This window comes from Pseudorca crassidens, chromosome 3 (genome assembly GCF_039906515.1).
Source record: "Pseudorca crassidens isolate mPseCra1 chromosome 3, mPseCra1.hap1, whole genome shotgun sequence".
Taxonomy (NCBI): Eukaryota; Metazoa; Chordata; class Mammalia; order Artiodactyla; family Delphinidae; genus Pseudorca; species Pseudorca crassidens.
The window spans coordinates 101,253,385-101,314,332 of NC_090298.1; the positions used below are offsets into that span (position 1 = coordinate 101,253,385).

At 35.1% G+C, this 60,948-nt stretch overlaps 1 protein-coding gene across 1 annotated transcript; it reads left to right on the plus strand.

Annotated features, from left to right (window-relative positions):
* The first annotated feature begins 2,653 nt into the window (after positions 1-2,653).
* SNX2 (sorting nexin 2) lies at positions 2,654-56,167 on the plus strand. The gene is made up of 15 exons (XM_067731564.1): positions 2,654-2,825; positions 24,573-24,690; positions 29,375-29,538; positions 30,909-30,975; positions 31,311-31,354; positions 33,065-33,206; positions 37,187-37,265; positions 42,940-43,015; positions 43,946-44,059; positions 44,316-44,409; positions 45,741-45,946; positions 52,301-52,444; positions 53,647-53,727; positions 53,852-53,923; positions 55,682-56,167. The coding sequence occupies exons 1-15, from the start codon at positions 2,718-2,720 to the stop codon at positions 55,730-55,732; spliced, it is 1,560 nt and encodes a 519-aa protein (XP_067587665.1). The 5' UTR covers positions 2,654-2,717; the 3' UTR covers positions 55,733-56,167.
* Positions 56,168-60,948: the final 4,781 nt, after the last annotated feature.

Genomic DNA, 60,948 nt, shown 5'->3' on the forward strand with positions numbered 1-60,948 from the left:
AAGTGATGGGAGCACAGAAAGAAGAGAATTTCCATCCTACTTGAAGGCTGAAGGATTCAACTGGCAGATTTTATTTTGTCATTGAATGAGCAGGCTAAGTCATTTGATGAAAATGAGAAAAGGTGATGGGATACTTCATGATAAAAGAGAACCTTTACTGGAAAGAATAGTTGAAGGATTTGGAAAAGAAACAAATGGTGGTATCTAGGCAGTGGGGAGTTGCTGTTAGAAATCACGGACTTACAGGCTCTCCAGTTGAGGTTGGGGTTTACTTTTCAAATGCTCTTAGCAATATGGATATAAGATTAGAGAAGCTGATGACTAAATTTGGGATTTCAGAAAAGATATAACAGAAAAGCAAAGGACCGAGGAAGAAAAAGAGGCAAGAAAAAGAGCAAGACAATTCTTAAAGTCCTGGTAGAATTTAGGTTGAATAGGGAAAGAAAGACAATCAAAGCTGCTAAGAGTTTGGGGAAATGAGGCTGAATCTGACCTCCCACCGATCAATAGGGCCAAGGGAGTCAATGCTAGGTTTGGCTCAAGCCTAGGTCATACACTCCATTCCTGAGCTGGAGGAGACTTCCAGGCTAGAGTAGGAAAGAATGGTTACCCAGAAGGAAATTCAGATATGCTACCATAAAAAGAGTGAATAGATGCTTTATAACAGAGACTGCTGGTTTCCTACAATAGTCTTCATTTCTTCCAGAGTAAGGGAACCCCTAGTTTTTAGGGGGTGGCATAATGATGGCATTTTCTAGTCTCCTGTAGCTAGGATGGCCACGTAAGTAAGAACCTGATCAAAGGGATGTGGAGAGAAGTGGTGCGTGCACTTTCTGGACTATGCCCTTAAAGTAAAGGGGATGTCATTGCGTTTCCCTTTACTCCTTTTGTGCCTGCTGGAATGTGGTTTGTGGTGCTTAGCCAACGTGGACCATGAGGAAGAGATTACACCCTAGGGAGAAGAGGACCACAGAAGGAGCCTGCCATCCCTGGATGAGCTCATGGAGCCTTCATCTTCCCACATGAGGGATAATTACACTGCATTTTTCTAAAGCCACTTGGAATGTGGTTCTGTGTTACAAGCAGCTGGACCTGTATTTCAACTAATTTAAATGTCTAATAAAAAAGACATGCTGGGAATATAAATGACCATAACATAAGACAGAAAGTAGTAAGCAATAAACAGAGGCACAGGTAAAAAGGATACAGAGAAGAATCACCTCAAGACGCAATGTGAGCTTTCAAAAGAGATTAAAGTTTCTGATCAGTGACAGGCCACAGACTGTCCATAGGTGGTGGAATGCAGGCCAGGGAATGTGCCTCAACATCTGATTCCAGATGGGCTGACGGCAGTGGCAATGGTGATTGGAGCATGACAGTGACAACTGGCCCATGCATCCAACTCACCCAGGCAACATTTGATACCAAGCAATGACTTGGTATACTTACTTAAATTAGTTCTGGTTTGGGTTGATACTTCTTGACAATAATCATAGAAATTCAGAAATTTAGGGGTGGAAGAAATCCTAGCGACTAGAAAATCTTCTGCTCCAATACCCTTAAAAAAAATAATAATTACAGTGATGCTAAGTAAGTCTGGCACATAGCCAGTAGAACCCAGGCCTTCTAACTCCCAGGTCAGTGAGGGCTGAGGGCTTCTATATATTTAATTTGTAAAGAATCCCTGTGAAGATTTCTTCTCCAGCAAAATTGTGACTTCAGGTTGCTACCTGCAATGGCTTTTTATTTTTCCATGAACAAACCTTGCATTGGCATAGCAATCTTTAGCTTTCAGAATACTTTCACATTTTTTCTCATTTGATCCTGACAATAATCCTATGCGGTGAGGTGAGGTAATTGAAGCTGAAAGTCTTCAAGAGACCCTCCGACAATGAAGATCTATTAATCGGCAAAGGGAGTTGCGTATGATGCTCTTACTAATCATCCACTAATTTTCCTAATTGTCATTTTTCCAGCCTTTCTGACTCTTACTTTATTGAGGAAAAATATTGTGTGCTGCCTTGTGATGAAATAGGAGTAAACCTCAGACAACAAGTTATTCAGGGTGGTCTTTGTTATTTGGACCTGCATTGTCCAATAGGTAGCCTCTATCCACATGCGGACTATTTAGATTTAATTAAAATTAAGTACAATTTAAAACTCAGTTCTCAGTCACACTAGTCTCATTTCAAGTGCTCGGCCACCGGCTACTCTACTGGACGCTACTGATATAGAACATTTCCATCATGTCAGAAAGTTCTATGGGACAGCCTAGAGATCTAAGAGACACGTCTCTCTTCCACCAATACTCAATCTTGCCCTCTGTGCATAATCCAAGCCCAAAGACTGGTCCCCAAGCTCTCCCACTTCCTAAAGGAGATTTTAAAAGCGGTAACGACAACAGAAATCGTTTGGCCTAGTTCTGCTAAGAAAGGGACGTGGCAATAAAAGTCCAAGATTCTTCCACAAAAGTCAGTACAGCAAGTGGGCGGTGAAAAGGTGGCCGCGACCCAGACGTGGAGGTGGAAGGAGAGGCAAACGGGCGGGGCTGAACGCAGCGCGCGCCGGGCGGGCGCAGTCTCGAGGCCGGGGGCGGGGCCGCGCGCGGCGGGCCGGGGAGGAGGGGGAGCACAGCGGCCCGCGCGCCAGCCTAGCCGTGCGTGCTCACGTGACAGGTCCGCGAGGTCCCGCTCGCGCAGTAGTCTGGGCGAGCGAAGATGGCGGCCGAGAGGGAGCCTCCTCCGCTGGGGGTCGGGAAACCCACCGACTTTGAGGAACTGGAGGACGGAGAGGACCTGTTCACCAGCACTGTCTCCACCTTAGAGGTGAGACCGCGTCGCCGTGGGTGCTGCGCTCCGTCGCTGCCGCGCGTCTCACCTTTCGGTGCCTTTGCCGTGCCCCGACTTGTCCCTCCCCACCCCCTGGGATTTGCAAGGACCTGGTTGGGGCGACACCTGTGACGCGGGCCCCACCTCGGGGACCTGTCATTGGGCTGGAGTTGGTCTGGGCGGCTAGGCCTGCTTAAGAGAGCAAACTGCGGGCCGGGGGGCCGACCTGAACCCCTGAGGGGCCGGGACCGGACAGAGCATCGCAGTGCCCTTTCCCCGTTCAGCTGGCCCTCGTCAGTGTCACTTGCACCTCTTCTTCCAGTGCAGAGAAGGTTTTGCCCTGGGTCCCCGCAAACCTCACCGCGCTGCCGGGCGACCTCCGCAGCCCCTTTTAAGAGGTGCTTGCTTTTCCCTTCCCAAGGAAGGGTGTGCCTCCGAAAGGGGAGAGCAATGAAGAGAGTGCTCAGTGGCCGAGGCGCTGGAGGGAGCGTGTGGATGCACTTTTCCCGGTCCTGGCCCTTCATGGACTGCTAGTTCCCCTTGAGGGAGGTACCTGTTTTGGACTGTTAAATAGGTAAATGCATTTGATCGGTCTTGCTTGTCTTCTTTAGTTCTTAAGCTTTTTAAGGAACATAGTGTTGATAAAATACACAGTTGAAGGGAGGGAATAGTTCAGGAAACTGCTGGGCGGTGGGGGAGGTTTTTTTTTTTTTTTAAGTTACCAGGGGAGAAATAAAAACAGATCCTCACTCCTTTTTCCTCTTTTCTCGCATGATCAGCGATCTCTGAAGCTAAGTCTTCCTGTTTTTGTCAAAGGAAACGCCCTCTGAACTTAACTGTATTGGGTCTCCTGTATCCAGTTCATATTTGAATTGCTTTGCCTTTGATGAGCGCACACACACCTCATAGCCCAACTTTAAGTGTGTGTATGTGTATTAAAATATAAGCACATTTCCCAGAGAATTGTTTATCTTGGGCTGTACTTCTTTATAAACTGCTTTTCAGTAAGCTTTCCTAGCTTGTTGAACTCTGCAGCAAATCAATTGGAAATTACTGTAAAATATCCATTATTTGGCATTCACTTAGCTGAAACTGGAACTTCCGGCACCCGTTTTCGGTACTGACCACATTCTGCTAATTGTATATGCAGGTTCCTGCCCAAACCCCACCTGTCCTCAGGATTATATGCTGCTTGGGCCTAGGGATAGTGCCTTGATCATCTTTGTTTCCTCACAAAATCTTGACCATTGATTGTATTTAGCAAATGTTTGCTGAATTAATTGTCAAAACCAGCATCCCCTAAGAATTAGTAAAAATTATCTTGCACAGCAAATTACATTTTGGGGCCAATATCCTTGTAGTCCTTTATGTATACTCTACAGCTACCTTAACACGTACTGAAAGTTAGTGTCTATGCATAATCCTAAGACCTGTATTCCTTGTGAGAGCTACAAAGGTTTTCCACCAGCAAGGATCAGAATAAACTTAATTAACATAGTTTAAACTAGAATATTGTGAACACTAAGCATTCTGTTTAATTGAAGTCTTTTAAAGTTGAGTAAAAGGAACTATAACTTATATTTCCCATTTGGATGGGACTTTTTAATAAGGTATTTGACTTTTCAGTAGAAGTCTACAGAATTTTGAGTATGAATAAATTTATTTTGGTTACTGCATTATGAAAACTTAAAAAAGTTGGTTCTGATTGTTCATCTAAACCCCTTATTTCGTGAGACTCAGGGTATTAATTTTAAGGTAGTATAACTGTGAGACTTAAAAATTCAGAAATTTTTTTTTTGCTTTTCAAACTATTTGGGGAAGGATAGGTAGCAGCATTTATTAGTATACCAAAGCTGCTCTAAAGGAATGTTTTTTCAGTATGCCCCTTTTCTTTTGAATAGTGCTTCTCAAACTTCAGTGTGTAGGGGAAACCATAGGATTCTTGTTTAAAATGCAGATGCCTTTGCCTCACTAGAATCTGCATGTTTTATAAGTGTTCTAGATCATTATTTTTCAAACATTATATATAAGTTACCTAGAGATCTTGTTAAAGCAAATTCTGATTCTGTAGGTCTCGGATAAGCCAAATTCTGCATTTTTAACAAACTCCTCATGACATTGCTTCTAGTCCCAAGGACAACAATGAGTTGCAAAGCCCCAGGTGATTCTGATACAGGTCATCTGCTTTGAATAGTTCTTACCTAAGCCGTAAATTGTAAGAAAGGCATAAAAATTAATGTCTTTCTATTTAAAAAAAAAGTAAGTCAGAGTTTTAAAAATATTATGCATGTAGAAACTTTTTCATTTGAGGGCATTTGGAGGAAAAAAATCAGTTGAAATCCATATAAGTGAAAATCAAATTATACACAGCTTCCATGTCATAATTGTTAAGCTTGTAATGACTATACAACTTAGTGTATATGTATGCTATGAGTATGTTTTTATCCCAATATTAAACTTTCCTTTCAAAATTAAGAACAGTCACATAAAGCTACGTTCAGTAGCTAAAGCATATTTAAAACCCCTACTGTATGTTTCTGTTGTGACTATGAAACAGAGTGGAGAAGGGCTGGCATGGGGGCAGGGAAGGGACTGAAAAGGGAAAATATCTGGCAAAAGCTTGTTCTTCTTTTGTACCTGAGAGGCTTTACATTGTTTAGGAATACCACTTTTACTGCCTTTTTTTTTTTTTTTTTAATGATATAGTCCTAAGCTTAAAAGATGCTTGCCCTAAGGCAGCATGAAGTAGTAAGACAACACCTTAAAAAGGTCAGGAAATTTCTATTATATGCCTGTTCTTTTTTTTTTCTTTATTGGATTATAGTTGATTTACAGTGTTGTGTTAGTTTCACCTGTTCTTTTTTTAAACAGCTTTATTGAGTTATAATTCATGTACCATATAACTCACGCATTTAATATGTACAATTTTATGGGTTTTAGTATATTCACAGATACTACAACATTTTCATCACCTCAGAAAGAAACCTCGTACCCTCTCACCTCCGTCCCCATTCCCTAAACTCCTCTGCTCCCAACCTTAGGCAACTACTAATTCACTTTCTGTCTCTATAGACGTCCCTATTCTAGACTTTATATGAATGAAATCATGTAACATGTGGTCTTTTGTGACTGACTTCTTTCACTTGGCATAATGTTTTCAAAGTCTATACTTAATTCTTTTTTATGCCTGAGTAATAATCCATTGTATGGCTATACCACATTTTGTTTATCCATTTTGTCATTCATTGGACATTTGCATTGTTTCCCCATTTTGACTATTATAAATAATGCTGCAATAAACATTTGTGTACAAGTGGAATTGCTGGGTTATATGGTGACTCTACATTTAATCATTTGAAGAATTGCTGGAGTGGTTTCCCAAAATGGCCACACCATTTTACATTCCCACCAGCCATGTGTGAGGGAACCAGTTTTTCCACATCCTCACCAACACTTGTTATTATTCGACTTTTTTATTCTATCCATCATAATGCATGTGAAATGGTTTCTAAGTGTGGTTTTGGTTATATTTTCTTGAAGACATCTTTGCATATGCTTGTTGGCCGTTTGTACATCTTTGGAGAAATGTCTGTTCAGAGCCTTTGCTCATTTTTCAGTTGGGTTATCTTTTTATTTTTTATTTTTATAAATTTATTTATTTATTTTCCTTTTGGCTGCATTGGGTCTTCGTTGCTGTGTGCAGGCTTTCTCTAGTTGCAGCGAGCGGGGGCTACTCTGTGTTGCGGGACACAGGCTTCTCATTGCGGTGGCTTCTCTTGTTGCGGAGCATGGGCTCTAGGTGCACAGGCTTCAGTAGTTGTGGCGTGCGGGCTCAGTAGTTGTGGCGCAAGGGCTTAGTTGCTCTGTGGCATGTGGGATCTTCCCGGACCAGGGCTCGAACCGGTGTCCCCTGCATAGGCAGGCGGATTCTTAACCACTGCGCCACCAGGGAAGCCCTGTCTTTTTATTTATAAGAATTTTTTTGTATATCGTAGATACAAGTTCTTTACCAGATACATGATTTGCAAAAATTTTTTCCCACTCTGTAGATTGTCTTTTCATGTTCTTGACAGTGTTCTCTGAAGCACAAATGTTTTAAAAATTTGATGAAGTCCAGTTTATCTGTTTTTTATTTTGTTGGTCATGCTTTCAACATCATATATAAGAATCCCCTACCCAATCCGAGGTCATGAAGATTTATATCTGTTTTTTTTAAATTTATTAATTCATTCATATTAACAATAATCAACCTATTACGTGTCAGCATAAATCACATTTTTAACAGAAAATACATTTTCCAAAACAAGAGAAAATATGTGAGGAGTGGCATTGTTTTACATTAAGTTCTTTTTACATAAATTTACGTCACATTTTTTTATTCAAAAAGAAAGTCACAAAAATTATAATCATCCTCATCAGTTCACTCAGTCCCATGTAATTAATTTTTTTTATCTTGATCTTTTGTTAGCACTTTTATGAATTCATCAGTTTTCCATTAGAATTCTGAAAATGCTTATTCATTCAGTTCAGCAGTATAGTCAGTTACCAGAAACCTGTACTTGTCAGAGTCTTTTCCATGAATTCCATGAATATCTGTTTTCTTCTAAGAGTTTTATAGTTTTGGCTCTTAACATTTAGGGGTTTGATTCGTTTTGAGTTAACTTTTGTATATGGTATGAGGTAAAGTCCAACTTCATTGTTTTGCATGTGGCAATCCAGTTGTCACAGCACCATTTGATGAAAAGACTGTTTCTCCATTGAATGGTCTTGGCATCCTTTCTGAAAATTGGTTGACTGTAGATGTTTACACCTGGTTCTTGTACTAACCTCAAATCTTAAGGTCAGCTGAAGTTAAGTTGAGAACCACAGTTTCACCAACACTGTCACATGATAGTTTATAGTGCATTTCAAATGAAATTTCCAGATGGGAGGTTCACAGGTCTTAGAATTCCTTTCCCACCATGTAACCCTATGCCATAATTGCTCAGAAGATACTGTACTTAGTTGACTTCAGTAAATACTTGAGTATTTACTCTCTACCATACTTTTTAGATGATAACAGGAGTGCAGATACTAGCAAGATAATGCAAATCTTTGAGGACAGAAAATCTCCAGTGGAGAGGAAAGATATACAGAAAGCTCTGATACAGACAGACTGTGACTATATGATCTGAAAACACTGAAAGTACCAGTGAAATGGGAGCGATTCTAACTCCTATCAGCATTCCTGACACATAGTAGATGAACAGTAAGTGTTTCTGTTGGCTAGGAAAAGCCATTGAGATGATAATATTTAAGAGAGACTTCGAAGGGTGGAATGAAATTTCAGTGTGGGAGAATGGCACGTGTCACTTAAGGTTCAGTCCATATTTTAGGGAACCATAAATAATTCTGAGTGGCTGAATATAGGATGTTACAGGTTAATGTGGTGAGATTGTGAACAGCTTTGAAATTTGTTTTGTAGGCACGTGAGAGCTCTGGAAGATTTTCAGGGCAGTAACATGATCACCTAGGAAGCTTAATGTGCTAGTGGTCTGAGGGATAAATTTGAGTGCGAGGTATCATTGGTAGGTTGATGAGCCAGAGGTTATTTTAAATCTGAGGTGAAAAGCCTCAAGAAGAAAAGTGCAAATAATAAAGGAGAGAAAGAAGTTGATGCAATAGCAGATTAAAAGATAGACATCTTAAGACTTACAATGTCTAGGGGAAGGAATTATAAGTTTATTTCATTTGGGAATAAGTTACACCAATGCAGATACTATCAGACAGCTAGAAATACTGGGTGGCTAGAGATACAGATTCAATACAATTTATTGAATGGTGACACTAAACCAAACTAGTTTAGTAGAAATCTAGTCCTTGCCCTTACGGAGTATATGAACCAACAGGAGTCAACATAATAAACACACCAGTGTGAACAAGCATCTGCAATACCAGGTGATATATGTGTAATTGAAATATGCACATGGTACAGAAATAGTATAGAAAACTGGAGTGACTTAATTGCATAGAGATGATCTTTGAAACCCTGAAAAGTGGGTGACATTATCAAGAGAGCAAGTAGAGTAAGACTAAAGAGTCTTTGGATAAAGAACTGAAGTTAGTATCTATTGTTCTAACACAACAGGTAGTAACAGCATATATCTTGTTTTCCTAATTCTGTCTTCTTTGGGTTGGCATCCAACTTTAAATGTTTTAATTTTTTTGAAAATTTCATTATGAATTACCTATGTTTAAGAGGAAAGACATTTCGTGACCAGGTATTTAAAGGCAACAGCATGGAAAATACTAGAAAGAGATTTATGACGAGGTATAACTCTAATTGACTACTTTCCCTGGAAGCCATTAAATATAAGGGTTTTGGAATGAACTATTTTTAGTGCCTGTAAAAAATGTTATTCTATGTAGTTGCTTGAGGCAGAGGTGCTCAGTTTTTTTCAGTTTTTTCTTAAAAAGAATAATTTTATTTATTTATTTTTTTTGCCATGCTGCACGGCTTGTGGGGTCTTAGTTTCCTGACCGGGGATTGAACCCAGGCCCTCAGCGGTGAAAGCTCAGAGTCCTAACCACTGGACTGCCAGGGAACTCCCCAGATTTGTCCTTAATGTTACTTTTCAAATGCCCACTTTCCTATAAAATTGAACTCTGGTGTTTTTTTCCTGTGATGATGGTTTTTAGTTGTGATAAAATTTACCTCAGTAAAGTTCACTACCACCTCAATCAAGATATAGGACACTTCCATCACCTCCTAAAAATTCTCTCATGTAGTTAACGCCTCCCACTCGCAGCCTCTGGCACCCACTGATCTGTTTTTTGCCTATAGTTTTGTCTTTTCCAGAATTTCATATAAATGGACTCATATAAATGGAATTATATTTTTTATAAATAAAACAGTATGAAATTTCCTGAATGTAGCTTCTTTAACTTAACCTAAAGTATCTAATATTTATTGATGTTGTTGCATGTATCAGTAATTCATTCCTTTTTGTTGCTGAATTTAGTATTCCATTGTATTGTGTATCACAGTTGTTTGTTGTTGAATGTTTATGTTGTTTACAGTTTCGGGCATTAATGACTAGAAACGACATAAACATCTTATGTACAGATTTTTTTTTTTTTTTTTTTTTGTGATACGTGGGCCTCTCACTGTTGTGGCCTCTCCCGTTGCAGAGCACAGGCTCCAGACGCGCAGGCTCAGCGGCCATGGCTCACGGGCCCAGCCGCTCCGTGGCATGTGGGATCTTCCCAGACCGGGGGATGAACCCGTGTCCCCTACATCGGCAGGCGGACTCTCAGCCACTGCGCCACCAGGGAAGCCTTACGTACAGATTTTTGTATGAACGATTTTCATTTCCTTTGGGAAAATACTTAGAAGTAGGATTGCTGGTTGTATGGTAAATACATGTTTAACTTTCTAAGAGACTGCCAAACTTTTTGCCAGAAAGGTTCAAGGGAGATAAAGCATAGGGAGATGAAGTTAATTACTTTTAGTCTTGCAAGTTAATGGCTCTAGTAATGATATAACTCAAGTTATAATAATAACTAGTAATATAACCCAAGACCATGTCCATTAGGACAGTGTTCTCCAAGTCTGAGAATTGATAATATATGGTTTCATTAAAATGAAAGCATGATGTTTCAAGACAAAAGTATGTTATGGTATTTCCTCCCATCATAAAAGTTATTTTAATATTGAAGTTTTAGGGACTTTCCTGGTGGCGCAGTGGTTAAGAATCCGCCTACCAATGCTGGGGACACAGGTTCGAGCCCTGGTCCAGGAAGATCCCACATGCCATGGAGCAACTAAGCCCACACACCACAACTACTGAGCCTGCACTCTAGAGCCTGCAAGACACAACTGCTGAGCTGGCATGCCACAACTGCTGAAGCTGCACGCCTAGAGCCTGTGCTCCGCAACAAGAGAAGCCACCGCAATGGGAAGCCCACGCACTGCAATGAAGGGTAGCCCCCACTCACCATAACTAGAGAAAGCCTGCCTGCGACAACAAAGACCCATTGCAGCCAAAAATAAAATAAATAAATACATTTCTTTAAAAATATATATTGACACTTTATTCCTATTCAAAGAGTCACACTTTGTATGTATTATTGAGTGTTTGAATCCTGAAGGCTAGTCTGAAGGAAACTAAGTGCCTCTGGATTTGCCTGTTTTAGTCTCTGGTCAGGTTTTCATTCATTTTATCTCTGAAATATAAAAAAATTGTAGAAGATTCTAAGAAAGAAAGAGAAAGAAGAAAAAGATAACTGCCAGACTGTTTTCTTCCATGATGGAGAATTCAGTTGTTCCACATCCTTGTCAGCACTTGTTAGTGTCAGTTTTATTTCAGGCAGTGGCACGCTTGGGGCTGGCTTATACTGACTTGAAAGAACTGATGTTTAAATTTTCAGGAATTTTGTAAACTGTTTAGTAAACAGCCATTGTTAAAAATTAAATTATATAAACATAAATTATATTAAAAAAACAAAGGTAATGAATATATAAAACTTGTCGCTTCCTAATTACTATGTTTTACTAGTTTCTGTATTATGTCTGTTGTATCCGTATGGTGGAAAGTAACATATCTTCCTAGCTCCACATTCAGTCGGGAGAAATCAGCCACAGAGGGTATGTTTATGCCACAGAAATAAGCAAAAGCTAAAATTCAGGGTCTTCTCTCCCAAAGACCTGATTGCTAAACATATACCAGCATACCAGTGATTTTTAGCCAGTCTAAAAGGTATGTAGTGTTATCTAATTGTGGTTTTAATATACATTCCTTAACGGTTAATGAAGGTGTGTATCTTTTCACATACGTGTTCACTATCTGAAAATTGTCTTCTTTGGTGAAGTGTTCTTTTGTATCTTTTAGCCATTTTAAAATGGGTTTCCTTATTGAGTTTTGAGAATTCTTCATGTATTCTGAATACACATCCTTTGCCAGATGTGTGTTTTGAAGATATTTTTTCCCAATCTGTGCCTTGTTTTATCCTTTTTTAATTGATAGTACTTCATATGTTACATATGAAATCCTTGGCTAACATTAACACAAGGTCACAAAGGTTTTGCTTATGTTTTTTCTATAAGTTTTATAGATTTAGCTTTTATATTTGGACTTCAGATTGATTTTGAGTTAATTTTCTTATGATATGAGGTTCATTTTTTTTTTTTTTTTTTTTTTTTGCGGTACATGGGCCTCTCACTGTTGTGTCCTCTCCCGTTGCGGAGCACAGGCTCTGGACACGCAGGCTCAGCGGCCATGGCTCACGGATCTAGCCGCTCCACAGCATGTGGGTTCTTCCTGGACCGGGGCATGAACCCGTGTCCCCCGCATCGGCAGGCAGACTCTCAATCACTGTGCCACCAGGGAAGCCTGAGGTTCATGTTTTTGAATATAAATATCTTGTTGTTCAACCACCATTTACTGAAAGATAATCATTTTACAGTTTGTTTTATGGCTCAGAATATGGTCTTCTGTGGTAAATATTATGTGTGCACTTGAAAAGAATGTATTTAGTCTGATATTGGGTGGAATGTTCTATAAATATTGTTAGTTGATAGTATTTTTCAGTACATGCAACAAACATAAGTGAATTTCAGATGTTTTATATTAAGTTAGAGAAGCTAGACTTTAAAAGTTTCTTCACTGGGTTGTCTTTGCATCTTTGTCAAAAATCAGTAGAGCATATATATTTCTGGACTCTGTTTCACTGATCTTTTGGCTATCTTTTTGCCAGTTCTGTGCTGTCTTGATTACCTTGATTAACTGAGTCTTGAAATCAGGTAGTGTGAATCCAGTGACTTTGTTCTTTTCAAAATAGTTTTGACTATTCTAGTTCTTTTGCCTATCCATATAATTTTAGAATCTATTTATTGATTTCTATCAAAAATTCCTGCTGAGATTTTAATTGAGATTGTAATGAATCCATTAATTAGTTTGGGGGAGAATTAACATATTAACAATATTGAGCCTTTAAGCCATAAGTATACTATTTCTCTCTTTTTTTTTTCTTTTAGGTCTGTCTTGATCTTTTTCATCAGTGTTCATAGTTCTTAGCATACAGATCTAGTACATATTTTATTAGTTTTACCTATTTTATAGTTTTTTGGTGCCTTTATATCTTTCACGTTTGCTCATTGGTGGCATATTTACCCTGCTTTCTGCAACTGTTGCTAAACATTCTAGTTCTAGTGGGTTTTTTTATAGAACCGTTGGGATTTTCTATGTAAACAGTCATGTCTCTGATTAGAGTTTTATTTCTTTCCAATCTGTATGTCTTTCTTTTTCTTGTCTTAATGCACTAGTTAGAACCAATATTGTAATACTGAACAGAAATGGTGAGAGTGGGTATCTTTTCCCCTTTCGTGCTAATAGGAGGAAAATATTCATTTTTTTCTCCCTTAAATATGATTTTTTTTTGGTAGATGACCTTTATTGGGTTAAAGAAGTTTCCTTCTATTTCTAGTTTTCTGACTTTTGTATCTCTGAATGATGTTGATGTTGGTGAATGAGTTTTCTGCATCTAATAAGATGTTCATATAATTCTCTTTAGTTTATTGATAAACTGGATTATATTGATTGATTTTCAAATGTTGACTAAACCTTGAATTCCTGGCATAAACCCCACACAGTCATAATGTGTTTATACTTTTTATATATTGCTACATCCAGTTTGCTAGTGTTTTTCTGTTATTGTGTCTGTGTTTGTGAGAGATATTTGTGTGTCATTTTCTTTTACTAGTTATGTCTGATTTTGGTATCAGAAATGCTTACCTCATTAAATGAGTTGGAGAGTGTTTCCTCCTCTTCTATATTCTTGAAGAGGTTGTGTGGAATTAGTCATATGTCTGCCTTAAGTGTTGACAGAACTTGCTAGTAAAATCATCTGAACATGTTTTGTTTGCTGGGCGATTTTTAACTTCAAATTCAGTGTATCTGATAGATACAGAAGTATTTCTTCTTGTTGAGCTTTGGTGGTATGTGACTTTCAAGGAATTTGTCTGTTCAGTGTAAGCTGTGAAATTCATGGGCATAGGTTTTTCATAATACTCCATTATCCTATTACCATATCTGTGTAGTCTAGGTAATGCCCCTCCTTTTTCATTGCTTATATTGGTAATTTATGTCATCTCTTTGTTTGCTTATTTATTCATTCATTTTAATCATGCTAAAGGTTTGTCATTTTATTGGAATCTTTCCAAAGAATCCATTTTTGGTCTCTTGGTTTCTTGTTTATTTTTTGTTTTGTGTTTTAGTTTCATTAATTTCTTTCTGCTTGCTGTCTGTTTAGTTTGCTCTTCTGTTTTGTCAAGCTTTGATCATTGGTTTAAGACTTTTTTTTTTGAGTGCTAGTATTTAGCTATGTATTTCGCTGTAAGCACCGCTTTAGCTGCATCCCACAAATTTTGATACTGTGTTTTTGTTTTTATTCAATTTAAACTATTTTCTAGTCACAAGTTTCCCTTGTGATTTCCTGTTTGACTTATAGGTTATTTAGAATGTGCTAATTTCCAAAATTTGAGGATTTTCCAGATAGTTTTCTGTTGCTGATACAGGTTTATTTTATTAGTGTCAGAGAATGTTTTATGACTCCAGTTCTTTTACATTTGTTAAGGTTTGTCTGATGGCCCAGAATGTGATCTGTTATGGTGAACAGTTTGTGTACACTTGAAAAACATGTATATAGTCTAATGTTATTGTTGAAGTGTTCTCTAAATGTTAAGTCAAGTTGATTGATAGTATTTTCCAGGTCTTCTCTATCTTCCCTTATTATCTATTTATTGTATCAATTACTGTAATTTAGTATTATTGTAATTTCTTGGTAAATTGATCCTTTTATCACGATACCCCTCTTAATTGCTGATAATACTCCTTATTCTTAAGTTTATCTGATGTTAATGTAACACTCCAGCTCTTCTTTGGTAGCATGACATGTTTTTTCCATTCTTTTACTTTTAACTTACCTATGTCTTTAAAGTAGGGTTTTATAGGCAGCATATTGTTGTGCATTGTTATTTTTGTACACAATATGGTCACTTCTGTCTTTTAATTGGGGTGTTTAGAATATTTACATTTAATGTGATTATTGGTGTGATTGCATTAGATCTAGCATTTTATTTGATTACTGTTTTTCTCTTCTGTTTTTCCCTCTGAAAACAGAGGGAAATATATACCTAAACATTTACAGTCCAATTAGAGTTAATATTGTACTTTGACAAACAAAATTCAGAGCCTTACAACCATATAGGTCCATTTATCTTCCTTCTTTCATGTTGTATTTCTCATGTGTATTACATTTCCATTCATTGAAAACTTTACCATTGTTATAATTTTTGCTCTCATAGTTACACACATTTTAAATAACTTTTAAGAAAAGAAAAATGGTCTATTTTATTTCCACAGTTACCATTTCTTTGGTTCTTTTTTTTTTAAACATTTTTATTTATGTATTTATTTGCCTGCATAGGGTCTTAGTTGCGTCATGTGGGCTCTTTGTTGTGGCATGCGAGCTTCTCTCTAGATGCAATGTGTGAGCTCCAGAGCGTGTGGGCTCAGTAATTGTAGCACGTGGGCTCTGTAGTTGTGGTACGCAGGCTCCAGAGCACAGGCTCAGTTGTTGTGGCATGCTGGCTCTCTAGTTTTGGTGCATGGGCTCCAGAGCCTGGGCTCAGTAGTTGCAGCACATGGACTCTCTAGTTGTGGCACGTGGGCACAAAGGCTCTCTAGTTGTGGCATGCGGGGTCTAGAGCCCCCGGGTTTAGTTGCCCCACAGCATGTGGGATCTTAGTTCTCTGACCAGGGATTGAACCCATGTCCCCTGCATTGAAAGGTGGATTCTTAACCACGGGACCACCAGGGAAGTCCCACATTGCAGCCATTTTTAATAATGAGGCTGCATCTAGTTTTCTCTGAAGTTGTCCTGTTTGGAGTTTTCATTTTTTTGGATCTGTAAATTAATGTCTTGCACCAAATTTGGAGAGTGTTTAGGCATCATTTCTTTAAATATTGTTCTGCATTGCTCTTTTTCTAGGACTTCAGTAACATGAATGTTAGACCTTTTTATACTGTTTCACAGATCCTTGGGGTTCTGTTCATTTTCTTCATTTCTCTTTTCCTCTCTATTACTCAGATTGGAGATTTCCTAGTGATTTATCTTCAAGGTCACTAATTTTTTCTTTCAAGAACTGTAAAGGGTAAACTTTACCCTCCTGGTAAGGTAACAGATTAACTTGTTTTATGGTTGCTGGAAGTTGACGTGGTAAAGGACTTTCTTAAAGCATAGCAAGTATTGGGTTAGCCAAAAAGTGCCTTCGGTTTTTAAGTAAAAATAAAAGACACACTTTTCATTTTCACCAAGAACTTTATTGAGCAACGTATTCAACCTTTTGTTCCACTACCTTCTGCCATTTTCCAGGCAACTTCATAATTCCATCTTCCCAAAACTTTTTGTCTTTTTGAGCAAAGAATTGTTCTAGATGCTTTTTTTTTTTTTTTTTTTGTGGTACGCGGGCATCTCACTGTTGTGGCCTCTCCCGTTGCGGAGCACAGACTCCGGACACACAGGCTCAGCGGCCATGGCTCATGGGCCCAACCGCTCCATGGCATATGGGATCTTCCCAGACCGGGGCACGAACCCATGTGCCCTGCATCAGCAGGCGGACTCTCAACCACTGCGCCACCAGGGAAGCCCTGCCTATTTTTTACTTTTAGATCATTGTTTCTGTATTCTATCCAGAGCTTTTAGTGTTAATCAGTGGGAGAAAGAGGATTAGGTGGGCTTCTTTAGTCTTCGTTGCAATCCAAAGCACTAATTGTTTTGTTTTGTTTTTGTTTTTGTTTTTTTTGAAGAGATATTAGCAACCTTGAAACTTTTAATAAAAATAATCTCTAGAAAACTACTAAATGATGATGCAGGGGAAGAAAAGAATATATATTTATTAAAAACACTGATGTCTCCTCATTGCCTGTCTCAGACAACTATAATTCTGATCACCCAGAAGCTGTTACTGTACCCTTCCACCATCACTTTCTTGTTTGATGGACCACTCTCTCCTTACTCCTTTCCATCCAGTGGAGAACAACTCTTCCTGAACTCACTAGGAAACTGAAGGAGACATGGAGAGGCAGGGGCAGAGATAAGTGAGTCCTGAGAGCCTTTAATGAGTGACTGCTCCATGACTGCTCTGTGAGCAGTGGAACAGGGCACTCCATGCTGCTGATGGATGGGCACCAATAGAAAGTGCATGCCTCATAGTCTCCCCACAGTGGGGTGACTGCTGCCACCACAGCCATTACTGGAGTTGCTCACCCGTCCACACCATTCCCATCTTGTTCTCCACTCTCAGGCACTGAACTATGATATAAAAGAGTCCTTTTTGTTACATCAACATGCCAGTTTTTCATTCTCTGACTTTGATGTCAGAGAAAAATGAATATCCAAGATATTAGAGTAGTATAAACATTCAGTTATGATAAGAATACGTTATAGGTTGTTAATAGTCTACATATATTATAACTATGGCCTGCATTACAATTTTTACTTTGAATAGACGTATCTATTTTAGAGAATTGAAGAGGGAAAACGTAGTTTCTTTTTGTTATTCAGATATTTAGCATTTCTGTTGCTTTTCCTTCATTCATTGTTTCCTCTTGTATCATTTTTCTTAAGCGTAAAGAATTTCCTTTACTGTTTTTTTAGACCTGGTTTATTGATGGAGAATTATCTTGTTTGTGCTTCATCTGAAAACTGTTTTACCTTTATTCCTGAACGGTATTTTTGCTGTTTATAGATTTGTGGGTAGACAGTTCTTTCTTCCATCACTTTGAAAGTATTCTTAGACTGTTTTCTTAGTCTTTGTGATTTCTGATGAGAAATCTCTGGTCATTTTAATTGGTGTCCCCCTGTAAAAATGGGTTTTTTCTCTCACTACTTTCATTTGTTTCTCTAATACTTTTATTTTTAGCTGTGTGATGATGTGTGTAAACATAGCTTTCTCTGGTTTTATCCTCTTTGAGGTTTGCTCCTATAAATTTATGTCCTTCAACTTCAGGAATTTTCAACCATTTCTTCTGTAAATATTTGTGCAAAAATTTTTCATCTGTCCAGGAACTTCAGTGACATGAGTGTTAGACTTTTTGATATTATCTTACAGACTCCTGAGGCCTTGTTCATTTTTTTTTTAATATTTACTTTTTTATTTATTTGGCTGCATCGGGTCTTAGTTGCAGCATGCAAGATATTTTGTTGTGGTGCACGGGCTCAGTAGTTGCGGCACAAGGGCTCTCTACTTGTGGCACACAGGCTCTAGAGCACGTGGGCTTAGTTGCCCTGCAGCATGTGGGGTCTTAGTTCCCCAACCAGGGATCGAACCCGTGTCCCCTGCATTGGAAGGCGGATTCTTAACCACTGGACCACCAGGGAAGTCCCCCTTGTTCATTTTATTCAACTTTTGTTTCACTGTTATTCAGATTGGATACTTTATGTGGATTTATTTTCATGTTCACTGACACTTTTTTCTGTCATCTTCAGTCTTTTATTGAACCCATCATGAGAACTTTTTTTGTGTGTGTGTGTGTGTGTGGTACGCGGACCTCTCACCGCTGTGGCCCCTCCCATTGCGGAGCACAGGCTCTGGACACACAGGCTCAGCGGCCATGGCTTACGGGCCCAGCCGCTCCACGGCATGTGGCATCCTCCCAGACCGGGGCACAAACCGACGTCCCCCGCATCGGCAGGCGGACTCTCAACCACTGCGCCACCAGGGAGACTGAACTTTTTACTTTAGATACTTTTTTTCAGTTCTGAAATTTTCCTTTTTTTTTTTTGGTAGTTTCTGTTTCTTTGCTGTGAACATCTTTCTTTTCATTCACTTCATATGTATTTACCTTTATCTCATGGAGCATAGTTAGAAAAGCTTTTAAAAGTTTGTTTGATTAATACTTCGAACATCTGAGCTGTTTTGGGTTGGGATCTGTTGATTGTCTTTTCTCTTGAGATTTGGTCACAGGTTCATTACACAGGCATTAAATTATAGCAGTGAGTTGAGACTGACTATTTTTAAAGTTGCGTTTAGTTTTTACAAATTTTGGTGTTTTGTTTTTTCAAAGTTATTATCAAGCAAGGTTAAGAAATGCAAAAAGAAATCGAATCAGGTGATTTTAGATTTAGAAATTGTGAAATAGTAAAATGTGTAGGTAAAAAAAAAAGACTGTTATAGCAATTTTGATATACTTCTCATTAAATAGACAAAAACATGGTACTTAAGGAAATTTATGTAACCATAGACAAGTTAGTGTGCAGGCAGAACTACAATCCAGAGCTTTGATCTCCAGGAAATTTTGGTATTCAAAAATAAAATCTTTGTTCAAAATGAAGTTGAGGGTACAGGTATATTATATGTAGGTCCTTAATGCCTGTATCTTATTCAAAACAAGTACAGTTTTCCCTCAGTATCCACAGGGGATTGGTTCCAGGACATCCCACAGATACCAAAAATCCCTTTTATGGAAGTCTCTTATATAAAATGCCATAGTATTTGCATATAATCTATGTACAATCTCTCCCATATATTTAAAATCATTTCTAGATTATTTATAATACCTATGTCAATGTAAATGTTTGTAAATAGTTGTAAGTACAAGGTAAATGCTGTGTAAGTGGTTGCTGGTGTGTGGCAAATTCCAGTTTTGCTTTTTGGAACTTTTTGGAATTTACTTTTTTAATATTTTTAATCTTCAGTTGGTTGAATCTGTTGGAACCCCAGAAACAGAGGGCCAACTACTGAAAACATTTATTTTTAATGAGTAGTGTCAGGAAACCGGGTCACATGTGTAACTATTTCTCTTATATAATGGCATATTAAAAGCATCTTTCTGTGTCAGTAAATGCCACTCTGCTACTACATTGTTTGAAAAATAGACTACTTTTTAGAGCAGTTTTAAGTTCACAGCAAAATTGAATGGAAGGTATAGAGATTTCCCATATAATGCCCCTACACATGCATTTTCCTTCATTATCAACATCCTCCACCATAGTGGTACTTTTGCTACAATTGGTGAAACCACTTTGACACATCATAATCACCCAAGATCCATAGTTTACATTAAGGTTCACTTAGTATTGTACATTCTCTGGGTTTGGACGAACGTATAATGATATATGTTCACTGTTACAATATCATACAGAGTAGTTTCACTGTCCTAAAAATCCTCTCTGCTCTGCCTGTTCATCCCTTCCTTCCCCCAACCCACTGACCTTTTTACTATCTCCATAGTTTTGCCTTTTCCACAGTGTCATATAGTTGTAATTATACAATATGTGGCTTTTTCAGACTGGCTTCTTTCACTTAGTAATATTTAAGTTTCTTCTGTATTTTTTCATGGTTAGAAAGCTCATTTCCTTTTAGTTTGAATAATATTCCATTGTCTGGATGTACTGTATTTACCCATTCACCTACTGAAGAACATCTTCATTGCTTCCAAGTTTTTGCAATTATGAATAAAGCTGTTGTAAACATTATGTGCATGTTTTTGTATGGGTATAAGTTTTCAGCTCCTCTGGATGAATACTAAAGTTCACGGTTGCTGGAATGTATGATAAGAGTATGCTCATCTTATAAAAGTACTGCCAAATTGTCTTCCATAGTGGCTGTACCACTTTGCATTCCCACCAGCAGTGAATGAGAGTTCTTGTTGCCCCACATCCTCATCAGCATTTGGTGTTGTCAGTGTTCCAAATTTTGACTTTAATAGGTATATAGAATGTACCACTATGAGGTATAACGGTGTCTCATTGTTGTTTTAATTTGCATTTCTCTAATGATATATGATGTGGGGCATGTTTTCATATGCTTATTTGCCATGCGTTTATCTTTGGTGAAGTATCTTGAAGGTTTTTGTCCTGTTTTTAAACCGAGTTGTTCATTTTCTAATTGTTTAATTTTAAGAGTTCTTTGTATATTTTGGATCACAGTGCTTTATCAGCTGTGTGTTTTGCAGATATTTTCTCCCAGTCTACAGCTTGTTTTTCCATTTTCTTGACACTATCTTTTGCAGAGCAGAAGTTTTCATTTTAATTTTAGTGGAGTCTGTCTTATCAAGTCTTTCTTTCATGGATTGTGCCTCTGTTGTATCTAAAAACTCATTAGGAAACCCAGGGTCATCTGGATTTTCTCCTATGTTATCTTCTAGAAACTTTATACTTTTGTGCTTTACGTTTAGGTCTGTGATCCATTCTGAGTTGATTTTTGTGAAGGGTGTAAGGTCTGTGTCTAGATTCTTTTTTCACATGTAGATTTCCAGTTGTTCCAACACTATTTGTTGAAAAGACTAATTTTTCTCCATTGTATTGCCTTTGATCATTTGTCAAAAAATCAACTGGCCATATTATGTGGATCTATATCTGGGCTCTCTATTCTGTCCCATTAATCTGTTCTTTTACCAGTACCACACTGTGTTGATTATTGTAGCCTATGGTAAGTCTTGAAGTCAGGTAGCTTCAGTCCTCCCATTTTGTTCTTCTCCTTCAGTAATGTCTCTTCTGGGTTTTTTGCTTCTCCGTGTAAACTTTAGCATCATTTTATCGATAGTCACAAAATAACTTGCCGGGATTTTGATTGGTATTGCATTGAATCTGTGGATCAAGTCAGGAAGAACTGACATCTTGACAATATTGAATCTTCCTATTCATGAATATAGAATATCTCTTCATTTATTTAGTTCTTTAATTTTGTTCATTAGAGGTTTTTAGTTTTTCTCATATGGATATTGTATTGATACGTATTTTGTTAGATTTATTCCTAAGTATTTAGTTGTTTTGGGTGCTGATGTAAATGTTTTTTTTTTTTAATTTCAAATTCTGTTTGTTTGTTGCTGGTATATAGAAGTGATTAACTTTTGTATGTTAACCTGTATCCTACAGCTTTGCTATAATTGCTTATTAGTTCTGGGAGCCTTTTTTGTCAGTTCTTCTGGATTTTCTACTTAGAGGATCATGTCATCTGTGAACACAGTTTTATTTCTTCCCAATCTATATACCTTTTATTTCCTTGTTTTGTCTTACTGCATTAGCTTGGACTTGCAATATGATGTTGAAAAGCAGTAGTGACAGGGGGGATCCTTGCCTTGTTCCTGATCTTAGTGAGATAGCTCTGAGTTTCTCATTAAGTGTGATGTTAGCTCTAGGTTTTTTGTAGCTATTTCTCAAATTGAGGAGGTTCCCTTGTATTCCTAGTTTACTGAGAGCTTTTATCATGAATGGGTGTTGGAGCCACTCTGCTACATTTTTATGTAGCTGTGCTTTAGGGTATTTCAAACCTTTCAGTATTATAGGCAATCTGGTTGACAAACTTGTGGCCAATTCTTACACATATTTGTAATTATTTTCTTAGAATTCAGTTAATAGATAGTCATTGAGTGTTTGCGGCCAGGAACCTGATAAAAAGTAATAAGCAAAATAAGACATTCTTCTTTCCTTATAGAATTTGTAGTCTATAAACAGATAATAATTATAATATAGTATGGTAAGAGAAATTATGGCAAAAGAAATAGATATGCTGTGGAAGCATATATATCACTCACCTAACCAGACTCAGCTAGAGATGAGATTGAGGTGGTCAGGAACATCTTCTAGACGAAGCTTATAATAAAAGCTTATTTGTTTCCAAATTTCTTCAAGAAAAAATGCTAAGGTAAATAGAGGCATACCTTTGTGAGACTTTGGTCTATAAGCATGAGCTATGAGCTCCTGAGAGAAAAAAAACCGCTTTTTAAAATTTTCCCATAAGGAATTTAAACTGTTTTTGAAAGCTCTTAAGAAATGTCCTCATGCTGAAGAGGATAGTTTACTCAAAAAGCTGATCAGAAAATCTTATGAATTAGGAGTGGCCTTAAAAGATTATTCATCCTTGGGGACTTCCCTGGCGGCACAATGGATAAGACTCCACACTCCCAGTGCAGGGGCCCCAGATTTGATCCCTGGTCAGGGAACTAGATCCCACAGGCATGCTGCAACTAAGACCTGGTGCAACCAAATAAATAAGTAAATATTAAAAAAAAAAAGAAGAAGAGACATGTCTCAGTGTTCCCTGGACAGTGTTTAAAAAAGAAAAATTATTCATCCTACAAAAAATTTACTAATCTTAAAACAAAGTTGATAATTTACCCTTACTAAAATTAAGAACTTCTATTCATCAATACCTACCATTAAGTAAGTGGAAAGGCATTAAGTACGGACTGGGAGAAAAATATTTGTGATACATATCTCACAAAGAATTTGTATCTAGAACATGTAAAGAATTACAAATCAATAGGAACAATAGAAAAAAATAGGGAAAATATTTGAAGAGACCCTTCCCGAAAGAAGATATCCAAGTGTCCGTTAATCATATGAAAAATTGCTCAGCATCATTATTCATCTGGGAAATGCAAATTCAAACCACAAAAGATACACTCTACACCCTCCATAATCGCTAAAACGAAAAAGATGGAATATAGTAAAGTGTTAACAAGGGTGTGGAGCAACTGAAATTTTCATATATTACCGGTGGGAGTATAAATTAAATAACCACTTTAGAAGAATGTTTAGTGATATCTTCTAAAGAACATTCACCTACCCTATGATCCAGGTATTTCACTACTAGGTACATACCAAACAGACATTTGTTCACTGTTTGCTAAAAGATATATGTACTAGAAAGTTTATACAGTGCTATTGGTAGTGGTATAAAACTGATAATGAAATTTGAAAACCCAAATGCCCATCAACAGTAGAATGGATCAATTATGATGTATTTACACAGTGAAATATTTACAGAAACGAAAATGAGTGTCCTATTATTACATACAATAATATAGAAGAATCTCATATATATAACATTAAGATAAAAAACCAAATACACAACAATATATTTTGTATGATTCCAGTTCCATGAAGAGTGAAAACAGGAAAAACAAATCCATGTTGGTAGAAGCCTGGGTGGAGAGAGGGTAAAGAATGGGAGGGAGCATGAGTGGAGCTTCTAGAGTTGATGATAATGTTCTCTTTCTTGATTTGGGTGCTGATTACACAGGGATGTTGGGTTTGTAAAAATATCTAGCTGTGCACTTTTGACGTATTCAACTTCCTTTTTGTTATTTTTTTTAAAAAAAATAGTATTGGTTTTAATTATTACTATAAGAAAACTGTGATAAAACTAAAAGCTTTACAATCTTCATTCCATTTTGCTGACCTTTGTACTTTAAAAAGTACAAAAATAGTCCCTTAGCTTAGTTGAAATGTAAATATTTGGGGGAGGGCATATTTTTAGTTTGAAACTATAGAAATTTTAGAATAATTGTAGTCTCAATTTAACTACTGTTAAAGCTTCCTCTTACAGTAAAGTAAGTAGTTGGAACTTCTTACTCATGCAACATGTTTTCAAGGTACGATATTTATTATTATGTCATAATATTATATACTATGTAAATCATTAAAATTTGTTTTTGTTAATTATAAGTCAACATGGCAAATTAGTGTATCTAACTGGGTGACTAGAGAAGATTTTATTTTTAAATCTTAAGTGACTTCTTGTTAAGAAAGGAGAAAGTGAGTAAAAGTATGTTTTTGATTCATTCTTACCCTCAAAGGAGGAACTATAAATAGCTGTTAGTCTTCTTTTCTTATCAAGAGAATATTCTATTTCTGTAGTGTATAGAGATATAACAGACAAACATGGCAATCCATTGTCAATTATTGTTTTTTTAACAGTCAAGTCCATCATCTCCAGATCCAGCTAGTCTTATTACAGAAGATATTAGTACGAACTCCAGTGGTCCAAAACCTGCAGAAGTTGTGCTGGATGATGACAGAGAAGACCTTTTTGCAGGTAATTATAAGTACCTTTATTTAAAAAAATAATAATTGTCAATTATAGCATATATTCTGTTAGAAAATATTCTCTAAAGCAGAACTGACATTTTGTGTAAAGTATTAATGGTAGCTCTTCTTGTTACCAACTGAGGAGGATAGGAAATTTCAGTTAATTTGCTTTGTGAAAAATAAAGACTGTTGAAAGAAGCAAAAATGTGATCCTTTCTGGTTTTAAGCATGTGAAAATAAGTCACACTAATAATTTGATTATTTTGATCAGTACTTGGACTCAAACAAACGGTTGTGGCATTCATACTTTGAGAAATAGCAAGTGATTATATTTTCTTTTTACTTACAAGTTGTCACAAAGCAAAATTAAACTCTGGACTTAAAAACCACTTAATTTAGGGACTTCCCTAGTAGCGCAGTGGTTAAGAATCCGCCTGCCAATGCAGGGGACATGGGTTCGATCCCTGGTCCGGGAGGATCCCATATGCTGTGGAGCATCTAAGCCCGTGCACCACAACTACTGAGCCTGCGCTGTAGAGCCCGCAAGCCACAACTACTGAAGCCTGCATGCCTAGAGCCCGTGCTCTCCAACAAGAGAAGCCACCGCAATGAGAAGCCCGTGCACCGCAAGAGAGAGTAGCCCCCGCTCTCTACAACTAGAGAAAGCCTGTGTGCAGCAATGAAGACCCAATGCAGCCAAAAATAAATAAAATTTTTTTAAATAAAAAAATAATTTAAAACAATCACTTAATTTATAGTCTACATATATTTGAAATCTGTTTTAATAAAATGCTTCAGTATTTACTACATGTTCCATTTTGATTGAATTTTAGGTGAGTAAATTGATATTTCAGGAATTTATTTTTGATATGGGGGCAGGATTTGGTGTAGTCCATTCTACCTTTTAAAAAATTGGACTCTTTAAAACAGTTATCTGTTTTAAGATTAAAATTTAGGTACAAATTAATGTTTGGATATTAAAAAGCAAAATCTTCCTTAGAATTAGTGACACAAATAATTAAAATAGTAAATCTTTGTGTATTTAAGAGCTTAATTTACCTAAACTGGCTTTCATGAGTTAAAACTTAATAATACATCCTCAGCTTTTATAGTGGTTGAATATTCAAACCATCCTGTATTTTTTTTGGCTGCGTTGGGCCTTCATTGCCGCACGAGGGCTTTCTCTAGTTGTGGCGAGCGGGGGCTACTCCTTGTTGTGGTGCTGTGGCTTCTCCTCTTGTGGAGCATGGGCTCTAGGCGCATGGGCTTCAGTAGTTGCGGCACACAGGCCCTAGAGTGCACGGGCTTCAGTAGTTGCAGCACACAGCCTCAGTAGTTGTGGTGAGCAGGCTTAGTTGCTCCACAGCATGTGGGATCTTCCTGGACCAGGGATCGAACCCGTGTCCCCTGAATTGGCAGGCGGATTTTTAAACACTGTGCCACCAGGGAAGTCCTGGCAGGCAGATTCTTAAGCACTGCACCACCAGGGAAGTCCCCTACAAATATGTTTAAAGATACAATCCTCCATCACAGAGGTCCATATAATTTCCTGCTTGATATATGAAAAGTTTTCACTGCAGATAAATTCATGTATTTTATGAATTCACGTCAGAAAGTTAAAAATGTGATACCAAATTCCAATCATTTTCCTACCCCCACCCCCCTTTTTTTGTAGGTGCCTTACAACTTAGAGTATAATGACAGTTAACCAAAGTTGTAATACTCCTTTTTCTTTCCTTTCATGGACTTTTTTCCAGGCAGTCCTTAAAAGTTTTTTCATGGCATTTATGTTTTAATCTGAAAGATGACACAAGTTCTTTCTCTGCTAAGTAGGTGCTAATCTAAAATTGTGCCTATTCCTCTAATAGTAGAGGGTCATACATAGAACACTTAGATTATCCATTTTATTAAAGGATCTTTCACCTTTAAGTCTCAGAATTCTGTTAATGAGTGTGCTGAAACTCTAAAAACAGAACTGTGTGTGTGTGTTTGTGTAAGGAAAGAGGGTTTTCTTGTTTACAGTGTGCCCAGCTGATCAGTTTGCCACATGCGGATTATACAGTGATATTTGCCCACTAAGCTTGATTAGAAAAATCTTTTTTTGTGTTTTAGTCTACCTAGTGCAGCCTATACTAAATATAATGATACAAATATGGTCAATGTCAGTGTTTGTTTTGTTTGTCTTTGTTTTTAAGGAGGGACATGGACTAAGCAGTAAAAATAGTTATTTGTTTCTTTTGTTTATGCTTTATCTTTCATCTTAAACTCAGCTGCATTTCATAATGACATCATTAGGTGTTCTAAGACATGTATCAGAGGAGAAACTATAGGTATTGCTCTAGTGATTTAGCCATTTGGTTTTAAAACCATAAGATTAGATGGTAATTGGTATGTATGCTCATGTATTTTGGGTAGCATTTCAAATACTATTATGTCAGAAGTGGTATTAGAAAAAGTTCAAGTGTGACTTTTGTTACTGTTACTAGCTTACTTACAGAGTGTTCACCAAATATGGGTGACTACAGAGCCCCTTTCCACCATTACTTACATCCTGCACTAAGCTACACGGAACATACTAGGAAGCTGTCCTAGAAGAATAAGGGAGGGTGAGCAAATTGCCAATATTGAAATTGTCCTAGACTTTTAGAATTGTTTCTGCCAGGGTATTTAGCTTATTTCACTTACACTTTTCAGCAAATGATACCAAATCTAAGTTTAATGAGTATTCCTTTGTTTAAAAAATTCTCTGGTGTCTGTGGTATGAGTGAAATATTACTTAGCTGACATTGACATAATCAGTTTATACTTATCTGCAAAGTATCTCTTCCAAGGAAATGCTAATCTTTGTACTTACATATGGGGCATTTTATGGAATCTTTAGGTCTGGTTTTAATTAATTTTTGTTAATTTGTAGTATGTTAGATCACTTTTACTAAAAAATTTTTCATGGGAAGAATTTAAAGCAAATTGTACATTGGTCTGCTGAAACTAAATTTCTATCCATTTTATTTTCTTTTTAAAAAAATTTTTACTTATTTTTTTTATTGAGGTATAGTTGATGTACAATATTGTGTAAGTTTCAGGTTACAACATAGTGATTCACAATTTTTAAAGTTTATACTCCATTTATAGTTATAAAATATTGGCTGTATTCCTTGTGCTGTAAAATATACCCTTGTAGCTTATTTATTTTATGCATAGTAGTTTGTACCTCCTAATCCAAGAGGTAAGATACCGCTTCAGGTAAATAACATGTTACTAGTGATACACTTTTTGAGGTATTAAAATGACTCACTATCATTACTACCTTCCCAAACCTCAAGGAATGTAGGAAACTCAGGTTAGAAACGGCTGATCTGATCCTGTTTCCTTTATACTCCTGCCTGCCTTTTCCTGGTAGCATTCTATAAACCAACAGATTATCATTTTGGCCCCTGATTGTAATTTTCACTTTTCTGGCTTTGCTTTTAGCTTATGCTGTTATGGTTGACTCCTGAACAGTATGAGTTTGAACTGCTCGGGTCCACTAATGTGCATTTTTTTAAATTAGCAGATACTACAGTACAGCTTGATCTGAGGTTGACTGAATCCAAGGATGTGGAACCTCGAATACAGAGGAGCCACATATATGGAGGGCCCAACTATACGTTATACTCAGATTTTTGACTGTGTGGAGGGTCGGCAGCCCTAACTCCCGCGTTGTTCAAGGGTCAACTGTATTTCATTTTCGTGGAATGCTTCCCTCATTTTTTCTCTAAACTCATTCAGATCTTCTCAATTCAGTTTCATAAAATATTCCTCATTTTCCCCAGCCTAAATTATTCTGTCCCACTTAACTCAAATTATAGCGTTTATTCTTTAGTTCATACAGCAATTAAATGTCTTGTAATTTTCTTTTTCTCTTGGCTGTTATTTTTCTTTTATTATTATTTAATATTCCAGATGCTTATGTCTTGTTTTCCCAACTAGATTATAAACTCCCTGAGGGCAGGTATGATATTTTACATTTCTTTATGGTTCTCCATTGCATTTAGCACATGTTACATAGCTTGTAGACATTCAGTTTATCGATTTGATTTGTTTTTAAATATATTTAATTTTAGATTTTTCAAATGAACGAACACTTTAAATGAAAACCTAAGCACCTGTTTGTTTTGCGTCGTATTTGTGTATTCAGCTAATATCCAGTAATCTTTAGTGGTTAATTGCTTTAGATTACTAACATTGTGGACTTTCCATAACAAAGTTTTAATCCCAGTTGGGATAGTTCTGGGCAGTTTTCTGCCATGAAATTTGTGTTCATATGTATAAAAGAATAGTAATGTTAGCCTGAATACAAGATTTTGGAAGGTAAGTTACCACAAGTATTAGATATATTACAGATCCAAACACAAATGAATGTGGAATTATCCACGTCATTGCTTTCCTACTGGCTTTATCCCTACCACTAGTATAGACAGTTATGCTGACTTACTGGGATTCTTCCTAAAATCAACAAAGTCACTGTTGGTTTTAAAGTTTTGATAAACAATTAAGGAAGGATTCATAAATTATTTATAACAGTTATTTTAAAATAATATTTTGATATTGTGGATCATATAAAAATATTTTTCATAATTTATTGACTGCTCTGTAGACTATTGGGAGTTTGTTACCAGTGTCCTCAACTAACTTGTTTAATTTTTATCTAGAAGCTACAGAAGAAGTTTCTCTGGACAGTCCAGAAAGGGAACCTATACTCTCCTCAGAACCTTCTCCTGCAGTCACACCTGTGACCCCCACGACACTCATTGCTCCCAGAATTGAATCAAAGAGTATGTCTGCTCCTGTGATCTTTGACAGATCCAGGGAGGAGGTATGGAAAAATGTTTATATTCTAAGTTAATATGTAAATAATACATTTTTTGTCCCCCACCCAACATTTCTTTACTGTTAGTCATTTGTAATCAAAGCCTTTTAGTAATGTTTGGAAAAGAACACTGAACTAAAGAGGTCAGGTGATGTGGCTTCTAATTTTATCCCACCCCTTTTTCATCCAGTAACTTGGGCACATCGCTGTCCTTCTCAAGTCAAGCAGTTTGTCATTTGTGATCTCATGATGGTAATGTGTGCCTCTCAGTGTTCCTCTCTTGGTCAAATAAGGTAATGTCTGAAAGTGCTTTGAAAACTTAATCACAATAAAGTGGTATCTTGAGTAATTTTATTTGATAAAAGTATAATAAATGTTAATGGGTGATGTCGGCAGAGTAAGAGATGTGTTGTGAGTGGAGAGGAAGCATGAGGACCTTCTGAGGTGTAATGATGGTGTTTTTTCTTAATCTACATTCTGGTTACGAAGATGTGTTTACTTTGTAAAAATCATTGAGCTCTTTACCTAGGATTTATATACTTTATGTGTGTCACAGTTCAAATAAGTCTTACTTTTAAAAAATCTGTACAGGAGGGCAACTTTGAAAAAAATTATCATTAGAAAAACATCCCTTTATTTTTGGTAGCTTTAGACTATTAATATTGCTTTTAAAATTTGTAAGATTTAAGTTTCTGTGTTTTCTTCTTGAAAGTAACAAAAATTTCCCTCAGAACTGCTATTAATAAGGATTGCTTATTTACAATGGATGAAAAGTGCTTCTCTGTAGTCCCGTAGGTTTATCATTTTTCCTACTTCTTTTTTCAGTGAGCTTTATAGTGGTTTCATTGGCTTCAAGAAGAACATGTGTTTACTAGGTAATTGGTGAAATCATGGTGCTCAAGTTGCTTATAATTCCTGCAAGTATATAGGATTCTACTGGCAAAAGTAATGGCTACCTCCTGGTTTTTAAAGAGGAGAGATACAACCTTGAAAAATAACTAATGTTAAAAAAAATCAAGGAATTAATTATTTTCATAATCTGAATCTGAAGATTGAGTATATAGAACAAAAACATTCCACAATATTCCTACAGAAGACTACAACGTTTTCTATATATCTGAGGAGTTGGAGGAAAACAAGATTTTCTGTTCCTTCTCCCAGTGATGCTTTTCCTGTTGTCTTTGTGTGTGTGTGTATCTTTTACATAGTCAGGAAATGTGAAAGCTTTTATTGTTTTTCATAAGTGGAGTGCTGAGTGACTTTTCAAATTGATGTGACAGTGACCCTAATAAAAGATAGATGGTAAAAATTATAGTTATTAGTATTATGACAGTAATATAAACTGGAATCTTTAATAACAAAAAAAATTTTTCTAGATTGAAGAAGAAGCAAATGGAGATGTTTTTGATATAGAAATTGGTGTATCAGATCCAGAGAAAGTTGGTAAGTTAATATTTATTATATTTTGTACTTGCTTCTTTTTGATAATTAGCTTGGTTGTTAATGTGCTATTTTTCTTAACTAAATGCATTATTACAATATTAAAATGGTGCTTTTATTTTTAAACTCGTGGCAGCTTGTTTTGTTTTTTTCCCCAGCTTTATTGAGGTATAATTGACAAATAAAAATTGTGTGTATTTAGGATGTACAGTGTGATGATTTAATATATGTTATAAAATGATTACTACAATCAAGTTAATGTATTACCTCATATAGTTACCTTGTGTGTGTGCATGTGGTTAAGCTTATGATTTTTAATAGTTTGACTTTTCTTGTAGGTGATGGCATGAATGCTTACATGGCTTATAGAGTAACAACAAAGGTAAGTCTTTTGCTCCTTTAAAAAAATATTGAGCCCTCACCATGTGTAGTATGAGGATACTACAGTGATTAAGGTGTAAGTGATCACTGTCTTTACAAAGGTTATCATCCAGTAAAAGTTGCATATAAATAGCTACAATGAGTTCTGAGTGGTTTGGTAGGTAAAGTATTCCGGGAGAGTATGCGGGAAGGGATCTAATCTAGGCAAAGGTAGGAGAAGTGATTTGGGTGGGAGAGGGACAAAGGGATTTGCTTGCGTAAAAGCCAGAAATCAAGAAAGCATTGTTCTTTCTAGGATCTGCAGGAAGTGATGCCAGATTAAATTGTTTGGCAGTAAGCCTTCCTATATTATGAACAGCCACATTAGGAATTCAGCCTTCATCCTTAGTATATATAATGGAGAGCCATTGAAGAGGTTCAAACAAGAATGTGGTACAATTGATCTTTGTTCTAGAAAGCTTTCTCTGACTCAGTATGGATTGGGAGGATCAAAGTAAAGGTCAGGATTTCGAGTTAAGAGGCGGTTGCAATCCTTAAAGGGATTGTAGGCCTTCAAATCTTAAAGAGAGAGGATCTGAAACAGTCCTAGCTGTGAGAAGCGATTCTTAATACTAAGGAATTAGTTCTAGGGATGAGTGAAATAAATGGCTTCTTGTGATGTATAGGAGGTAGAATCAGTAGAGCTTGGATGTAAGGAGTGAGGAAGGGGGGATGCCTAAGTGTGTGTGTTTTTTTTTTAATCTTTATTGGAGTATAATTGCTTTACAATGTTGTGTTAGTTTCTGTTGTACAACAAAGTGAATCAGCTGTAAGTATACATATATCCCCATATTCCCTCCCTCTTGAGCCTCCCTCCCATGCCTGAGTTTTTTTGTCCCCGTCCCCCCCCCCCCCCCCCCCGCTCCCCCCCTCTGCGGTACGCGGACCTCTCACTGTCGTGGCCTCTCCCGTTGCGGAGCACAGGCTCCGGACACGCAGGCTCAGCGGCCATGGCTCACGGGCCCAGCCACTCCGCGGCATGTGGGATCTTCCCGGACCGGGGCACAAACCCGTGTCCCCTGCATCGGCAGGCAGACTCCCAACCACTGCGCCACCAGGGAAGCCCCTGAGTTTTTGTCTAGAGGAACTTTGTGGTTGTTGGAGTCATCCTGGAGAAGAGGCAACACAAGGAGAGGAGCACAGTATGGAGTCAGATTTGTTAATTCATTGAACAGATACTTATTTATTAAATACCTTGGGGTCAGGCTCTTTTCCAAGGACTACAGTATAGTAGAAATGCCCTTCACTCATGGAACTTATGTTGGAGCAGGGAAAAATATGGTGAAATTGAGGTGGCAGTGAGATTTAAGTGGAGGTTTCCCTTGGGCTATGTATTATTGGACTGAAGCTCAGAGGAGATCTGGGCCAGAGGTAAAGATTTAAGAATCATTAGCATAAATACAGGTAGAGTCAATGAGATGAGTTAAGGGTAGAATAAAGCAAACATTTTCTGTCCTCTTAAGTTTCTGTAAAAAAAAAAAAAATTCTATGATTTGGGTGTTTTTCAGTTGTTAGAAATCTTTACATCACATCAGTTAGCTACTCTGCATTTTTTTCAGAGTAGATCAGTGTGTGTGATATTTATATATGCATGTTCACAATTATGTATTACATTAACTTCTAAAAAATTGTTTAGTTTTCAAAATTTGAAATACCTCTTCTTCACTTGTAGACTTCTCTTTCCATGTTCAGTAAGAGTGAATTTTCAGTTAAAAGAAGATTTAGTGACTTTCTCGGTTTGCATAGCAAGTTAGCAAGCAAGTATTTACATGTTGGTTACATTGTGCCACCAGCTCCAGAAAAAAGTATAGTAGGTAAGTATGAATTTTTTAAAATTTATTGTTGTTACTCTTACTAGTTCAGTTTTAACTGTATAGATGTGTATATTCCATGATCATTCACTATCATGACATCTCAATATCTAGAAATACTGGATTTAAGTATTGTTTTTGATAGTCATTCATCAACTGAAGAATGTATAGCTAAGTTTTATTTTCTAACACTTGAGGATTTGATTTATATAATGTTGTTAAATATTTGACAAGGTGAAAGCAACTAAAAACCCTTTTAGAGTCATTAGAGTATCTTATTATTGAGTAACACTTAGAGAATATTCAATATTATTAGTATATTAACATTTTTCTAAGGGTTTGGAGGTGTTTTGTGCTTAGCTATACATTGTACAAAAAGATTTGATCTAGCCTTGCTCACACAGGAGCTATTTAAACTCATCTTAGTTTATTACGTACTTCAATTTAACATTTAAAAACATTTCTACTTTTACAGGTAATAAAGGCTTACTTAGTTAAGAATATGCAGAATATTACAAAAGAGGAGGAGAACCTCCATTTTCCCACCATTAAAAAACATCTGTCATGTCTTAAAATTTTGTAGTATATTTTCCAAGCTTTTCAGTCATAGGTTTTTATTTATCTTTTTTTTATATACATGATTATTATTCTGAAAAGTATTCAAAATGAATTTTACTTATCTTTAAGTTATTGTTTTTACTTTTTTAAACATTTGATTTGAAAAGCAGTTTTATCCATATCTTTTATGATTTTTGAAACCTGATATATTTAAATGTATTTATTCTTTCTCTTTTTTAATTTTTTTTTTTTTATAAATTTTATTTATTTATTTATTTCTGACAGCTTTGGGTTTCTGTTGCTGTGCGTGGGCTTTCTCTAGTTGCAGCGAGCAGGGGTTACTCTTCATTGCAGTGCGTTGGCTTCTCATTGTGGTGGCTTCTAGTTGTAGAGCACAGGCTCTAGGCACTCGGGCTTCAGTAGTTGTGACATGTGGGCTCAGTAGTTGTGGCTTGTGGGCTCTAGAGCGCAGCCTCAGTAGTTGTGGCGCACAGGCTTAGTTGCTCTGCGGCATGTGGGATCTTCCCAGACCAGGGCTCGAACCCGTGTCCCCTGCATTGGCAGGCGGATTCTTAACCACTGCACCACCAGGGAAGTCCCTATTATATGAGAATTTAAAAATTGTATTTATTAATGCACTTAAAAATAATAAACTCGGGGCTTCCCTGGTGGCGCAGTGGTTGAGAGTCTGCCTGCCGATGCAGGGGACACGGGTTCGTGCCCCGGTCCGGGAAGATCCCACATGCCGCGGAGTGGCTGGGCCCGTGAGCCATGGCCACTGAGCCTGTGTGTCCAGAGCCTGTGCTCTGCAACGGGAGAGGCCACAACAGTGAGAGGCCCGTGTACTGCAAAAAATAATAATAATAATAATAATAAACTCATTACCTGTTAACAAATTAAAAAATTTTTGTGAAAAATAATTTTTATAAGACAAAAAAATTTATTGAGTGGCTTGCTTTTGTTTTTTACATTTTTGCAAAATCTCTTTAAATTGTGGTTTAATAGAAAATAGCTGTATTTTCGTATCTGTTTCTACACTCTACCTGTTGTGATACAACACATCATATAACTTTTGGAAAACTCCACTGAGCTCTCATGAAAGAATGGGAGCAAAAAAGACACAAATAGCAGCTTAGTATTATGAAGGTCGATTTTTGTATATATCCCCCATCAGCCCAAAGGGTCTCAGAAACCTTACGAATATGCTACCCATAGTCTGAGAACTGCTAGTCTAGTTAATAATGTTATTTCTCTGTCCTGTAAACTGTTGCAGTGGTATCTTTTGGCCTCCCATTATCTATGTAGTGAGCTTGAGTTTCATTTATCATAAATTGTTATTAATATCCTTTTTTCTTTAAGTTGTACAGCTATTTTTATATATCAAAAGAGAAAAAAACAAAAAATAGTTTTTCTCATTTTGATGGCTAGATGCACTAGTTTAGGCCTTAAACATTGAGCCAGAAAAAAAAATTTTTTTAACTAAATTTTTATGCCCAAGTTTGTTGTGTTTCAAACTAATATTTTGCCCTAATAATCTTCAACCTTCCACAAATTATTGAATTAAAAGGAGATTGAAAGAATTTGAGGCAACCACATAAAATGCAGTTTAAAAAAAAGATATAAATAAAGAAATTAGCAGGAAAAATAATTGTAGTTAAATAAAAGATGAAGCCAAGTTAAACAGTTTCCTCTAAATGTGTGCATAAAGTCTGAACTTCAGTTATTGAAGGTGGGTAACAAGTTTTTCTGTGAAGTTCCTGGCAGAAAATCAAGTAGAGAAGCAGTCATTAAAAAAATTTCATATTGTCCATCAATTTTTAAAAATAAAAATGAATATATTGTCTAAGAAAAATTTTAAATATGAGAGGCCCTTTTAATTATATACCCAGTGGTTTTCAAGTAACAAACACAGTGGTGTAATAAGAATAGTAACTTCTCTTTCCTGGGAAGCTGTAACTGCCACTGAAGGAAGAGGGGTCTTTTCATTAGCATATAACTGTTACTGCTTTTATAGAACCTTAGTTGACTAAAAAGCACTATTTTTGTGAAGCTTTTAAAAAAGAGCAACAAAGAAGTTGAAAAGTATTAAGGAGTAACTGCTTACAGTTAGTTTTTATTTACCGCAGTGGCGCATAATGGTTACTTACCTCTAGGAAGTAGCATGAGCAGAAGATCACAGAATTTAAAAAAGCAAAATATTATATAGTGGTAAGGTTTTTTTTCACAAAACCAGAATATGTGAAATAACATCCCACACCTAGTAGTCCACTCAAGGTAGGTAATTTTAAGTGTTTGAATGAGTTTTCCTTTTCAAACTATTGTATTTCAGAGGAATTATGTTAAAACATTCATAGGTGATAATATCGTTTTTCACCAGGTGTACCAACCTGAATAAGAATTACATGGTTTTACATGATCTATTTTTAAATGGCTTTATTGAGATATAATTCACATGCCATACAATTCATCCATTTAAATTGTATAATTCATTATTAGCTTTTCATATATTCACACTTGTGCATACCTCACCACAGTCAGTTTTAGAATATTTCTATTACCCCTTAGCCATCATCCTCTAATTTCCTCATCCACTCCCAGTCCTAGGCAATCACTAATTTACTTTCTTTCTCTATAGATTTTCCAATTCTGGACATTTCAAAAAACAGGGAACCATATAATACATGGTCCTTTGTGACAAGCTTCTGTCAACGTAGCATAATATTTTTAAGGTTCATCCATGTTGTACATATGTCATTACTTCATTTCTACAGAATCGAATTTTGAGAGTAAAAAGAACAGGGAAAGAAGAAAAATCTGCAATCTGATAGTAGTGTTAAAATTGAAATTGCTAATACAGAAATGATTAGCATGATTTTTATTCTCTAAATTTGAAGAGTTCTAAATATCTCTGTGAAAGAGCTCATTATTTCAAACTGTTATAAAACCAGCTATGATAAATAAACATGTTCTTAGAATCTGCAACAGAGGAAATACTTAGCATATTAATGGATTACACTTATTTTTATTTTTCTAGTCCCCAAAGTAAAGAACGTTAATTATTGCTCATATGAGATGAAGATATCAAATGTGCTTAAATTTACTAATTTGAACTCCGTTATGCATATTGAAATGCAAACACATTTTAACTTACCAAGAGTTTAATGTATGTCAGATAGAGTCCAAACAGTTATAGGTTAGAAAACTACAGACACAGCTCAACCTCTGCTTTAGCTGTACTCTTTTAAAACTTACCTTATAAGTGCTTGCCAAGTACAGATGTTAATTTCTCAAAACTATGATACTAGTTATAATTTTAGCTTTTTTGTCAAGTTCAAATTTAAAATATATTTTAAATTATGCAGAAATGATTATAAAAGAATGTTTCTCAGTAATAGAAAATCATGAGTCTTCCAATTTTTTCAAAGGCATGACCAAGGTCAAAGTGGGTAAAGAAGATTCATCATCCACAGAATTTGTAGAAAAACGAAGAGCAGCTCTTGAAAGGTAATTCTAATCAGCTGTGTTTTATTACTCTAATGTTTTTACTTCAGTATTATAAGTCTAATTCCATTAAATGGCACAAGTATATTTTAAGTATTAAAATTCTCAAAGTACCACTTGATTACTCTTATTAAGTGCTATAAGCTTTTATTAAGAAAATTGATTCATTCAGAAGTACTGTATACTTGTTCCATTTTTATTCTCATTATAGTCTAACAAAGTAATACCTATTTTCATCTGAATTATTTCCTTTGAATTATTACTTCAAATAATACTGAAATGTTATTAAATACAATGAAAAATTAGGTTTGTGCTCCCTCCTTCAACTCTTTATAATTGATTTTGACTTGAGTGTACAGAAGTATTAGTCATTGCTCAAGTTGACTGTATAGTTAAAGGCTGATAGATATATATGCTGTGCCTTGCTTTAGACTTCTTGACCTGACACATTTCCTATGGCTTTGAAGACTTGTGTTCATTGTGGCCGACTAAACGGGAAATGGATGGGAGGAATCCCACTCCCAGAATCTTAACATTTCTTCCTTGCTATGCTGAAAATGTGAGAAAACAAGTTCAAAACTGTCTTAAAGCCCAATTTGTAGTACATAAGTTGGTAATTACCTGCACTTAATACATTTTCTAATTTCATAGTTTTTGTTTGTTATTTTAATTGAATGTGCTTATTTGTTCTCTGTCTTATTTACTCTCTTGGCTTAAAATTAGTGGTTGGCATAGATAGGACAGATTTTAGGAAATAGTATATATATCTATAGGGTACAAATTATTTTGTAAAACTCTTTTTGAGGCAGTGTATTTCTGGGTTTTAGTAATAAATTGTTTCAATTTTAAGAAAATACCACAGTAAAGTCAGGTTTGAACAATTTGCAATAAGAAAAGCTAGTGTGCAGCTTAAAATCTTAAAGACTTAAAAGATGAGATTATGTCTATGAGACTCAGCAGTTACTCAGGAAAAGGATTTAAATTGCATTGAAAGAAGTTTAATTTAGGCATTAAAATTGATTCTCTTGTGAAAGAGGTCATAGAATGAGTGTTTTTAAGAGTAAAGGTAGATAATGTGCTGCCTTGATTTTGCTTAGTCCTTCCTGAAAGTATAACCATGACCTTTTGAGAAGGCTTTCCAGTCCTATTTTTCTGTGAGTAAATTTGAAATATTTTGGATGGCATTCTTGATAAGGAAGTTAATGAAGATTTATTGTACCAAGGGCATATAATTTGATTCTACATTCACCTTTCTTTTAACTTGAATGCATTGCATAGTACTTAAACCATATCTTCATTCACTGTGTAACACTGAGGAGAGTTTTAAGGAAATATTGAAGCTTGACCTAGTGCATATGTGAAGATAGTTTCTTACTGATAAATGTTACTTGTTAAATACTACCTTAGTGGAATTTGCAGTAGTGGGGGGGAAAAAAAGGAAACAGTGTACTGTGAGTTCATTTTGTATTAGAAAAGATAACTAAAGAAAATATAGGTGTAAAGATACAGAAGGAAAGGAGGTGGAATGATTTTTCTCAAGTGATTTTTCTGTGGCATTTCTTAAAATTTAAACATTAGAATAGGCATATTTGTGGATATATAACCTAGTTGGATCTGGCGGGTCAAGGAAGTATTTCTTTGTTTACACTCTGGTATTCATTTACATATTTATTTGTTTGTACAACTTAGAGAATCTAGATAACTATCTTGAACAAAAGGATAAACATCTGGTATTGAAATATGGGAAGAGAAAGGGAGTGGTTAAGAACCCAAGTAATTTCCCTGTGCCACACTCAGTAAAGTAAGCAGAAATTACTTCTAAGTATCCCGAAGATCGCTCACTTGATTTTCTTAAGAGTGCTTCATATCTTACCTACAAGCATATTGAATTTATTTTATAGTAAGGATACACTTCTGTAAATATAAACTAAAAAATGTAAAGTAGCATTATACAGTGTGTAGGGTTTTAGAATCCTTTCTCTGTTGAAGCCTGCACTCAATTACACACTACACACTATCTGTGAGGCCTTGGACAAGTTATTTAACTTAAATTCATTGTTCCTTTTCTCTAAAGTGTAAGTGTATCATAACAAGCACCTGAAAACCCAACTGGCAAAGCCTAAACAGTTAGTGTCGGTTGATTAATCCATTCGTTCATATCAGGAAGTTTGGAGGTAGGCAGATGTTTAGTATAATTAAATCCATCAGGAAATCCTATTGCTTCCTTCTGATATCTGGACAACCATTTTTTCACCCGTCCACTACTAGTCCAAATGTCTGAATTAACTGCGGTAGACTCCTCATTGGTCTCCTTGTTTCCATCCTTGTACCTCTACTCTTTTTTCTAATATAGCAGCCAGGGTCATCCTTTTAAAACATGAGTCAGATCATCTTCCCACTCCTGTTCGTCCACCCACCCAGTTTCAGTCAATAAAAGCCAGAGTCCTCATAATGACCTATAAATTCTTACATGACTTGCACTGCTCACTCTGTTACCTACTTGATCTCCTATCCTCCTTGATCACTTTGCTCTAGGCCACACTCACCTTTTTGCTGCTCCTCAAAGATCCCAGGCATCTTCCCACCTTAGGGTTCTACCCTCTACCCTGTCCCCACTGCCTAGAAAGCTTTTGTTCCCAGGTATCTGTGTACCTAATTCCCTTACCTCTTTCAGATTCAAACATTCAGATGTCACCTTGCCAGTGAAGCCTATTTTGATTATTGGTTTCATTCTGACCTATTCTGTTTACATCGCCATCAACCACACCTTACACACTTGATCCCATTTACTTGTCCTTTCTCCACTTGTCCTTTCATTTTTCCACAGCATTTGCCACCTTATCACATACTACATAATTTTTATGTTTATGATTTATTGTCCGTCTTCTGTTAACTAAAATTAAAGCTCCAGGGACTTCCCTGGTGGTCCAGTGGTAAAGAATCCACCTTATAATGCAGGGGACGTGAGTTCAATCCCTGGTCAGGGAACTGAGGTCCCACATGCCACAGGGCAACTAAGCCCACATGCCACAACTACTGAGCTCATGCGCCTCAACTAGAGAGAGCCCACATGCCACAAACTACAGAGCCCACGCGCTCTGGAACCCACAAGCCACAACTACCGAGCCCACGTGCCCTGCAGCCTGCGCGCCACAACTAGACAGAAGCCCACGCGCCGCAGAGAAGGATCCTGCATGCCTCAACAAAGAACCTGCGTGCCGCAACTAAGACCCGATGCAGCCAAAAATAAATAGTAAATAAATCACTTAAAAAATAAATTAATTAAAGGTCTACTAGAGAAGGAATCCTGTTCTCTTGTTCACTGGTACATTCTGAGTACTCAGAACGGTAACTGATGTGTAGTAAATGCTCAATAAATGTTGAATGAACAAATGAATGTCATCAAAGACCCAGGCTCTTTCTACCTGTCTATTCTCTCATTCTTAGCACACATGTCTGAGTCTTAAGCGAGAGAAATATCTTTAACTCTGTTCCTCTCAAGCATTTTGTATAACCTGCTTTATTTTGTTTTGGTAAGTAAGTAGGAATTTGAAAGCCCTAAGTGATTCTAAATGTACCAATAACTTTTCCTTAGCACAATTCTCAAGAACAACTACTGACCACCTCTTGTTGAATCTGATACTTATTTTTCATCAGTTCCGTTGCATCTTCCAACTTCTGTCTTCCTTCAGTGTCTCTCCATACCTCTTTTCGTGTACTTTTCTCACATTCTTTTCCTTTTTGTTCTGTATCCTTCCTTTATATATCTACAACCCTCTCTGACCTTAATTCTGAATTGATGACTATTTACAGATACTTTTTTTAATGGTTAATTGCTCTTTATTTTCATGTAACCCTTAAGAAGAAAAGTTTTACCATCTCTTTTTCTAGAATATCATTTTCCAAAATGGATTCCTCAGATTGCTAGTATGTGGTAGGGTGAAAAAAGGAAATCTGTTGTCAGTTGAGGTTTATAAATGTAGAGTGTAGCAAAGTTAAACCAGGTTTTTTTCCTGCAGTACTTCTCACAGCATTTAATATGCTGCTGTTCCTTATAGGTCTTAAAGAAAGGAATATGTATGTAATATATTTCAAACTTTCTTGATTGTAGAACCAGTCGTTTTCATGGAATATTGTATGAGACTAGTATTCTGCAGAACTCACTTTAAAAAGCTATTTTAGAATATAAATAGTATTAGGTATTTCCATTTAGGTAGAAATATTAGAATATTTCTTAAAGGTTTGGGTACTAGATGTTTTGTCTTCCTGCTTGTTCATTTTACAAACATCTGAGTGCTTGCTATTTATCAGCTGTTGTGTGCACTCAGATGAACAACTTACACAGACTGCTTTAAGCAGTGCACAGTCTAAGTAACTAAATAACTCACCTAGAGTAGTACTGGAGAACTTCAGTGTTAAAATTGTAAGTAAAATTCCAGTGGGAAAATACCAACATTTCTTAAACTTACAGGATTAGTGTTCTACTGCATCTCTTTTATACCTTTATAAAGTAAGCCTCAAATACTTTTTAAAACCACAGTGTAGATTGCATTGTACGTATCTATTAAATGCTCTGTTTCTGTTATAATGACTTCTTGTGTGGGCTGTTGACTTAAAGTGAAGTTTAATATGGTGTGTATTTTATTTAAATATACAAAAACAGAAGTTAACATTTAAGCAGCGATTAGTCATTTTAACCATTATATATAGTGTTTGACTTTAGAAAAGATTATCACTTTTTTTAGAAACTATTTTAGGCATACTTTATAATCTTGTAAAGAGATAGAAGTCATCACTGACTACATCTATGCTGCAGAAATAAAGGTATATTAACTGTTAGGTAAAATATTATAATTGAAATATTATTGCATGTTACTAATCTGGGGAAAGAGCAATTTTTTAAAAATGGGATTAGTTAAGTAATCAATGATCATCAAATAGTGAACCTTTTTTTTTTATGAAAGATTGGTAATTTATTATGAATGTCAGGGCTATACCTTTTCTAGTAAAGGAAAATTACTAAAGTTAGGCTAATAGTGATTTAATAATGATGTTTCTCTTTACTTTTTATTTTATGTGATGTCATATAAGGAAGACATTTATCAAAAATAGCAGAACCTTAAAAATAAAAATATTGAAGAAAATTTAGTCCTTGTCAAATAAGGACCAAAACTTACTTGATAATTAAAATCTGCTGCCAAGAAAAAAGAAATTGGTAGGCTGCTCTCCATTTTGGTAATGATGACAATTTAAAAAAAAAAAGTTTAACTGGACTACATAGTAATATATATATTACTAGAATATGTATAGTAATAACTGGAAATATAATGACCCACCGAAAGATAGCATTATTTGATAAATTTACCTATATACCCTTTTATAACTCTAATACTTCGCAGTGAGAAGTTTGATAAGTTATTTAACCTCTCCCCATTCCTACCCCCACCCCCACCATGTCTCTTTTTACATAATTATGAATTTTCAAAAGATGAACGAAAAGCTTTTTAATCATTAAATTGCTATAAGATTCTACATAATTAGAGTGAAGGCAAACTGATATGATAGGAGGCAAACAGAGGACATCTTTTTTTTTATTTTTTAATTTTTATTTTGTTGAAATAAGATTTAAAATAAGATGGTACTGATAAATAAAGGAGCATTTTATTCTTAAATCTAGGTATCTTCAAAGAACAGTAAAGCATCCGACTTTACTACAGGATCCTGATTTAAGGCAGTTCTTGGAAAGTTCAGAGGTATTATTTCTACTTTAAATTTTTATATGTAAATGTTCTCATTTATGATTATCAGTGTAATAATTTGTATAAGAATAGGTGTTCAGTAAACAGTTGCATTAATAGATGGAATAAAGCAAAGATTTTTTTTTTGCTTAATGCTTTAATTAGCTTTAATTACTTTAAATTACTAACAAAATATCTTCTTTGCGTTGATAATTGTAGGATGATCATTCCCTTTCTTGAAAAATTAAAACCAGATTTAAAAGAATGGCTTATAAATAGTCTAATTCTGAATTCCCTAAGTTGTTGCTTAGGCATTGTGTTGAAATAAGTTTATTCAGACCTCATTTTAGAGATAGTTGAATAATGTGTGTTTGTGTGTCTACATTCTAATCGTCTTATTAAGGTTTTGAGGTGCAAATTTATGATTTGAAAGAGCTTTAATTATAACCATGCTGCTCTTTATATTTGGCACATTTTATCCTCTAATTGTTACCGTTTGAGATTTGTTTTTAAATTTACTTGAACCCCAGAATTGTTAAAAAATTCAAAATCACACAGTCCTAACTAAACATAAGGAGATTTTTCTCAAGACTCTTCTTTTTTCCTTATAAACAGTTTATTTCTGCTAGCAAACAGGTGGCCAGTGTTAAAGTGCTTGGCAATTTCTTAATATATTTTGACAAACAGAGTGTTGTTCCATCTAAATGTAAACGTGCAGAAGAAAAACAAATGGAAAGTCTATTTTTTAAGTTTTCCTTTGAGAAGTAGTGCATTTGAGAAATTACATCTCACTATTGAAATGTATGAGAGTGAAGAAAATACAACCTCCTTTTTTTCTTTTTTCTTTTTTTTCGGGGCTGTGTGTGGGGGCAGTCCCTTCTGTGGCCAGTTAAACCTCCAGGCTTTTAACCGGTTTGTTTGCCCTTATTTGTCATTCAATTCCAGCTGCCTAGAGCAGTTAATACACAGGCTCTGAGTGGAGCAGGAATATTGAGGATGGTGAACAAGGCTGCCGACGCTGTCAACAAAATGACAATCAAGATGAATGAATCGGATGCCGTAAGAGCTGATTTTTTGACTTGAATAATGAGATGAATTAATGAGCCCAACAGTTGCATTTTAAAGCTGTACAAGTAGAAAATAGGATATTAATTTGCTTATTGAGTTTAGTTCTCAGCACATCAGTTGACCACCATGGTTATACATGGTTAATTTGTTGCTTTAAAACAAGGAATGTAGCTTGCTATTTATTGGTAACCTAATTTACAGTGGTTTGTTCTGGCTAAATTAGCTCCATTTTTCATTTTTTTCTTAGTGGTTCGAAGAAAAGCAGCAGCAATTTGAAAATCTGGATCAGCAACTTAGGAAACTTCATGCCAGTGTTGAAGCCTTGGTCTGTCATAGAAAAGGTTTGTTTGTCTTGTTATTTATATGTTTAACGCTGTAAGTTAATTCAGATATTTTATTTAAATTTTATTAAAAATGAACATTTTAAAGTTATGAATATTTTAAAGAGGATGTTTTCTGTTTCAACTTTGTTATTTAATGTTTTCTGTTCCATTTTATGTAACTTCTAGTTTAGAAGGAGAAAAATCTTGAACTTGTAAAAGTATATTTTGAATTTTGGATTAAAACTGATTAACTCTTTGTTAAACATGTTTAATGAATGAATGAAGATGTCTTATTGATAACTCTTATATAATTAAGGAATGAAATTCAAAAATGAATGATGAAATTTTTCTTTAAAATGTTAGTTTTGTACCTATATTTCATAGAGAACTCTGGAGTATTTTCTTCATTTTTCAAATACCATATTTAAAAACCTGGAGGGGGTGTTAAAAATTCATAGAAAATTTTAGTTGTAATTTTTTGATTCCATGGTGAGGTTTTTGGTTTTATTTTTGAAGAATACATGGCTTTTACAATCATCTTTCTAAAACAATAAATAATTTAGTATATGCCATTCCCAGCAATACATTGCAAAAAATAATTACAGAAAATCTACTGGTACATTTATTATTGAAAGTAACTTATAACAGTTTTTGCTATTTGTATTCTTTCTCTTAGGGAACATTTTATGGTTCTTTAAGAGAACTTTACATAATGCAGAGCAACAGAGCAATCCAAGCAATATAATAGTTAGTCCTTGACATCTGTTTTTCTTTATTTGATGTATCTGAAATAATCACATTGAAAAATCTTTTCAGAAATTCTTAATATTTCACTACGCATTGTTGTTGCACACAAAGAAGAAAAGAATAAGATTTATGTGAATTGCATGTACAATTTTACTTTGCTTTCCTCCTGTGAGCTAAATAATATTCTTATCAAAAATTATAGACATTATTTTCAATAAATGTTTAAAGGCCAAATAATGTAGTATAAATCAATTGTGAGCGTTCCCAGTGCTTTCCATATGAAAAATATATTTTTTGTCTTTTTTAGGACTAGACAGAGAAACAGTGAGCACTTTAGGGGAGAAAGGGAAGGGAGATTATTATATTATTAAACATAGTTCATCCCCTGGGAATATAGGCAGTGGTTCTTTTAAATTTTCAGTAGAGCTCTGAGCAGTTAACATTTATCTGCCCAAGGCATTTTAATGACTGTTGCATGTTAATTATTTTAAAATATTTGAGTAGTTTGTGAACAGATAAAATTTAGAACGACAGTAAAAAATCAATGCAATATTAAAAAATTTCACTAGTGAACACTAAAAGTGCATACTTTTTAATTTCAGAACTTTCAGCCAACACAGCTGCCTTTGCTAAAAGTGCTGCCATGTTAGGTAATTCTGAAGATCATACTGCACTGTCTAGAGCTTTGTCTCAGCTTGCAGAGGTTGAGGAGAAGATAGACCAGTTACATCAAGAACAAGCTTTTGCTGACTTTTATATGTTTTCAGAACTACTTAGTGACTACATTCGTCTTATTGCTGCAGTGAAAGTAAGCCTTATTTTGTAATCTTCCTTGAATTCTTCATACTTCATTGTTTTGCTTATAAGAAGAATATGGTATCCTATTAGGCATGCATTTAAGTGTGTAAATTACATACTAGTAAGTATAAAATGGCTTCAAGATGATTATTCATAGCTTAATATTCTCTTCCCCTATGACTTAGACAGTACAATAGGCAGAATTGATGTTTTTAAGAGATCTAAGGATGCCAAATAAAATAAAACCATTACACACTTACTTATGTATTTATATATAGAAGTTTGCAGCCAACTGATAGCATTTGTTTACTCCTAGCATAAGCTGAAACTACCCAGTGGATTCTGTTATCATTAGTAAAGTTATAATAAGAAGCAGGAAAAAACCAGAACTGATTATTGCATGAATATGTTTAACGGTGGCTTTGGCATGAATTTGGACTATAAGCAGACATTCTGTGTATATGTCACCATCTAATTATAGACAAGATGGGACTAGATTAGATAAAAAATTGTGTTACCTAGTGGTAATGTTTAAGGATGAACAGTCTTAAGTTTCTGAATAGTTAAGAAAGTAATCCCATTAACTAATGAAAATTAGTATTTTATAGATAACTCCAATATTCAGGTAATGAAACTGAACTGACTTATTTTATGTTACATGTTTTGGAATATACTTTTTAAGATCTTACGGTGTCTTTGAATTACTGTTAGGAACGTTAGTTCTCATGGCGTCCGGGGGAACTGTAAGTTTACATTGGATTCAAACATCTAGAAAGTTATATTAGTATTTATAATCAGAACATTGATGCATTGCATATTATAGACGATTCTGTTCTCAGGCTAATGATGACAGTTATTACTAGAGGGTTCTTAGCATTTCAGAGTGGTACTTTCTTAGGTTTAGGTTTGTCTACATTACCAATTTTGTTTGTATTTATTCTTAGGTGTTACTCTTTCAGTTTTTATTGGAGTGTAGTTGATTTACAATGTTGTGTTAGTTTCAGGTGAACAGCAAAGTGAATCCGTTATACATATACATATATCCACTCTTTTCTTTTTTAGATTCTTTTCCCATATAGGCCATTACAGAGTATTGAGTAGAGTTCCCTGTACTATACAGCAGGTCTTACTACTTATCTATTTTATATATAGTAGTGTGTATATGTCAGTCCCAATCTCCCAGATTATCCCTTCACTCCCTTATCCCCTGGTAACTGTAAGTTTGTTTGCTACATCCATGACTCTACTGCTGTTGTGTAAATAAGTTCATTTGTACCCTTTTTTTTAGATTCCACGTATAAGCAATATCATATGATATTTGTCTTTCTGTGTCTGACTTACTTCACTCAGAATGACAATCTCTAGGTCCATCCATGTTGCTGCAAATAGCATTATTTTATGGCTGAGTAATATTCCATATCTTCTTTATCTGTTCCTCTGTTGATGGACATTTATGTTGTTAGATGTTACTCTTTATATTCCTGGCGGTTAATTTTTCTTTTCACCTATTTAAATATATTAATATAGATAGTTACCAGTTCATTTTATATAGGCAACTTGTGATATACAGAAATTCAGTTTACAGATAATGGTTCCTGTTTCTCACCTGCTCTCACCTCATTCCAGAGCTCCCACTAGCATGAGAGCTATTATTAAAAAGTATAACACCTGCAAAAAACCTGTGGGTTCAGAAAGGGACACTAGGCACTGTCTGTGAGAAGTAGTACCTGCTGAGAAGAGCTAACCTGGGACAAGACTCCCTGACAGGGTTGGCCTCCCTGTGTGTTGGATGCTTATCCCTCAAAAACAGCTTTTCTCATACTGCCTCTGCCTTCTTACTGTTTTTTTACATTCCATGAAATTACAGTTATATCAGTGTTTCCCGGAATGTTTTCTACATAACACTGACACCGAAAGATGTGCCACAGTCAGCTGAGTTTTGGAGATAATGTATGCAGTATCCCTGTCTTGCAGATTCAGAGTGCATTTAAAAAGCTCAGGACTGTCTAGCAGTAAAAAAAGACATTTAACTTTATTTAATCCAGAGGCTTCCAAATTCATATGAACAGGAATTCTTTTCCACTTAATATATTTTTACATATATGCAACACACTTTGGGAAATACTGAATTAGTGATTCATTGACTAAAAGGAGAGTTAAAGAGCTATGGTCAAGTTATACCTTAAGATGAATTAAGCTCTTTCAGATTGATTTTCTACTGAAACCTAGCCCAGGTCAACTTCATAAAGGAGTTGAGAAATTATGGAGTAAGATGACAAGGCATTTTTTATGGTCTTTATTTTTTGTTTGTTTTTTATTTTAAACTAATTCATTTGTATTTGAAAGAGTAATACATGCACAGAATAATTCTAACAGCCCTAAAAGGGAAAATTTCTTTTTACTAAAACCTCTAGTTTCTCTTCCCTTGGTGAAATTCTGTTAGATGTCTTTACAGAATTAGCTGTGCACATTTATGAAGCTAATTTTCTCTTTGTTTTTCTTTCCTTCTTTCTTTCTGTTTCTTTGTCTCAGCCCCCTTCTCCTTCCCTTCATCTCTTCCTTCCTTCTTCAAAAAGGCACATATTATATCATGATTCTTTGCCTGCTTTTTTTTAACCCACTCTATTTTAAAAAGGTCTCTTTATCAACTTACGTAAATATATGTTGCATTCTTTTAAATGGTTGTATCATATTCCATCATTTAGTATATAGATGGACCTTGTATTATTTGATGAGTCCAATATTAAATATTAAGTATTTTGATAATAATTCTTTGGGCATAAAATTCCTAGAAGTAGAATTACTTGGCCAAAGGGTATATGAAGTTTAAATTTCAATAAACGTTGCCATATTACTGTCTGAAGAGGTTATACCTCTTTATACTCTCACACCAATATATGTGTTGCTTCTTCTCCCACCCAGTGGTGGTTTTTTTGTGTGTGTGTAAGTTTTAATTTCTTTAGTTATTGTGAATTTAAGCATGTTTACAAATGATAAGCCATTTGCACTTCTAAGAATTGTTTATGTTTATGCCCAGTTTTATTTTTTGTCTTACTGATTTCTAATACCTGTTTAATACTATTTAATACTTAGCTCTTTCTTTTATCCGTATTGAGAGTACTTTTTAAAATGATGGTAATTTTGAAACTAGGAGTACTTTGGGAATTAGAATTTAGGGCCAAAGTAGGGGTACTGAGAACATGAGAAATTGGGGCCTTAAAGAAAGTGATGAAGTTCATCCACTCAGAATACTGCCCAGGCCTGGCCTTGTAGCCAGGGAACTCCTGTTTCCCTCTTTTGTATAGGCTCTGACATCTGGGACTCTATATTTTGGATAATACGGTTAGTTAGCTCACGTGTATTAAGTGGTAAACTCGTTAGATGCATTTTCATGTATTGGCCTTCTGTGAGCCACTAGAGGAGGGTCAGGGATTGAGGGTAATAGCTTTGAATGTTTTTAGCACTAGAATCTTCATAAGGAATTCTTACAGGGAATGCAGATCTATAAAATACATAAAATAATTTTTTTAAAAACCAGTAGATGGATTCCCCAAGGAGTTTAACATCTTCATCGTTTGGCTGTAAGTAATCAGCATCCTTTCAGGACTCCAGGAATCTAGGCAGCATACTTTCAGATTCACTGAATTAGAATATGGTATTAATTAAATTAAAATTGCAGCCTTAAATTTCCTGATTGGCCAGGAAAACTCCACAACTGCAACCTTGTCTAACCTAGATGAACTTGCATACAATTGCGTACCATAAATTGGCGGGGGGTGGGGGATGTCTAAAGTCAATCATCAGTGTAAATGTATCCCTCTTGTAGAAGAAGCTGGTTGTACCACAGTGGATTAGTATCTTGACATGCAGAGGCATACATTAAGTTATGATTTGATATTTGGGGATTGACATATATACACTAATATGTATAAAATAGATAAATAATGAGAACCTGCTGTATAGCTCAGGGAACTCCACTTCGCTGTACAGTAGAAACTAGCACAACATTGTAAAACAGCTGTACCCCAATGGGAAAGAAAAAAAGATAGCATTTTTAGAAGATCAGGTATGGTTCTGATTCTTTTTTTCTTTTATATTCTGGTGTTACAAGGGTAGAAAACCAAGTGAAGAAAAAGTTAATTCTTATGGAGTTGAGATTAATTTTTTTATCTAAAATAACCTGACTTTAGTAGCTTTGCCTTTACCATAGCTCCTATATCTGTACCACAGTGAACATGTGATTTTTGGAATATTATGAGATAATAAACCGGGCAGAGACCAAATTAGTTTAAGTTGGTGTATCACTGAAAAGGCCAGTTGATATATACTAAGAACTTAAGCAAATATTGAAATTAAAGGGCATTTTGGTTCGCTGTTGCACTGTATTGGTACATATTTTAAATAATCAAATTGTTATTGAACAGAGGAATTTATAAATGAAGAGCTGATATGGCCGTGTTCCTTTAAAGGAAAACTAGGCCTAAAGTCTTAAATTACTTTTAAAATTTGTGTATGTGTAGGGGGTGAGGCACAGGGATTGTTTGTTTGTTGTAAATAATAGTGACTTTTTGAATGTATTTGTGTTAGATGTATTACTTTTGTGATTTTGGCCCAAATTAATTTGGCTGAAGCAAAATCAGTTCATAATGAGAAATGTTTTAAGGAGAATGTAGTCTTTTAAACATAAAAAAAGCAAACAGAGAACAGTAAGACTACTGAGAGAAGAGAAATTATATGAGATGACAAATCTAGTAAAATGTATTTAAATGCCTATAGAGTGCGTTTAACTTACCAGTTTGCCTGGGATGTCTCGTCCTGGCTAATTAAAATGTGTACTGTCTTTAAGAACTCTGGATTTGGAGTTTTTAATATTCTTGCCCACATTTTCAAAATATGCTGTATGCTGTAAATACAGTCCGATTATGGTTTTTTTCTATTACTTAAGTTATTATTATTTGCACTTCTGGTAGAAATCTAAGAGTTAATCAACTACATTTATATGTGTATGTTATCTAGAAGTAATCCATAATAGTACTTACTAATTATTAAACATCCTCTAGGTTAAGTCACCATGCATGCTATATACTTTTCATTTTATTCCTAGTCCATAAATCTAGATCTCATTTCACTGTTTTATATTTGGAAGAACTGTGGGTTATAGAAATTAAATGAATTTCCCCAAGATCATACAGTGACAAAACTAGTATTTGAATCCAAATTAGATTTGTTCCAAAGCCTACACCTTGAAATACACTATCTACGTGCTTTCTTCTTCATCAGGTTCCTATAACAGCATGTATTAATTTACTGTTTCTTGATCCAAAAGCTCTCTATTTGGAATAAATGAAAATAACACTGTTTCACCCATGTTATTAATGCTTGCTTCATTTGTTCAATTAATAAATACTAAAAAAAGTGAATATATCCCCAACATCAAGCTAGAAAAGGGATTATTGTTGTATTCCAGTCTGTCCATCAGTTTTTTTTTAATGAAATTTCTAATTAGTGTCTTACATTCATATTTCATTTTTTTCCTCCATTCACTTGCTCTTGCTCTACCAAACCCCTTGAAAGAAGTCATGGAGTTGGTTGAATTGTTCTGTTACGATCTTTTTGTCTATTTCTTCATTTAATTCTGCATACTAGATACATATATCCATTTGAGCTTTTTACCTTGTATAGGACTATCTCTCCCCCCGCCCCCGGCATTTTGTTATATCTTTACATTGTTTTGCCTTTTCTTTTATTTGCTATTGGTAATCTCTTCCACCACATTTTTACTTTACTTTCTGTTATCTTATGGCTTTTCACATTTCCTATTTTTAATTTTTTGGCGTATTTCCAACACTTAAATCTGCTTTTGATATTTTAGTAGGAAAACTTTCAATTGTAAATATGACACCAGCATTTTCCTATTAAATCTTTCTTCAAAGCATAAAACTCTGTTAGGAATCTTATTATAAGCCACATTTTAAACCCTAAAGGTGGGACTTCCCTGGTGGTCCATTGGTTAAGACTCTGCACTCTCAGTGCAGGGGGCATGGGTTTGATCCCCCTGGTATGGGAACTAAGAAAAAGAAAAAAACCCTAAAGGCTAGTGAAATGGATTTTATGTGTAGTTTTGTTTTTTGTTTTTTTATTCTGAGCTCTTACATTTCATCCAATTACCAGGTTTTTGTTTTTAAGCAAATGAATATGGACCTCTATTTTCTTTGATATTGGCGTGTTTATTTTCAATATCTCATTATATTAGAGTAGTATATAAGTACTTGGTTTTATTGTTTTTCGTACTATAGCACTTCTAGTATTTTGGAAGTATTTCAGTGTTAATTCCCAGTAGTAATATTATGTCATTCACTTATAGGGTGTATTTGACCATCGAATGAAGTGCTGGCAGAAATGGGAAGACGCTCAAATTACTTTGCTCAAAAAACGTGAAACTGAAGCAAAAATGATGGTTGCTAACAAACCAGATAAAATACAGCAAGCTAAAAATGAAATAAGAGAGGTGATTAATACAAAATGCTTTATTTATCTCTTTACCCAAATTTTCCATGACTCATTCATATATGCATAATTTTTCATAATTTTTTTCTGAACCATTCAACACTTAGCTATTTTTTCATAACTTATGAACTGTTTTATAATTACTTTAACATTTTGATCATCATTAAAATCTCCAGATCCCTTTGTTACTTTCACATAATTATGGAATGGATAAAGAAACATACAAGGAAAAGATTTAAATTAACTTTGAATTAATGATCACACATTTCTTTTGAGATGGTTAATTTGATTTCAGATAATTACTTATTTTGTGTCTAAAACTGGTTTTAGAGATAGACTTGTCCCACATGTAGCTGTCCAGGCGATATTATCCCCCATATATATGTATTATATATGGTATTTTAGTAAATTTGTATAAGTTTATTATAATTTATACACTTTTTTTGCCATGCTTCAATAAGGAAATTGAAGAGGTAGGACAACCTTTATATTACTTAAAGTAAATGTACCTGCTCTTTGAAGAGTATGTACCAGTGTTTTGGTTACATAGTGGGAAAATATCATTTCATTGCTTAAGTCTTCATTTATTTTATTTTAGCTGTTCCATTGGTCACTAATCACAACGTTCATTGTTTCTGTAGTGAATTTAATGTTTACCGATAGGTGTTCAGTAGACCATAATTGCACAATTTTTTTTTAATCTGTACATTTCACCATTACAAAAATGTTTTTTAAATGTTTGTCATATAATTTTTCTAATTAATTATTTCCATGGGCATATAAATTGTGATGAACATGTATTCTTGAAATTAGTAGTATTGATATATTTTGAAATAATTTAAAGGCATATAAAGAAATGAGAAAATTACACTCTAACACTGCTAAATTATTTGATGGTGAATTTTATACTCAAAATCTTTTCATCTAAATTAAGGTGTGGAGACTGTAGTTCATTAAGCACTAGAATATCCTAATCGTAAGTCTGACAGTAAAATATTAATGGAAATTAAGCTGATGTGCATTTCCACTACTGAAAAGTTACATACAAGTTTGAATGATGCCAAACTGGGCTTTGCCAATATTGAGCTTTCAGGATTTTTAGGCACTGCATTATAAATCAAATGAGTGGTCATGACAGCTAGTTCTATAAATTTTTCCCAGACAAGATTAAAAAATTTGTACCTTTTTGTTTGTTTTTGTCAGTGGGAGGCAAAAGTGCAACAAGGAGAAAGAGATTTTGAACAGATCTCTAAAACAATTCGAAAAGAAGTGGGAAGATTTGAGGCAAGTATAATAATTTCACACTTTTCTTAACAACTTGGTCACATTTTGCCACAATATCATGGTAAAATCAAGTTTGGTTTTGTACTAATGGACCTTTTTTTCCCCATGTATTGTACTTTAACAGAAACAACGAGTGAAAGATTTTAAAACTGTTATTATCAAGTACTTAGAATCATTAGTACAAACACAGCAACAGGTAAGGTAATTTTTTATAACTTAAAAACTTTTAGAATTTGTTTTTGATATGCTTTTTTATTTTAAAGATGATAATCAATGAAATGAGAAGTAATTACTTGAGAAGTAATTACTTGAGAAGTAATAAATGGAGTAGAGAAAACCAAAGACAGCAAAGGAAGAATGGTAGTAAAAGTAATTGGAAATTCTCGGGTCCTTTTTGCCCCTACTGCTAACCTCTAGGAAAGATACACTTTTCCCAGTTTTAGAATATGAGAAACACTCTGGACTACTTTTCCCTTTTTCTCAGTCGTCCCAGTTTTACTTCCCTATTGATCATAGCTGTTTGAGTACATTCTTGTAGTAAGTTCTTCTCTTCCATACCAGCTAGAACTTAAACTAAAAACTAAATTTTAAAGGTTTTTTAAAAAATGTTGTCTTGATTTTTCCTTTAGTTTGTGTGGGTTTGGTGTTGATTGTATACCACAAGTGGCATTTGTCTCCTTAAATAGAGAAAACCATGGATTTTAATGTTATATTAAAGAAAAGTCTGTAACAAGATAATATCAGAGGTTTGTTCCTGTGTATTTTAATATAAATTTGAGTAATAGATCAAATTATTTAATATCTTGAATAGAAGGATTTCTTCCTCCAATTCTTTTTAAACCGTATAATATCAATAGATTAAATTTTTAAATTAGGTGATAATATTATATCTTCAAATTATATTTGTTTTTTATTTTAAATACTTAGTTCATAAAGTCAGATTCTTTAAATATAAAAAGAAATCAGGGGCTTCCCTGGTGATGCAGTGGTTAAGAATCCACCTGCCAGTGCAGGGGGCGTGGGTTCGAGCCCTGGTCCGGAAAGATCCCACATGCTGCGGTAGCAACTGGGCCTGTGCACCACAGCTGCTGAGCCTGCGCTCTGGGGCCCGCGAGCCACAGCTGCTGAACCCTGTGCACCTAGAGCCCGTGCTCCGCAACAAGAGAAACCACGGCAATGAGAGGCCCACGCACTGCAACAAAGAGTGGCCCCACTCGCTGCAACTGGAGATGGCCCACGCACAGAGCAAAGACCCAACTCATCCAAAAATAAATTTTAAAAAAATTTTTTAAATGAATAAATAAAGCAACTATCTGTAAAAAAAAAAAAAAAAGGTTATATAAGCTTGTTTTTAAAGGAATTGTTTTAAACTTAATGTTAAACTTCATGTTAGTTTATACGTCAGTCTATTCTGTTCTATTCTGTTCTCTGGACTCTGGACTATCCAGGAAAGACTGGCAGCTAATTCCTTCCAGTCTCTTTTACATTTGCTTGGATATTTTCTTTTCTTCCTCCTTTTCTCATTGTTTTTGGCTAGCAATAACAAAATGTGAATATCCTCTGAATTAGGAGATGTTATCACTTTATATTGGAAAAGCTCATTGCAGTTTTATTATTTAAGGTAATCTTATTTAACTTATACTAACAAACTGTTCCTATATATACAATTCATAAAGAAATCTTTAAGTTTTTCAGTATTAAAAAATTTTTTTTCTTACATCAAAAACTAAAATTACCCAGGAGTAATTAATATTTTAAAATAATTTATATATGAATTATATTGACAGACTTAATATAAGGGAATTTAGATGATCCCTTTAAGAACCAGACTTTAGTAAATGTTAATCATTGTTAGCTATTTGTATAGATTTTTTTTAAATGCTTCACAGGATATATTATTATAAACGACAAAAAGATTATGAGAATGTCTTTTATTTTTTGTTATCATCCACAGCTGATAAAATACTGGGAGGCATTTCTACCTGAGGCCAAAGCCATTGCCTAGCAAGAAGGTTATTCCTGTTAAGAAGATCTTGGATGCTTGTTCCAGTTATGCAGAATTCCATAGTGAAATCATCTAAAACCATCTAAATAAACCACTATATATTTTATGAATTACATGTGGTTTTTTATAAATATATATTCTGACATTTTATTACAAGCTGCATGTCCTGACCCTCTTTGAATTAAGTGGACTGTGGCATGACGTTCTGCAATACTTTGCTGAATTGAACACTATTGTGTCTTAAATACTTGCACTAAAAAGTGCACTGCAAGGCCAGAAAATTTTACAATATTTTTTTCTTTACAATATGTTCTGTAGTGTGTTCGCCCTCTTTATGAAGTGAATTATCAGTGCATTGATTAATGTTCACTTATACATTCCTGTACGGAAATGATGATTTTGTGATTACAGTAATAAAATGATATTCCTTGTGAAGTATTAGTAACAGATTATTTGGGTATGTAAACATATTAGGGATCTTTTAAAAGCATTTTAATAGGAAGAAACTTTTTCTTTTAGATGTATATAGGTGATGCTATGATCACTAATTTTTTTAATTCACAAAAAAACTGAACTCTTTCATTATTAAATGATTCAATGAAGGAAGGTTAATTAAGTTTTTTTATCTCTTGGTTCAACTTTGGGGAGTGCTCTTGTCTTGAGTACGGGAGTAAATAATTGTGTTTGCTTGTTTTTATCCATTCCTATTATAAGTGCCCAACTTAAGAATTAGGAAAAAGTAGATGTTTCTGTTACAGGTCCTGTGGATTTTGCTCATTTTCTATTATCTTCAAAGTCCAAGACTTTGCATATATTTAATTTATTCCTTGCCTTTCCTTTGTTTTTTGTTTTAAACTAAAAGTAGATCATCTGTGGTTATCATTGACAAAGAATAGTGCCATGCTAAAATACCCTGTGATTTGATGAATAACCAAGGATAGTGCAAAGGAAATTTGAAGTAAAATGAAATTTGTCTTTGGCAGCCATCTCACCTATTTCTGTATCCTGTTTAGATGGCAATTATATAACCCTTAATGTTGATGAAAGTTTAGTTGTAACTGGGATCAGTTATTTCCATTTTTTAAAAAGTATTCTTAAAGATGCCCCTCTTCTCAGGCTTAACAACTGTATCTCCCTTCCAGAAGAGTAGAATGTTTTATGTGTAACTGAGTCCTTTCTAGCAGCGCACTGGATACAATTAATATATCAGAGTATCCTCAGGATATGTTTGCTTCCACTTATTTTAGTTGAAATTTTAGGCCTACTGTAGGTGTTGTTCATATTTATGATCCTGGTACCCAGAAGAATGCTTGATACATAATAGGGAATAATAAAGACTTGATGAATTGAACAGGAAAAAAAAAAATCCTGAGTGATGCAAAATAATGTTTGCTGTCTTGAGAAGAAGGAGAAATTGAAGCAGAAATAGTATAGTCTTCTGTTGTTGCTTCTGTTGGAGGTAACTTAGATACGTTTAAGAAATGAGTAATTCCTATTAATATGTATCAGATCCTATCTTGTTGTCCTGTTAATACTGAGCAAAAATATAGGCTTACTGGGAAGATGAGCTAGTATTAGGTACATAGGTTATGCTTACACATAGGATAATTTAGTTATTCAAGCCCAAATCATCCATTCTGCTGTGGTACATGTGTAATAACAGTCAGTACCTCCAAATAAAATAATAAATATTTTCAGACTTGATCAAGCTGAAGAGAGTAACAGACCTGAATCCATTCCAGATTTCATTCCCCTTAACAACCTTTACTAAAAGATAAAGAGGCTGTTGGAAATTTCAAGTATATTATATGAACTTCTGATACCTGTGTACATTTTAACAGGATTTACTTGCTTCAACACTACACCTATCTCCACCCATCAACCTTCACATCTCTTATTCATCTTACTAGAATACTTTCATTCCAAATAAATAGAACAACAAGAGCATTAATAGTGCTGATAACATAATCTTTTAGTTATAAAGGTCTGAATTTTAATTTTTTTTTTCTTTAACCGGATAAAAGTTAAAGAAGGACTAAGGCAGCATAGTACAGTGGAACAAGCTGAACTTGGAGTCAACATACTTGTGTTCAGTCTCTTATCACTCAGTAGCTGTGTGACACATCTATAAAACAATATAGAACTGATTCCTGAAGTGCCTTTCTACTTTAAAATATGTTGTTTAAAATATCAAACTTCAGTATAAATATTCTATTAGAGAATCAAATCCTAATCAAAACCACCTTCTATTAATAAAGTAAAACAAGGCTAAAGCAAAATAAATGTGTGTAAAAATATGATTTCTAAAATGTAAAGTAAGTTTTTTTATTGTATTTTTTGATGAGGTTTTTTCAACTATTCATCTTGTTTTATACATATATATATTTATACTAGTGTCAAAATACCCTGGTTTCATTGTTGCTATTCTTTAAGCCTTTTTATTTTATTATTCAGATATAGCAAAGTTTTAACAAATTCCTTGTACAAATTGTTTCATAAGTGGTTTTTAAATATAAAATAAATAAGCCTCTTAATAAATCAGGTTTCTTTAAAGGAAGGAAATCAGATGAGTAAAGAAGGAAGATGATTATATCCCTTTAAAAAATATTTCTTGATGTCTAAGGGAATTATAAAGACTCTTTTTTTTTTCCCTAAAGCATGTGACTAGTTATAAAGCTAAATGTCTACTTCACTTTCTTGTTATGGCTCCCTGCATGGATAGTCATGTGATTAACAAGAGTCAGAACTACATAGGATGAGCAAAATTCATCCTGTTTTAAAGGAAGGAAGGTCGAAGGTCGCTGGTAGGAGAGAAGATAACAGCTCGAAAAAGGAAGTGCAGTCACTAGCTTGAGATCTTTGGTTGCATTTCCATATCCACTAGCAGGAAATGTATATGTTACACTGTCTCTCTTTGTGATGGAGTCTCTTTCAAAGTATTGAAAAAAAGAATAGAATCACCATCACTTATCCAAAATCCGGAATCAAATAAGTTTCATTTCTAATCCTCATAGTGAAGGATGTAGTTTCAAGTAATAATGAAGGTAAATGGTTGGCCAGACACAGAAACAGCAAGAAGAGGGGAATTAAAAGAGTAGTATTAAAATTGTTGCTTACTCTGCCTTTGTAATCAAGGCCATGAAGAGATGTCATGGCGATCTGTGGATGTGGTCCTTAGAGTTTAGACCAATGGAAATATAACATGAGCCACATACGTAATATAAAATTTTTCTATAGCCAGATTTTAAAGAGTAAAAGAAACAGGTAAAATTAATTTTAATTTTTAACCCAGTAGCTCCAAAATATTTTAACATGTAATCCAATATATTAAAAATTACTGTGATATTTTAGTCTTTTTTGTACTAAGTCTTCAATATCCAGTGTGTATTTTACACTTTCATCATATATGTGTTCGGACTAGCCACATTTTAAGTGATCAGTTATCACATGTGGCTACTGGCTATGATTTTGGACAGTGCAGATGTAGACAATGCCGTGGAACTGGAAATGGGGAGTGAATCCAACAGCTGTTTGTTATTTACCATCCCAAATCCTGTGAAGAATTCAAAACTAAATAAAAGGGACTAGTAGGTGTTGCTCTCAAAAGCAAGTACAAAAAAAAAAAAGCAAGTACAATTCAGGTGCAAGACTTTATAGCACAGTGCTCTGCAAGCAGTGGTCACTCAGTATCTACTGTGAACAAGTGGTAGTGCTTTATTGCCTGATGGAAACATAGAGACTATAGTACAACTTCCTTATTTTACAGATAAGCAAATTCAGAGCTTAAGTCATTATGATCTGATTTTTCCTCTTAAATCTGTTAATCGTCTGTGAACATTCTTCCTTGAAAATGTATGATAAACTTTTTGAGATTCCTCTTCTAATCATTAACATAGAATTCTAGGAAGTCCTTTGGTATACAGAGAATTTATTTCTTCAAACTGTTACTTCAGAAGTGGCTAAGAATAGAAGATTATACAAAACAGGAAAGTTATGGCTTGCTCTAATCTTTTAATGCACATGAAGAAATTAAAAATCCTCATCTTCCTTTCTCTTGTCACATAGTCTTTTTTTAATTCTCAAAAAATTGAATATTTTAAAGTATTTTTCTTAATTAACTGGGTCAAATGGAAACTTTGTAATTAAGGACAATTAAGGTGAAGCTGCCCCCGTGTTAATAAACAGAAAACTATTTTTTTTAAGACCAGTTAATGGGATAAACTGCCTTAAGGGACTACTTTGAGAAAAAGTTCTATTTAAAATTTATATATATGTAACTGTTTAAAAAATCAGACAGAGTTTAACAAAACTGAACAATAAATTGCTACCTTATTGCTTCCATAGTCAAGTCTCGAGTTATCTTGATTTTAACCTGTATTTATTTCCTAGATCTTTATTTCAACTCTTCTCACTATATGTGTGTATAAGTGTGTGTGGATTTATGTGTGCACATAAATGTGCATGTTTATGCATGACAGGAGGCTTTTTAACCAACCTTATTTTCTAAATTTCAGTTAAAAATGTTTCTCAGCCTCTTGTAACTGGGACAAAGCAAAATGCTTATGTTTTCAGTTACGTTGCTTAGGTGTCATTTTTTTGCCAAGACCAACTTGAGTTGATTATGTTTCTGAAATCTGTTCCCTTTTCATTTCTACTTTTTCTCTCCACAAGATCTTGTGATCGTGATAAAGTCCAAATTATCCAGAATCTGGTTTCAAACCACTTTTCCTGTCTTGATCCTACCCCCTTGCCTTCACCCACCCTTGGCTCTAATCAGATGATGCCCCTGTCTTGTGAGCATGCTCTGTCCTTTTCTGGCTCAGTGCTGTTGATGTTACCTTGTCTGAGTTACCTTTTTCCCCTTTACCAGCAATTGGTTAAATCCTATCCAGTCTTTAAAGTCCACATCTTCCATATATCCTTTTTAGTCTCCTAAGTAGAAGGAAGCAAGGAACCTGTGGGTTTCTCAGCTGGACTCTAGTACTTGGCACCTTTCAGATTGGGCTTACCAATGTCTACCTTGCATTATAGCTGTCTTTCTGCTTTGAGGAGTCTGTGTGCTTCTTGAGGAATGACTATGCCCTTGTTACTTCTTGTAAAACCTAGTATGGTACAGCCAAGAGAGTGTAATGGGGTGATTAAAAATACAGTTATGCATCTGCCTGACAGTTTGAACCCTGGCTCAAGAATCTACATCATTGACTTTGAGCAAGTTA

Excerpts from the sequence above, each read along its gene's own strand:
- SNX2 (XM_067731564.1), top strand. The coding sequence starts at position 2,718 with ATGGCGGCCGAGAGGGAGCCTCCTCCGCTGGGGGTCGGGAAACCCACC. Across the intron at positions 43,016-43,945 it reads AGTTCTTGGAAAGTTCAGAG|CTGCCTAGAGCAGTTAATAC; the intron begins GTATTATTTCTA and ends ATTCAATTCCAG. Across the intron at positions 53,728-53,851 it reads AAGAAGTGGGAAGATTTGAG|AAACAACGAGTGAAAGATTT; the intron begins GCAAGTATAATA and ends GTACTTTAACAG.